The 72,089-nt window shown below is 28.6% G+C and overlaps 1 protein-coding gene across 1 annotated transcript; it reads right to left on the bottom strand.

Annotated features, from left to right (window-relative positions):
• Window positions 1-13,193: 13,193 nt before the first annotated feature.
• Window positions 13,194-37,539, bottom strand: LOC129961727 (T-complex protein 1 subunit delta-like). The gene is made up of 14 exons (XM_056075276.1): window positions 37,332-37,539; window positions 34,047-34,099; window positions 32,029-32,118; window positions 31,554-31,662; window positions 29,960-30,102; window positions 29,754-29,875; window positions 26,713-26,848; window positions 25,192-25,331; window positions 23,576-23,672; window positions 22,875-22,982; window positions 19,223-19,353; window positions 15,428-15,662; window positions 14,385-14,498; window positions 13,194-13,433 (listed from the first exon to the last, which is right to left on the bottom strand). The coding sequence occupies exons 1-14, from the start codon at window positions 37,450-37,452 to the stop codon at window positions 13,416-13,418; spliced, it is 1,617 nt and encodes a 538-aa protein (XP_055931251.1). The 5' UTR covers window positions 37,453-37,539; the 3' UTR covers window positions 13,194-13,415.
• Window positions 37,540-72,089: the final 34,550 nt, after the last annotated feature.

The following is a 72,089-nucleotide window of genomic DNA, read 5'->3' as shown; positions in this document are numbered from 1 at the left end:
AATAAATCACGTTTTCGATCGAAAGTATGAAAGAAAACTGCTGATAAATGGAATCCAAGGCTTGAATAATCGAATGAAATTATTGATTAAGGATGGCAACATATTCATTTTCCTTTCCAGATTCACAAAATTTGAGACTATTGAAAGTAAAGACGTTCTTTCCATATTGCACTATTTCCATATTGCGATCTCATTCGCAAATACAGAGAAATTAATTAGTCAATTATAGGGATTTTTTTTTATCTCAGTATAAATTTTACTGAAAAATGTATTTTGAATAAAAACCAGTGGGAGTGGCTTTCCCTAAACTTTCTCACATATCTTTAATAAAGGTACTGTCATCCCTCCCCGTCCCTGTCAGTGTAAATTCCAGGCTGTAAACGCAACATGATCTCAGATTTTTATTTTCAAAGCATAGATTAAAATCAAACATTTGTCACATAGCCACAATTTTAGAAACAATATTACTGGGCAAATTTGATTTATTTAAAATTTGATTGATTTAATTTGATTGATTTATTTATTTTTTTAAAGTACAGATAAACAGACGGTTACCTTTCGACACATTTGAATTAGAATTTGATAAGAATATAAGCTTGATAATTGATGCTCATTCTCAGTGATGCTAACCCTAAGTATTAAATTTCGGAATGAAAAGTAATAATGAAAGAAAATTAATTGAAAAAAGTTTCAATGTTCAATTTTAAAATTCAAATTGTATTGAGTTATTATTAATAATATCAAAAAGCAAATTTAACTTCTGTAATCGCCCTATATTTGTCTAGACATTACATAATCTTTTTCATTTATAACTATAGATTAAAATTAATTGGACCTTTTGAAATCATTAGTTACCTAGTAACGATCTCTTACTACAGAAACACTGTTAAAACAACTTTTTTTCCCTAAAGCAAGTGATTAGGAAGTTTTTCCGATTCTTGTAAGAACATTTGGTAAAGAGTTAAAAAATTTCCCTTGTATAAATAGTCGCAAAAAGTTATTTCATATATTTTTTTTTATTTTTATGTAATGCCCCGATTCTAATGAATATTCTTTTTTAAATTAATTCAAAGTTTCAATTTGTTTATTTTAATACCAAATTACCAAACCTTTATATCTTTAATAACTATAGCTTTACTTTTACATATTGCTATAAAACACTTTACTTATAAGATAAAAATAAACTATTCTTTTTCGAAATAATCTAGAAGGAGTTCGTCAACAGAAACCGACTTTCAGAAATAAATTATTCTAAGAAGTAAAAATAAATAAATGGAAACTACGAAGAAAACAAATATTTTATAAAGATGATCAAATTTTGTTTTAGAATTTTAACCTTACCATATATCGAAGAGCCATTATATTATGACTACCCTGTTAATAAAAGGTAAGACCCCCTTTAACCCGAAAACTGCCAGTACCTGAAGTGGCATTGACTCCACAAGGTGCTGATAGGTAGTCTGAGGTATCTGGTACCAAGCGCTCACCACCTGGTCCTGCCATTCCCTCACGTTGCGAGGGGTTAGAGTATTTCCTTTTTCAGTGAAAACACACCGTTATGATATGGTGCATTATCCTGTTGGTAAACACCATCCCCCGCCAGAAATACTATTGTCATGAATGGTTGAACCTGATCTTCAACAGTGTTCACTTAGCGTACAGACATCAGGGATTGTTCTATGGGTATTATGGGTCCTAATGTGCTCCATGGAAACATTTACCACACCATAATCTCCCCGAAACTGGCTTGTTTCTGTCCAACTGTGCATCCGGGAGCCAAAGTTTCCTTTGGAAATCGGTGTATTCGTACACGCCCGTCGATGTGATGGATCAGAAAACGTGATGCGTCGGACCATGCAATCTTCTTCCATTCTTCTAATGCCCAATTCCGATGTTTCTTGACTCTTAGAAGACGTAGCTGGCGATGACGTGCTGTCAGTGCAGGGACATGCATCGGCCTCCGGCTGCGTAGACCCATACACAACAATGTACGCTGAACAGTGTGTTGAAAAACACTGTCTGGGTTGCCACTTTTGTAGTTGGTGGTGATTTCGGCTATTGTAGCTCTTCGGTCACGTCGAACAATGCGTAGCAATCTCCGCTCTCCTCTGAAATACTTTTACTCGCCACTTTCGATATGTGCTCATAACAATTGCACGTGAATAGTCCACTAAACGCGACGTTTCTAATATTGATGTTCCCAGTCGCCGAGCAGTAACGATTTGATCTTTATCGAAGCCTCATAAATAAGCTGCTTTTCCCATTCTTTCGCAAATCACGCTATGTTTGGAAAGATAATGCATAGTAGCTTTATATACTCCAACATCAAAAGCACACGCACAGTGGATTTGTTCCTGGACCAGCCCATTGTTATAGATGGAGGGTGGTCATAATGTAATGGCTCTTCGGTGTATATTGTGACAACAGTTACTATTTACGGCATTTTTTATATCATTAACACTACATTTCTTCTAACAATAAAGAATAAGTGTATGCTAGCGCTATACTGGCCATAACGTTTGGCCTAGAGCCATCAAATTCGGCAGAACTTTTGTTAACCTGAAAACATTCTTTTCTTTCTCTCTGTCTGAGGAGGGCGTGTCACCTTACAGAATTTCGAAAGTTTTCAGTTTTATCAGCATTATAATTTCTATATATATATATTCCAAAAATAATTTCAAACTAAAGCAAAAAGCAAGAGTGTAGTTCAAAATCTTGCATAGGAAATTGCGTTAAATAGAGATGCTACCTTTTTACTTTCTCTTATACGAAGTGTACAGAGACAATTATACAAAATATTGTAACTGTCAAACAATTCAACCTGAAGATTTTGATGAATCTCCACGTTTTAGATCTCCTTGTGAGCGAAAAATACATTCTTACTTTCTTGTATACGTAGTTTATAGAAAGTATAGTAATCGTCAAAAAATTCGAACTCGAGATTTTGTGTTTCCTTTCAGACCTCCCTGAATTCACATTTTTGGAAAATGACCAATGTCTGTATGTGACAAATATAACTCAAAAATATTTAGAGCTAGACGAGAGAAATTTGGTATACGGTCTTTACATCAAATTTGTAGATTTTTATCATATTTTGAACAAAATCCGTTTAGAGCTAGTCGATATGTCCGTTTGTTCGAATATAAATTAACACGATAATTACAAAACGAAGAGAGCTAGGTGAATAAAATTCGGTACACAGATTTAAAATCTATACTGTAGACACCTATCAAGTATTAAGCTAAATCCAACAAGGGATTAATCGTTCTGCCCATATGTACTTTCTGAAGCATATAAACGCGATAGCTCGATAACGCATTAATTTAAACATATCAAATTTGATGATATTTTGTGACTACAAGCTTAATCATTTGTCTAATTTTTGCTTCAATCGGTTTGAGAAAATCGCGTCTAAAATTAAATTCGATTTTCTGATACTATTAACCATTAACTGGATTAATCGTCAAGGATCACACGACAAATGCAGTAAAAATGCTAAATTCGCTCCAGAGGTTAATATTTTGTAACTATTGTACGCCAATGCCATGCAAGGTGTTTTCTGGGATAACATCTTTTACTGTGGAGTAGATTCTATGTTTTCTGATGGATATACAAAAAGAATCCACATACCTTTCCGTCGACCCTTCTAACGTTCGATTCAAATTATCCCGGGACAGAGCTTGCCTGAAAAAAATATCCAAGATTCGAAATCTAAATCCGCATAAAGAAAGTTTCGAGGAGTGTTCTTGAAATTTCAAGTATTATTTAATGTTTAGTTTAACAAACATCACCAAGATACGGCCTCTCCGCACGGAGTTCTATCCAAGGAATCATCTCATTACAAAAAATAAAAAATAATAACAATGTTCAAAAATCATTCGCTGGCGCCACCAGACAGGAAACAAAAACAGGTGCAAAGCCCATAAATTACAACAAAAAAAAAAAAACCAAGAAATAGTTCGCGTTTATGGTAAATGTAAAGAAAACAAGTGGGTTGGTTTTCTTTCGCAACATCTTTATTAAAGTGTTGAAACCACTCCCACTGGTTTGGAATCATGTCTGTCTATGAACACGATAATTCAGAAACACGTTGAACTAGACTCATAAAATTTGGTATGTAAATTTTACACAAATTTGTAGATTTCCGTCACATTTTGGACGAAATCCTTTCAGAAGGAATCTACCTGAATATAAGTTGACACGATTACTACAAAATGAAAAGAACTAAATGGATAAAATTTGGTCCCACAGATTTAACATCTAAAGTGTATCAAATTTAGAACCAAACTGTGATCGTCTGAGGTCTATACTTCCGCAAGCAAATAAATGTGATAAAATGAAGTGATTTAAATGCATGAAATTCAGTCTGTTTATGACTATAATTGTAATTCTGTGACAAATTTTGGTTTTAATTAGCCGAAATAAAAAGTACAAAATGCATATTCGGCTTTCCGGTATTTTTGTATTAACACCTTCCAATGATTAAACGCCATAGATCGCACTCTACTTATAAGGTCTCTTGTAACTAATGTTCTCAATAGCATACTGTTACAGTACATTTATCAGACATTGCGAGAAAGTTATGGAGAAACCACTCTCTCTGGTTTAATTTTAATTAACTAAAAATTAAGCGAATTGTAGATGTTTTTCCACGGTAACTTTTGAAACTATTGCAGCACAAAAATTATTTTTACATCATATTTCAGTGGTACCACTTTTTTCCCAAATATATATTATATATATTAGAATCAAGTTAATAGGAAAATCAAAAAATCAAAAAAAATTAAACCAAGAATTAACAATCACAGATCCGATATAAAAAAACTTCATAAAAAATAGGACCACTGACTTCGAACTGGAGCATTTTCAAAACCATAACTTTAACAATATTAATATCTACATTCTAGAACACAATATTAAAGAATTAAACAAAAGATTAGATCTGGAAAACATTTATATTTGCAACCTGAAAACTTTATTTCCTTATGGTCTCAATTGTAAATTAAATGGGGAAGGTTATGCAGATTTAAACAATAATTGCATTTATAACAAATTTAACATATTTAAAAATTTTCTAAATAAAGATAACTTTTCTAAAAGATTTAAAAGAGGTAAAGGGAAAGGAGGCAATTTTCAAATTATATTTGAGGAATTTCAAAATTACTGTAATCTGGAACAAAATAGTGAAAACATTCACAAAATTAGGAAATACATTTTTGGTCTTAGAAATAATAAAATTAAATGGTTTATAAATAATAAATTCGGGGAATTAGAGTTTAAAAATTCGTACACTAAGTGTATTATTCTAGATCTTATTAAATGTAAACTTAACATTGGAAAAAACGATTTACTTTTTAATAATAAAAATAATGTTTACAAAGAATACTGTGTGATTAAATTCTTGGATATTTACTTCGAATATCTAAAATTACCCAAAATTATACATAATAATAATATATTTTTTCCTCTTGCAGATAAAACAACTGTATCAATAGCGTTTAGTTACACTTCAACTTTAAAGAAAAAAATGTGTAATTATAATTACTATAGCAAAAATTTAGATAAAATAAATAAAACAGATTGTTACTGTAACAAAGAAAAATATAAAGATTTTATAGATATTGATAAAGGTCATATTATTACAGGTAATTTAAAAATTATTGAATCCAACTCTTTAAGAGATTTGATGGGAAGAGGAACAAAATTTAGATTAAGAGAAAAAATAAACCATAACAAAATTTTGATTTCTATTGGTAATGATTTGGATGTTTTTATTGCTAAATTATCTAGAAAATACCATTGGCCTGCGGAAGGTTTCGGGGAATGGAAAGTGAGAATTTTAAAGGAAATTAAAATAAAAATGAATACTGATTTTGACAGATCTAAAGAACGTAGGATTTATTTTAGTAAAACATTAAAAAACGTAATAAAAAATTTAAAAGAAAAATTTGTTATTACAGTAATAGATAAATCAGCAAATAATTTCTGTTAATTTGTATTGTTTAATTTAATATTATTATAAAGAACTTTTAATTAATGAATATAACTCTAATGCAACTTATATGTTAAAGAACACCGGGGAAAAGGAATTAGATAAAAGAATGCTAACTTTCGCAAAAAAAGCCAAAACTAAGACTTGCTCTCTTAACTATCCTTATTTATTCCCAACAGTTAAATTTCATAAAAATCCATTAAAATTCAGATTCGTAACCTATAGCACTGGCAGTTATAATTGCTATACGGGTAAACATTTCTTTAAATACTTAAAAATTATCCTGGACAAAATAAAAATTGAAGACAACTTTATTATTTCTAGTAACAAAGAAGTATTGGATTTTCTTAAAGATAACAACATTAATAAACTTAATACTTTTGATTTCGAAAATTTATACACTAATCTACCTCATGAAAAATTAATAAAGGTCTGCACTTTTATATATGAGGAATATTTAAATGAAAATATCATTCCTAAAAATAACTGGCTGGAGTTATGTAATTTTAATATTACTGAAAATTACGTTTTTAATGGTAATTTTTATAAACAAGTCAAGGGCATTCCAATGGGAACAGCTTTCTCAAGTGCTTTAGCTAATATTTTCCTACATTACTATGAGAAAAAAATAATTAAATATAATTTAATAAACGGGTGGAGATATATTGATGACCGACTTTTGATTAACTTCGACAATACTAATATTATTACTAATTGCTATCCAAAAGATTTAATTCTAAAAGATACAAATAAAAATCAACTTGAGGCTACCTTTCTGGATTTAAAAATCGAAATTGCTAATGATAAAACAATAGTTGGTATATACGATAAAAGGGGTGATTTCAACTTTAAAGTAACAAAACTATGTAACTACCATTCCAATTTAAACTCTAAAATTTTCAAAAATCTAATTTTTTCACAAGTTAACAGGATCAAAAGGGTTTGCAATAATAAAAATTCCTATATTGAAGCATCAAACAACCTCCTTAAAAATTTATTTCCTAGAAATTACTGTAATGTCAATTTTTTAATTAAACAAGGTATGGTTTGGGATTAATCCTTTGGCTTAAATAAAAATAGAACTTTCCTTGCATATTGGATCACTCAATAGATGGCGCTGGGAGCCTACCTCTGTTTACATAATTTACCGTTAATGTTTTAAAAAGCGGGAATCACAATCGATAGCTTAAAATTTCCTTGACTGTTGATGTTGTGTCCTGGACTTTTCGTTTTTAATTTTAGTGCTATTTTTGTTTTTATTGTTATTTTTGTTATTGTATTTTTACTTTGTAGTGATTATTTTCTTCTAATTTGTTGTTTTGTATTTCCTTTCTGTTAAAATGGTATATCTCTTGAGCATAATTTCAGGTCACGAGGAATTATTATTAGACAAATGTCTGTTTTTCCTCACAGAAAAAATCCCTTTCTTTGAATCCCTGCCTGAGGGTGACCCTTGAAAAAGTCTTCAGGCCGGATTCTTCTTTTTTTATATTTTGTATTTTTTATAATTTTTTTGGTTTAATTTTTTTTTTTTTTTTTTTTTTGATTTTTTGATTTTCCTATTAACTTGATTCTAATACTTTTGTATCAATTCATCTGTGCTTTAGAAGTAGCTGCAATTGCGCTCTCTAAATACTATGAAGTTCTTTTTTGGTTTTAGTTTAAATAGGTAATAAATTTTAGTTGCGATTTCGAAACTGTTTTGTTTCGTTTTCAAACTATTTCTTACTTTAGATTGGTTATTATATATATATATATATATATATATATATATATATATATATATATATATATATATATATATATATTCTATTTTTAATAAATTTGTTAAAAAATTTAAACAGTAATACATTTTATTACTAAAATGAATTTCAAACCGTTTTCGCTGTTGATCTTAATAATTCCTTCTGGATACTTTTCCTTTGTTAATGATCAAAATATGAAGCTTCGGCTTATTTTTCCAGTTTGAGAGAATTTCAGTATCAGACATTCTTTAAAAAGAAAAAAATAATACATGTGAAACTTTGTTGTAACTTACAATTAGGGTTTAACTTGAAACTCAAGCAATGATTAAAGTTTTTTTTTAAAATAGGCCCATTTTTGCATTGCTATTCTGACACATTTAGATGTATAAAGATATAAAACAAAGAATTGAGGAAATGCTTAGCACAATGAAACGAACAGTGTAAAACTTATAAAATAGAATGAGCTATATATCGGTCAAAATTTGATGTAAAATAATATTTTACTAAGGAAGTCATCAGATCAAGTTACAAACAATATTTAATTGAAATTTTTAGCAACCATTGATCTCGACAAACCAATTGGTGGCCAGACAAATGAATGATACTGATTAAGCTTCATTCCATTTCCCATTAGATGTAGCTTGAATTAAATGCTTTTCTTCGATGTTATAGCACTGAAAGATGAATAGCCGTATTTCCTATTATTTTCCGTACTTGAAATCAACATGATTGACCATTTAACAAACAAAATGCAATAATAATAGAACAAATGTTTATCTGAAGTATGACTAGAATTTTTCAATAGAACTCTTGTATAATTTACAGATTGAAAACGCATAAAACAATTGGTATTATTATTGGTAAATTAATATAATACCGTCTAAGATTCCAATTAAAATTATAATTTAATGTCTTATTTAGTTGGAAAATACTCCGAGAAAAAAATCTGTCCGATTTTTTTATACAAAATTAAGGGAACGAAAGAAAAGAATGACTGGAAAATATATCCTTCCAAACATATTGCGCAACGATTCAAGTATTTAGAGAAATTAGAGAGATAAGAACTAATCGATCTCAAATTGCTTCTTTATATTAGTGATTAAGAATCTAAACGTTAAAACACGTTTCTGTTCTGAAAGAAGTTCCTCACTTTTTAACACTTTTATCGAAGAGTTTATGGACTAACAGAAATCGTCCACTCAGTCACGTTCTTTCAGCTACACAAATCGATTCGAACTTTCCGAAGGAAAAAAAATAATAATCTTAATATTCGCATTTGTGCTAATTATTGCAAGACTTCCATACGCTTTTTTTAATTAGAATTTCTTTGAAATAATAAGCACAAATCTCTCAAGTACTTGATTCTCCTATTGAACGTTTACCTTGACATTTTAAGGCAACCTAAGCTGCGAATTGAGAGAAATTAATGTCACTACATCCATCCCTTACGTTTTATTCAAATTAAGCTGTCTTATGACTATAAAGAAATTTTGTGATGGCTTTTCCACTCATATTTTCGTAGACAAAATCTGACATTTCGCATAGTTGTGACACACAATTAAAATGTTCAAAGTTTAATTATTAGAAAAAAAGATAAGTTTAATCAAACTTTTAGTCTAAAAGCATAGCACCAGCTGACAATGAGTGCGAGAAGAAAAGAAATATGGATTTCAACATCCTAAAATACTGATGACGACAAATAAAAAAAGCTAAAAGTATGAAAGAGGTGCAGTAAAGTATTTTTCTCGCCATTTCTTTTAATTTATTTATTCACGTTTCAAGCACTTTTTATTTTTTAAAAAATTAATCAGATCAGGCTAATTTAAATTTAAATTCAGTGGAATTAATCTTCCCAAAGCTCTCTAATAAAGAAAGATGCAATCTCCATCCCCCTTAAAATTATGGGCCATGGGTCCATAATTTTATACTACAAGTGTTTAAATTTTAAAGTCAGTTCTTGTGTACTAATTGCATGGCATTGCCAAAAAATACGTTACGAACTATCTATGGTTAGCATAAATCTAGCGTATGATTTTTGGCGACAAATCGCTGGTACATGGTTCAAACAAAAGCACCAGAAAATCACCACCAAAACACAGATTAGTGTTTTGGACTTCTTTTTTCCAATCGCAATTGGCATAGAACTTCAACGTAATCATATATTTCATTTATGTAAGTTAATGCGCTTTTGAGTTATTACATTTACAGGCATACGAGTGTACAGACTGACAGCCGGACTTCGTAAAGGATTCGGTCCCAATTTCGATATATATCTACACTCTGGATACTACAATTGTAGGCAAAATTTTCTAGCTCTTTCGCGTTCACTTATACTCTGACAGCCGGACAGGCAGTCATCTTCTGAATGCATTTCGGTGAAAATTTGATAGGAATCTATAAAGTAGGCATTAAATCCATGTATTAAATCTCATCCATCTGGCTCAAAGCCTTTATGAGTTACCGTGTTCACACAGTCATACAGTTCCAAAAATGTATATTAATGGAGGTCTAAAAACATGGAGAAGATATGTCAAATGCTCGAGTTCAAAATATTCGACAATAATGCTTTCTTATTGTATTCTTAGTATATGAGAAAGTTAAAAAAGAATTGAAATGTATTGAAAGCAATTTAACCAAAATTAGAAATAAATAAATATTAAGTTAACAGCCAAAGAATCAAAAAGAAAGATTAAATGAATCCTGCCCGAAGACTTTCTCAAGGGTCACCCTCAGGCAAGGATTCAAACCAGGGATTTTTTCTGTGAGGGGTCTGACTTTCGTCCAACAAACTGACCCCTCGTGACCCGAAAATCCCAGAAAATTGAGGTTTTGGAGATAAATTAGTATCACAAGATTAAAACAAGTAAAACACTAGCAAAAAAACAATCCAAATAAGACCACAGCAAATCAAACCACAAAATACATGAAAATAGAACCAAAAAAAGTAATATAAACACAAGGCAAAATACTTACAAATTGAAAGTACTATTCTGAAGAAAAAAACTGGGATTTTCGGGTCACGAGGGGTCAGTTTGTTGGACGAAAGTCAGACCCCTCACAGAAAAAATCCCTGGTTTGAATCCTTGCCTGAGGGTGACCCTTGAGAAAGTCTTCGGGGAGGATTCATTTAATCTTTCTTTTTGATTCTTTGGCTGTTAACTTAATATGTATTTATTTCTAATTTTGGTTAAGTTCATTTGTGTTTTAGTTGTAGCAGCATTAGCGCTCTCTAAATACAATGTATATTTTATTATATAGATTCAGAAAAATTATATAGGTGTTTTTGCACATTGTTTATTTACGGATTGATAGTTTCTTGAAAGCAATTTAACTATGTTTTAAATAATGAATAATTCTGGCAATTAAAGCATGAGAAAAATTTTGATAGCAATAATCGGTATGTAATCTACCTAAATTAAAGATGTTAAAATGCATAAGACAGTAACATTTCTTGAAACAGCCACTTAATAAATAACTTCCGTTTGGCACGAAATTTTTGAACATAATAATATTAACTCCAAAGCTGTGATTCCGCACTTGATTCGTGCATCAAATTAAGGTATTTTTAAACATTATTTAAAGTCACTCACAGAAATTATGACTCAATCCAATAATGACAAGCTATGAATATCAAGTGTTATAGAGATCCTTAAACTGAATCAATAAGATAGGATATTCCCAAATGAAAAGGTGTCCATTAGATAAGAAAATTACACAACTAAGGGGTTATAATGCTTAAAAAAGGGCACATCGAAACCCTTCCACAGCACAAGAGATGGGCAAATATTAAACATTATTTGTTACAAATCCTTGACATACCAGAGCTTACTGCTTTTAAAGAAAATAAGGAAATAAAAATTACATAAAAGCAAAAACAACAGAAGATATTAACTCAAAATCAATTATCCCCTTTCCAGTGTAGAGAGAAGACTAATCTTCATGTATTGAAGTGGGATTGTTCAGGCAATAATGGTTACTAGACACAAAGAAATAAGTTATTTTTCGATGCTTGCAGTTCGTCTCAACACTGTCCAAGAAAGTTTTTCCTGGTCTAGATAAATGATTGAAGTTTTGAGATGGTGTAGTAATGGGAAATCAAACAGTAATCAACAGATTCTAAAAAATACAAAAAAATGCAAATTCAAAAAAAAAAAAAAATTAAAAATTTGTAAAACAAATGTGCCATAGAAATTGTTTTTTTTTCCCCCTTTTTTTAAAGAATGGTTTGACAATGTTAAAAATGAGCAGTTTTCCCATAAAGTAAATAATTTTAAGCATGAGAAATTGCAAATGTTTTGGGAAACAAAATATTTTCCAACAGCATAAGCTACTGAAACAGATTTCAATTCTGAAATGTGTAAAAATGTATATTATAAACTTGACATAAAAACTATATCAAGTTTATCTCACTATACAATAGGGACAGATGTCAAACTGTGAAAAATATACATTATTGTTCATGTAATAATATACATTATTACATTTTTACTAAGGTATTTTATTCTAAGGATTTAGGTTTATACCAATGAATCAATTAGGAATTTACTTTTCATTAAAAAAATTACCACCCACACAAAAAGAAAAAAAAAAACTGACAGATCACAGATTTTTTCAAATAAATCAAAAACTTATTTTAGACAAATCTCAAAATTAATTGAAACAAAAATGATGGAGTAACTCTTTTTTTTCCCCTCTTCCAATAGAAACTTTTTAGAAAGACCAATCCTGTAAAATGATCAAATGTACTTGGAATGGTGAATAATTATTAGAAAGAAATTTCTATGCATTGCCATACCTAACTTATATATGCATATATTCATTTTATAATATAATTTTCTCCTATTTACTCACTTTTACCCGTCACCTGCAGTCATCAATGGATTTAATAACAGTAACACAATATACTTCATAATCATTACATTTTCAGATTTGCAGCTGAAACAACACTCTTCTTAGATTAGAACTATGTTCTATGCTTGTTAGAAGTAAAACTGACATTTACAACCCCCCCCCCCAAAAAAAAAGCCAAACCATTTAAAAGTTGTTTCTACAAATGATATGCAATTCAGTTTTAAAAATTTGGATTTGCAAGCATGCAATAATGCATTATTGTTTATTTTGTGTAAAATGGCACTTTTACTAAACTATTTTGTTGTTTGTTGAATAGCTTTTAGCATATCATAGTTTCTATTAATTCTATAATTTGCCAATAAACTATGTAAATTCTAGTGCATAATAGTTAAGATTCCATAAAGGATGTATTCAATAAATTTTGTAGACAAATTAATACAATTATTTATTTTAATTCAACATTTTTTTTTTTTTTCATATTTTGTAAATTGTGCAACAATTTTTGGACATTCTATAAAATAAAAAATCTCCTTTTTCAATATGTTTAAGTTAAAATTACCTAACTAAATATATGAATATTAGTTTTACACAAGAATACAAATAAATTTCAAGAAAAGGAATCTTTATTGATGAAAATAACAGCAGCCAATAATTTTATTGCAATCTTTAAGTTTAATGAAAAGAAATAGGTTATCGCAATGCATGAAAGTCAACAACAAAAGTGATTGTTATACAGTAAAAGAAAAGCTTTTTGATCATTTAAAGTCCAGCTTAGTAAAAAATGATTACACAAAAGACTATGTGCAGTTTGAAGACAAACATCCAGATTATCGCATAACATTCACCTGCAACATAAAACAAACAGCAATTAAGAAAAGTAAATGGAACAGTCCAATTTTTAATCAAAAAACATTGATTTTTAAAAATTGAACAATGATAAATAAAAAACATTTGGCTTCATTATATTATATTTTTTAGAATTATTCAGAAAAATTATGAATCTATGCTAAATTTTAGTAAAATTATTAAACAGAAAGTTGACAATGTTAAATCAAAAGATATCTAACTACAATTCAATAGGTATGATCTGTTCTACAGCTTAAAATATAACAATATTAGATCTATGCAGTGTACTGTTTATAAGTAATAACTGCAAAAATATCCACTCTTTAAAATTTTTATTTAAGTAATAATAATTTTATTAAGTAATAATAATATTTAGAATACAAAGAATTAAGAGCTGCTTTAAAACACACTAAATATATATATTTAAATAAACATAGACCATTTTAAAATTCAGTTAGAATTATATTTACTGACCTGAAAATTACTGACAAAATTACAAAAAAATTACATAAAGAAAAATATATTGCAATTATCAATACGTAATGACTGAAATCTTATTTATATGCATAATAAAAACTGTAATTCAATAATTTTAGGATTAATCTATAAACACTAAATTAAATTAGGCATTCTAATCAAAAGAGAAAATTGCACATCTCTTTCTAATTTAAATAATTTAAGGCTTCCTTTGACAGAACTAAGAATTCACATTCTGAACCTTAACTGATGAATCACGTTTTTTTAAAACTTTCAATATTTAAATGAAAAGAATTGCTCAGATGTATGAAAGTAAAAATAATCAAAGTTAAAGAATATTTTAAGAATTTTGCAAAAAAAATAATTTCAATAACATACATGAGAATTATGAAGAGATAAAGAACAGAAGAGTACTGATTGAAAGAAAGAAAAATCAGAACATATAAAAAAATATATTAAAATGTACAACTTACAATATCATCAATCTTCATTATAGTCTGGACAGTTTCAGATGCTAAAGTAACAGCACTAACACTGACAAGAAGAGGTTGAATTACATTCTCTTCTAAAATATTCGTTACAGATCCCTAAAATATATATAAATAAATTAACAAAAACTATAATTAAAAATTTTTATTTTAAATTTCTATTGATTATATAGTAACATTGTCATTGTTAAAGCATTTTATTATAAATGTTGAAATATTTGAATTTCAATCATCTATTTCATTTTAGAAAACAGATATGGTTAATTATTGAAACACTATTGAATATATCTATGACATTAACTATCTATCAGAAAATTCATTTCACACATTCAGCTCCATATTTTCATAATAAACTATCCAGTTATTTGCCTATTTAAAAATATGGGAGAAATATCCCAGTTATTACTCTATTAATACATTAAAGCTATAAAAAATCAACTTCAAAAATTAATACATTTTAAAGTTTACCATTTGTAATCTTTTAGCTGAAAAAGTTGTCAAATGTTTTATACAAGAGGAAAGAAATGTATAACCTGAAATACCAATTATGCAAGAAAATACATAGCTAAAGTCAAAATTGATCATGACATTTTAAAAATGTGGTATAAATGTATTTTAAAAAGGTGGTGTCTAGAGTTAATGTGGCATATCATTAAGCCAAGTTAAATAATCCAAAATAAGATACAAAAGTATTTAAGAGCAATTAGTATAATTCACAAAAGATTTTACTTTTAGACATTGATAATGTAGCAAAAATACATGTTCTTTAATTTCATGAAGCTCTATAGTTCTATGATATACAGAATATTTATTACCTTATGTACAAATAAAAAAAACAGTTTTTTCTGTGCTAACAGCTTTTTTTTAGAATACTAAATTTGAATTGTTGCTGAATACAATACAGAAGAATTGGTTCAAGATTTTTTAATACTAAAAAAAATTTACCTATAATTACATTTGAATTATATGCCTTAATTTTTCAAAATCGCATAATAAATTGCAAAAATATTCCTTAAAACATAACCCACCTTCCTGACATTAATGCCAGCATTTTTCTCGCCATTAGCATGTTTGTTCCTAAGCTCAGTGACAGTAGCAATAGCATTCAAGCCTGCATTTTCAGCTAAAGTGTAAGGAATGATTTCAAAGGATTCAGCATATGCCCTAATACAATAAGCTTCCATTCCCTGCAGAGTTCGAGAAAACTCTGATAAACGCAAAGAAAGTTCAATTTCAGGAGCACCACCTCCTGCAATTAAGGCTCTGCAAAACAAAATAAAAATTTTCAACTTTAGTATTTTGTTAAATTTCCACTGACTACTTGTAGTTGAACTAAAATACACTTTATAAAGAAATCAATCAATAAGTAATTAATATTAAAATGGAATATAACTTTATAAAATATAATTATATTTCAATGCTTTATATTCTTTATCGTTTAAACAATACAGATTTATAACAAATTATAAAGCCCAATTATTTAAGTCTAAAGTTCCAGAAAATATTTCTAATATAAAATCTAATTATATTTTGGAATTTCAAAATAAAAATGTTATACACTGAAATAGAAGTTTGGAATGTTATATTATTTATATGTGAATACAAAGAAAAACTTTTCATATTAAAAATCAATATCCTTTAACAAATCCTTAGAGATGCATTAATTTCTCTTTAGACAAAATAAATGCGACTAAAAAAAAATTTTTTTTTTTTTTTTTGCAAAAAAATATATATATATATATTATTTATTCTTTTAACATATATAACATTAACTATTTAAAAAATTAAGATTATAATGCTGAAATAAAAATCTTTAAGAATATTCATAAAAATTTTATAAATAGACAGGATTGTAAAATAATGCAATTATTTTCACACAAAAGTAAATGCTTAAATATGAAGATTGAACAAGTAAACCATTTAGTTAGAAATATAGTTTTATTCAATTGTTATTTTTACAGACAAATAATGAATAGGTTAATTGAAAAAGCAAAATAGTAATAAAAAGAACAAATATCAAAAAATACAATTTTAAGATAACAGATTTTAAAATTATCAAAAAATATTATTACTATGACTTTCAAAACATACAACCTTCAAAATATTCAATTATTTAGTAGATGAAAAAATTACTTACTTAAAAACCTTTTCACAGTACTGACAACAATTTGGAAAAAGAAGTTAGCTCCCAAAATTGGAAACTTTTTTTTTTAATGAAATCTCCATTAATCAGTACTAGACGATAGACGATTTAAATAATCTATATATGTAATGATGTTGTAAACTCTTAATTTAATCCAAATTAATTTCCAAAACTTTATTTTAATTTAGCCCATAGTAAAATATTCTCGTATTTTCTGATCTAATTCCACTTTCGGTTTAATTCCTTTCTAAAAATAATGCGTAGTATCAGTGTTACTTCCGTTGCCCTTCTCAAGGTCAACACATGTATTGAATAGGTGCATGGCCGGAAATACCATGTTATATAAGACTAGTGATCATTTGTTTCAGCCTTCTACCCTTTATTTTTTCTTACTTCTGCTTTTGTACCGCCCTGCATCTTCTTGTAAATAATTATGCTTTCTTGAATGGTGTTAGAGAGAGAATAAAACGAAATTAAAGATACAAAGTCTCTTTACTGCTTGTTAAACCTGCCGCTTCCAACAAAATAATGTTACACACACACACATATATATATATATATATATACATAAAACACTTAAGTGGAAGCAAAATCAAGCTGAATTTGTTAATCACTATTTGGCAATACTTTGACCTCAACCAGGAACATAAACATGCAATTTGATAAGATTTCAAGTAAACACTATTCTTGGATCGGTTTGAAAAAATTTTAAACAAAAAATAAATGGTTAAAAAACGGACAACATTTACAATGAGTTTAAATCGTTCTGTATCGATTTTAAAACGAAATCGGCGAAAAAGAGAAGACAAGTCAAATGAAAATGCTCTTGTATCATTCATAAGAAGATCCAGTTATAATGAATGAAATAGAGTTAAATGTTTATGCATACAGAGTGAAGTTTCCAAACAACAGGAGCATAGTGGGACTATGTCAGGATTCTGTTCTTATTGCCAGGCACATTACTAAGAAAAAGAAGTAAATTCAAGTGGCAAATACATGAAATGTTGCAATGATAAAAAAAATTGTTTCAGAACATCTGTTGAATCCACCGGAAATATTGAAAGACTTGCCGATCAGCGATTCAATTGAAGGAAGAAACTATCAGAAGCATACAAGAGAATATAATTCTGCTTTAGCTTTTGGCTTCCATGGGAACTCAAATTAAATCTCCTCTTGGAATAGGACCATATTGCTATAGGATTCATGATCAGATATACCCCCATGGTTTCTCATTTATACAGTGATCATAACTAACCAGATTATGGTCAATTCTATGTGTTTGATACCAGTGAAGTCACTGATTGGATTGGATTGCATTTTAATGACGCAAAAGCCAGACATGGCTATGCTGCGCCAAACGTATGGTGAATATATGAACATATAATACTATAAAACTAATCATATGTGAAGTAAAAAGCTTATCGATTGTAAAAAAAGGAAGATATTAGAGCAAGGCTTTTCTCCCACAAGATTGTTCAGAGATAAAATCATTGTATTAAAATAGGATTGAAATTGAAAGTTAAAAACTGGGCACTTGATTAAAATATGCACAATTGAATAGCGTTTTTGGCATGTACTACAAATGAATGCGGTTCACCAAAAAGTAAATATTTAAGTGTAAAACACACATGCCCAATTCGAAGACGAATCAGAATAACGTCCCTTCTCCTAACTGAGGCACTACACCATTTGCTAAGTGTGGGTTTTAATGAATGCAATTTGCTATTTTCCTGTAAATCCCACTGTTGCTGCCACATTTTATAAATACACTTCTTTATGTAACATTTAACATCAGCCAAAGGGACAAATCTGTTAAGGGGGGTTGATGCAGATTTAGCGGAAGAATCTGCCAACTCATTGCCTTTAATGTGTCTGAGAATTTTCTTCATAAAAAGTGAAACCACTGAAAAAGGCATGTAGAGAAATGAAGGATGTTTGCTCTCTGTGATGGAAAGATTGGATTCTATGTTGACAGCAATCAATCCATTCATTGATTGTTACCTACAGATGCATCATATAACTGAAGAAAATCCTGCTACAAATATCAGGATGGTTTTCTTGGAGATATCAATTTTTTATTCTGTTTCTATGGTATAGTTCCCAAATTTAAAAAATTAAAAGAAAAGCACATTTTTTTTTTTTTTAATTTACTTCCTTGGTGGATGTATATACTTATTTAAATGAAAGGTTATTAATGTTTACAAAGAAATACAGATGATTTTTGTACTTTTTGCTTTACATTTTTTATTTCTTTCATTGTTGCATCATATTTTGGAATAAATTGTATCTGAATATATCTGTTGCTAGACTAAATTGGTTTATAGTAGATGATGAGCGAGCGAAGCGAACTTGGATTATGAAGCGATCCAAGAGGAACTGCATTAGCAGTTTCTGGGGGTTGGCAAGTATAAGCAAGCAAGGTGTGAAGCCCCCTAATAAATTTACTAATAATCAAAATTCATAACACTAGGCTCTTTACAGAAGCTACAAAAATATATAGAAAATACACCAAGCTTGTGTTAAGTTCATTAAAAGAGTAACTAAAAGTTTAGCTAAAAACTAGTACTAGAAATATTTATAAATAATAAAAAAAATATATATGATTCTTTCAAATAATACAGATTTTAAAAAATTCTTTCAGATTTTTAAAAATAATGTGGTTAATACATTATTTCCATACCTCTTTTTTACTAAACAACGTATAACACACAAAGCATCGTGGAGAGAACGGTCTGCTTCTTCCAAAACCAAGTTATTTGATCCTCTCAAAAACAAAGTCACTGTTTTGCCAGGATGCGCAACTCCAGTAACCTATTATAAAATAATACAAAAAATCAGTATTTGAACACAGCAAGAAAGCAATGTACAAATAGACAAGAATGTTTAGTCAGTCTTGTGTAATTAATTATTGGCACAACTTTATTTGCAGAAAAATTCTAAAATGTGTTTCTTGCTTTCACTTTCATGTTTATTATGAATTTTTATTACAGATTTATTTTAATATCTTAACTCCAATAATTTTAATAATTTAACTTATTTATTTCTTATGTATGCATGCACATACATATTTTATATACACACATACAAAAAAACAAAGTCACTCATGTCCAAAGGAAAGTCCAGCAAAATGAATACATAACAAAATAAAGCAATGGCAAAATTTGTGAGAAACACTGAATAAATGCCATACATATATAAAAATCAAAAAGAAATATAAAAGAAATGGAAAGAGTATCACAGGAGACTACTCATGAGGAAAGAAAATATCTAATAATACTAAAAGGCACATCCTCCCCCCCCCATAACTGCCATAGAAATCATGTTAAAATACACTTTGTGGGATCTATGCTTTAATCTTCCATTCCTTTACAAAATATATTCTTTGGTAATTGCTATTAGTCTATTTACTCCTTTGAAAAGCATACATGTTAAATACAATTTTGTATGGAATAAGCCAATGTAAGAATAAAGGAAAAGAATGTTATTGTAAGATTGACAGCAAAAAGTTCCAAGTGGCATTCAAAGCATGTTTTAGGTTTTTATTCTTAACTAACCACCTTTGGCCATCAGCTGGTTTATCAGAATTAATGTTCTCTAGCATTTTCAATTCCGTTTTTTATGCAATTTGGTATTTTAATAGTTTTTTCAGCAAAATATTTTTCAGCTTCAAATTTTGACAGTCATATAACTCATATTATTATAGAAGCCTTATGCTAATGTTCTCATTGTATTATGTATCTCTCCAATTTTCTATCAGCTCTCAAAAAAATTTATTTTACAATTGAAGTGGAAGTCAATCAAGATAAAAATATTTTTGCTGAAACCAAATATGTTTTTAAAAAATATGAATACAGAAAACAGAATGATTCAGCATTCATGTCTTACGAGCACTACAGAATAATTTTCATAAGTTATGCAAGTCTCAAAGAATTATTCAACATAAATTTCTCTGATTCACCATAAAACTCAGTTCATAATTTTACTTGGAAAAGAATTTGAATAAGTAAATAATATCTTTTTTTTTTTATCAATAAATGTATTTCTGAAAAAATTGTGAAATCTGGATATTATAAAATCTTTGGTCATAAATTATATTCAGTGAAATATTTGATATTCCAAATTTTAAATAATAATATTAAAAAACATTTCTATTTTTATGATCAAATAAGATCAAGTTAAGAAATATTGAATGTCACTATTTTTGAACAATCTGGGAAATTAATCTCGGGACTGATCTAAGAAATCTATGGATGATGATTGGCATATTTTATATGACACAGCTAATGGAATTCTATAAAAAGATAAAGATAAATTTTTATAAGATAGTGATATTCAAATTTTCATAATTCAATAAGTTTTAGTAGCAATATAAATTCTCAAGGGTTATTGGTTGTTGCCAATTTCATTTAAATCATTTAGATATAACTTCAAATCTATTATATCATGAAATAATAATTCCAAACATTAAAGATGTATTTTAATTGTCTTGCATTAGTCTTGCTCACTGTTTATATGAATCTTTCTAATAAAGTACAGTCCCATGATAACATGGCATTTTTAAAAACATAAATATCCGATTCATCCGTTTTTTAAATTTCAAAGCATTGTAACCACTTTTTGTTATAAGTCTCATAAACTACACAGATATTAAATAATAACCTTGTTCTTTCACCTTCACCAATGGAAAAAAAAACAATCATGGGATAGGATAATTTATAAAACAATGAAAACAGCTTGAATTTCATGGCAACAATAAAGTCTATTGTTGGAAATTAGTCAAAAAAAAAAAAAAAAAAATGCCAAAAGTCAGCAAAAAGTAACTACAAAACTGGTATAGTTAAAAAGACAATTCTTTATATTTTAAGAGGTGTAAAATTGATTTTTAAGCAGTAATATTTTTGGAAATCATTGTAAAAAGAAATATCAAATGTTGTTCTTTAATTAAAATTTCAAAAAAAAATCACTCTGAGGTGTACAATCCTGACCTCCATGGTAACGTGTGCCACATTAGATAGATGTAGATCAAATGTTTTGGGCTGTAGAGCAACAATACATCCACACATACACATTCATCTTCATTATTAAAACAAACTTATTTTCTTTTTCCATGCATTTCATGTTTTTTTTCTCCCCCCCCCCCCAATAGATATATTTGCCAGTAAGTTGGCCGACTACTTTTTGGCATTGATTGGCACAAATATTCTATATATATGATTATAATTCCATTGACAAAACCATAGAAAAAACACACCAGATTTTAAAGACAAATATTCGCACAAATGGAATACCACTGCCATTCAAACTTGGTGACAACAGCAGCTTTGCTAACAAAACAGTCAAATGTATCAATCACAACAGTAATGGATTTTATTATCCAATATAAATATTACATTTTATGGAAAGGAGTCATTATAGTAATAAACATATTTTTAATTGCAATTGTGTCATTGCTTTTTTCCAAATACTAATGTTACTATGCTTGTGTACAAAAAACAGTAAATCTGTGGAGCCTTTAGATCTAATCCCTTAGGATATTATAGGTAGGTTTCTTTAATGTTAAATTATTAAGCAGCAAACAAAAAATATGCATCACTAATAAAGAAAACTGAAAAACGATGAAGCAACATAGAATAGTGGAAAATTATAAACTCTCTAAATATGAATTTCATTCCTTACAACTTCAATGACAAAAAATTTATTTTAAATAAAGAAAATCTGTTTTTAAAATTCCAAAACTTACACTAATAGTAACTAATTTTTCTGCAAAAAATATTAATGATTTTTAGGGAACCATTTAAAAGTTAATTAAACATAATCAGTGGTAAGTTGGATGTAAATAAAAACTTTCAAACATCAGCTGCCAAAAGTGGTATATTATGAATATAAAATAGGCAACAATTTTTCTCTTAGTATTTATTACAATCATGTTATCTATGAAAGGGTAAAAATATCCACAACATTTTCTTTCAACAGAAATGACAATACTTATAATGTAACATTTTCTTACATCGAAAGTGTTTATATTTATTAAAGAAATTAAATAGTAAACCAATTAATTCATTGTATTTGTAAATATATTTAGAAAAATTGATTAGATAATTTCTATGATGCATGGACTATTTATGATTTCCATTTTTGCTTTATTTTGTCAGGAGCCTTAATAATGATTTGTACAAGAAATTTAAACAACCATTAATGATCCAAGCTAAAAAATCAAATCATCATATTGATATTTAAAATACTATATTACAGGAAAATATGTGAATAAAAGCAAACCTGCAGCAAAATTAAAGCATATGAATCTGATATCTGAAACACCTTATCAAACATACCTTTACATATTTTACACCACCAGCATCAAATTCTTGAACAAGTTCAGCAGATCCAAGAGCTTCAGGAACAAAGTGATCTAAACTAGCAATTGGTCTGCATCCTAAAGTCTGGAAGAATTTTTTTAAAATTTAAATCATGTTTAAGTAATGGAAAAGTTGCTTAAGAAATGGAATTGCCTAATTAAAGGAAAGAATATTTTCTTTCAATAAATCTTAAAATCCAATAAATCAAAAAAATAATGATTGAGAGCTTATTTTAATATTTATGTCATTTAAAAAAATAAAATCCCTTAAGAGATCAATTTTGCATGGAACAAGTTTTCACAGTAAGAAATTTATTATCTTTGAAATAAAATAAAATTTTATTTCAATAAAATTTTATGAAAATGAAATTTTATTTCAAAGTATGTAAATTATGTTAAAAATCATTTCTAATTAAAAGATAATAGCTCTGATGGATAGCTAATAATTAAACAACCAAAAAAATCCATTATTTATATTATATATATTTTGGTAGAATATTCAAATACATATTTTTATAAAACAAACTTTGTCTACAATGAAAAATGTCCAAATTCAGGAAAAGTCAATTCATACTTTTGTATTGAAAATATCCAATACCAAAGTATATGCATAAAAATAAACTAATATGTATTAAATACATACAAGAATAATAATATAAAAGCTGCACATCTACTTACTTTGCAAATGAATTCTATATCTTCTCTTTCAATATCTCTAATAACCATGATCTTCATTTTAGCAAAAAAGTGCAAAGCTAAGTCAGTAATGGCATCCCTAAGAAGGAATTATCAACAATGTTTATCAAAATATCTCCAAACAAAATATAATCTAATGAAAAAAAAAAATTTATGCAATTAAATTACTTTTAAATTGTGTGTGTGGAAAATGATTTTTTATCTAAATTACTGAATCTATAAAATTATTGAATGCTCCAGTTAAAATATTCATCAGAATCTTTTTAAGTCATGACAATGTTTACTTAATATTTGACCCTTATTAGGAAATCATAATCCAATTAAATAAAATGATGTAGAAAATAAAAGGCTGTCTTTAAAAAAAATACGAAAAAAGATAAAAATACAAAAAAAGATATGAATATAAGCATTTATATATGACAATAATTATGAATACATCAAACATCAAAGCCGATTCTGACGATGTTAATTGGAAAATGATGTTTTTGGAAATTGATTTTTAAAATCAATTTTTCAACAAATGAAATCAGATTATTTGCAAAATTTCTTCTCCTCACCCACCTTCAGTGGAGATAAGCAGATTTTGGATTTCCATTGATTACCACTCATAATTTATTTTGAAATTTTAAATGGATTATTACAGTTTAATTTATAAAATTAGAAAATGAATATAACAGATTAATGAATATATAGAATAATATTACATAAAATCAGAAATTCTATATTCAAATTGAATTCTAAAATCACTGAATGCTCCAGTTAGAATATTCATCAGAATCTTTTAGTCATGACAATGTTTACTTAATATTTGAACATTATTAGGAAATCATAATCCAATTAAATAAAATAACTATGACAGTTTATATTTTATTTTTCTACCAGCATACATGTTATTGACTCCATACTCGCCATAAACCAATCCTAAATTATGATTTTATTAAGTGCATATAAAAGAGGGAATGGTCTCATAGATTCTTGTAGAATAAATGTCCCATTTTAACAAAACTGCATTTTTTTTTAATTCTAGATATCTTTTACTTGCATAACAAATCAAAATGTCAATAAATATAATAATCACTATTTTTAATTATATGTATTCGGTTTAAAAAAAATCAAAGAAATAGCTTTATACTAGTTATTTTTCACTGATGATTCCTTTGATTAAAAAAAAAACTATATGCTGAAGTATTCTAGCATTCTGGAACAAACTGCTTTATAAAACTAGAAAATATGACGATTTAGATAGGCTGTTAATAATATTTCTGATAGTTACACATTAATTAATGGAAGTTGTAGAAGAAAATTTCATGCATCTTACCAGAATGCTTCAGAAATTTTAAAAAAAAATAACATTACCTCTAATACACTTTTACACTTTAGGTGTAAATATACAGTAACATTAAATTTTGCTCCCTTGTATTGGGATTTTTTTTATTCGTTATATTCAAAAGCACTCAAATCAAAACTAATGATTAAAATCAGTTTGAATATAAAATATTATAAATTATTGACTTCAGTACATTAGTCTTTGCTGCAAACCAACATATAAATATATAGCAAAAAAATTTTCTATTACAGAAACCTTAAAAATTACAAACCTTAAAATAGATTTTTGAATAAGTAGAACATTACATCCAGCTTTCTTCACTTGCTTTACTATGTTCAAGAGATAAGCTCGTTCTTCCCTTAAAACTCGATCCATCTGAGTATAATCAGATACTACAATCCTATTATCCATCTAAAAAAAGTAAATACAAACAAATAAATTTTACTGCCATAGTTACATATAAGGCATAAAAAGTATTAATATAAATCAGATAAATATTAATTTAAACTAAGCCAACTTATCATTCTGAAAAAGATTTATATTATTTTAAGCTATAATTTTTTAGGAAGTTGTAATTATGAATACTTTTTACACACTGCAACAGCCTATAATAAGATTTTAACTACATGGCTGCCAGAAGTTAAATAATTTAGAAATGTCAATCAATTTTTTATTACAAAGTAAATTGTATTATTTTACTTATAAGGTCTTTAAAATAGTATATATTTTCTAATAAAGCGTTATAGGGAATGCTTAATTAAAGCATTGCATATAACAAATTTATTACAGGCAAAAATATCAACTTCTTATAAAACATACATTGACTTAAATGTTGTTTGCCCATACTCATCTCTGAATTTTATGAAGGATTAACAATTTACTGAACAAAAGAATAAAACGACAATAATAACTGAAACCCTTATGAAGATATGTATGAAAATAAAAATTCAGTATATTAAAAAATGGAATTTTTTTCTTTTAAGGAATTTGCTTTCATCATTTAAGTGCAATAAAAATGGAATCTGTAGAGCAAAAAAATCATAAAAAATAGAACTTGTAAAGACCATTAGTTTGAAATGACATAACAATTTAACTTGAAAAATCATACAAGCAAATGTAATTACAAAAACCAGATTTTAAATCAAATCCATGTCCTTAATTTACCTGTTTTAAACCCTGCACATTTTGAGATTGAAAAAAACAAAAACAATTGTGATAGAATTAACATCCATTACTTAGTCTAGTTTCAATCTTTATTTTAATAAATCTTGAATTTACTTGTTAAAAGGAATGAGGCTTGTATACAATCTCATATCATTTATCTTATCAAAATACTTGCATATATTGTATATGTTAAATAACAGGATGAATGAAGATTTAAGACTCATGACTAACGAAACTGATGTCTTAAAAATATTTTGATAAAGCATTTTCAGAAAAACTATATAAGAAAATGCATTAATGGTTTAAATCTTTAAGAAAATTTATATTCTTCTCATAAACAGTATTTTTACTTATTTAATTCTCATAAAGAGGATATAAGTCATAAGATAATTATATAAGATATTTTCAACTAAATTATTCCATATGAGCAATTAGCCAGAAATAGCTTTGCTCCAAAAAAAAAAAAATCATAAGCCATAAATTACTCCCTAATGATTTCAACTAACAATATATGCCTTTTATATAGCAATGTTTATCATTACTAAAAAAATACAATTATTTGTCACTTTATCCTCTTAAATGAAAGTCATTTCAACAATAACAAAATAACATCAAATTTAAATCTCACATTTGTTTTAGGAGGAGAGACACAAAACTGAATCAATCCTATTTTTGCTTTTTCAACTTTGGTAACTCCTCCAAGACCAGCGCTTCTTTGTTTGAAAAGAAGACCATCTATTAATTCAATATCATCAACAGTGCCTCTGAAATAAAAATAAAAAAAAAAAAAAAAAACAGTTAATGCATCTGAAAGTTTTAAATCACTACAAAATAATATTAATTACATCACATGAAGAATTTATGATCAATTCATTTGCGTTACTTTATCCATCCTCATAAAAAATTTTAATGAAAGATTGGAACTTCAAAATAAAATTAACATTGACTTAACAGACATCATCAATTATTGAAATATACAAAACAATATTTACTAAAAAAATTATTGAACTAAACTTAATAATTAAGTAGAAGCAAAAACAAGATATGTTATAATACATTTTAATAATGCTAAATTAGTTGGCCTGGCAATCTTGATTAGTTATTATATTAATCATTTTTATATTTTGAGTTTTAAAAAAACTTAAATTTGTTTGTTATATCTCAGTTTTAAACTGTCACTTTTGTTTCATATGATTGAATTAGAAGTGCCTAGACATTAGTCAAGTTTCACAAGGAGAATAATATTCAGTATATTTTCTGAAATATAAAGCATTTGCAATCCAGTGCTTAATCTTATGAAAATAAAAAATTCAATTGTCTTATTTTGATCAATTTTCATAAAGCAATAATTCTTAGCATACTTAATATCTCACATTTGCTGTTCAAAAAAAAAAAAAAAAAAAGGTTTGTACTAATCACAATTTTTATGAACTTATCATTACTAATATTTGAATGTAGCAATAATAATGTTGAACAGTAAAAATTTGTCATAAAATCATACAAATTGGTTATACTTACTAATAAAGGATTACCAGAAAATATTCCACTTGCATGCAAACATAATAATTTAACAATAATCAAACTTTTGTCTGTGTTATAAAAAAGACTGGAATTATCCTTTCATGATATTTATATCATGTTTTCAAACAAATGTATGGTTAATACTAGCATTACTATATTTTCCATATATAGTAATATTATTTTCCACCCATAACTCCAATCAATGGTTATTTTAACTACTTATCCAGGTTACAAGAAAAAGCATACTTTTTGTTGCTATTATGTAAACAAAAAGTTTATAAATATACAATTTGCTTAGTAAGTAAATATTTGTAAACCTAGGAAAATTATACATATAAAAGAGCTAAAATAATCAAAAGCTATGCTATTTATATTTAAATTTTCAACTCTTGTAAACAGAAGACACGTAAAAATTAAAAAGCTAAAAAAAAAAGTCAAAAATTATTATAGTCTTTAAAACAGTAAACATTTTATAAATTGTTGCACAATAATTTGTACGATTAAACAAATTTATTAAAAACTATATAAATGAATTACTTGCTCATTCGGTTTGATAGTGTATGCAGATTACTGATTTCTTAATTTTAGCTAAGGGTTAGTTTTAGCTTAGTTCCACAAGCATATTTTTGACAATTTTTACAAATGTTTAAAGTTTGTTGCCCTTGCAATGCCCTTTATCTGGCATTGTTTACATATATGTGGAAGGAATCAACAAGCATCCATTTTCTCTTGGGTGTAAGAGGAAGGTTTGGGGAGCTTTGGTGAAATACATTGGTACATATTTCAAAGTTCCTCAACTAAAACATCAATTCTTTAATTCATTGAATTGTAATATTTCAAAACTTCTAGTATGTTTCCCCTCTTCTCATCAGATGTGATTTTCAATGACTGGTATAAGATACTCTGCAAAATGCTTTTACTCTTTCTTCTTTATGATATATTGACATGCTTAACAATCTTACTAAAATGGAGTTCATCTCATGATGTTTTGAATGAATATGGTATTTCTCTCTTCGAATGTTGTACTGTGCCAAAACAGCTTATTCCTGCTGTCCTCATTTATTTTACTTAATTCAGTGACATGAAAAAAATTCTGTTGTCAGGTTTCTTCCAATGTTATAATAAAGTTCCATAAAACAAAAAGCTGTTATGTTCACCTATCCTTTTTCCACATACCCTTGTTTCATCTTTGCCCAACAGATATCTATTCAATAATTATTTTGACATATCAGTAGCAAGCCAAAATTTAATTCTGAATTAATTGTGCCTTTTAGGCATGGACTAAATAAATCTGTATGAATCTTTAAGGGGAACAATTGTTCATCCACTGTTATAACGCATCAAACAATTGTTCATCCGCTGTTATAACGCTATAACCAGTTTTCTATCAATGTATTGCAAACATCTGAAATAAAGGGAAATGGATCTCTCTTCAGTCTTCATGATTATATTAACATACAGATACTTCATAATTGCCAGAAACCTGTCCCTAGCCATTGTCTCAGTGAAAAATATGGAGTCCCAGGATTTTTACCACAAGCTCAAAACAGATCAGTACATCTGTATCTAATGAAAGGCAAAATAAATAACACAAAGGAAACGCATAATCAGATGGTGCATAAAACATATAAACAGGTTGTTTTTGTTTTTTTTCCTTCCCTTCCTCCACACTTATTCCCACTTCTATGAAATATACAAACACCATTTTGGCAATTGCAAATGTTTTTTTTTTTTTATTGACATATAGAAACAGATTTTTTAAAAAACAAACAAAAATATTGTGAAACAAAAAATTTGAAGGATACGGTCAAAATAATTATAGATGTAAGTGTAGGTATACACAGTAATATTGGCAAAAATATCTATTTAAAGTGAATAAAAAGAAATTTATGCAATATTTGGAAGTTTCTTAAGAAAAGTCAAAATATTTTAAAATTACGAATAAGAAAATAAAAAAAATCAATTCAATTAAAATAGCTTGCCGTGATTATAACGCAAAGAAAATTTAGCTTAATTAACTATTCATTTTTTACATAGTAAGCAATGCAATTAAAAAACTTAAAAACACTTAAAATCAATGCAAATCATAATTTCTTTAAGGTAAAAAAAAGAGCAACAAATGTTCAATTGTATCAAAAACATACATACCCAAGTTGTTTCATAATTTTAATATCGTTTAAGTTGACATTTGTGTCAACTGCAGGATCAATAACCTTCAAAACAGCATCAACTGCTAAAGGGGCCAAAAGCATAGAATGCTGGGAAACAATCTATTTGAAGGATAAGAAAGTAATAATTTAAACCACACATATAAAAAAAAACTTATTAAAATAGTAAAATATTTAAAATCTCACCTTAGAGCTCAAAGCTGTAGTAGCACTTTTAAGTAAACTTTCTCTATCACTTAATTCAACAGGTATAGACATATCAGTCAAAATTTCAACAGCTTTTTCTGTAGCTTTTTGAAAAGATTCAGATATTATTGTAGGGTGAATTCCTGAAAAGAAAAAAATTTAATTCAGGAAATTAAAAATGTAATGTGATATTTAAATAAATTGAAACCTTTAAAGAGGAGGATGGGTTAAAAGTTTCAAAAATCATGAAATAAATTTTTCTTTGCTTAAAATGTACAAATGCATATTAAATTTGCAAATATACACTAAAAACTATATTTTCTCTCTTTTAATACTAAAAGTTTTAATTACTGAATTGCACTTCCCCGAAAATATTTAAACCACATATGTGGATTTTGTCTTTTTTTTTGTCATTTTTAAATCCTGCTTTCTACATTTCTTTTAATGAAGTTGAACTTGGCACTTCTACACTTTTGTATAAAAGCATATTCACAATTTTAAAAAATCACTAGCTAAATCGAATTTAAAGTAAGAAATCTTGTCTAGATGTTAAAAAAGTGATTTACAGTACAAAAGATATGATTAGCATATAATTTATTAGCAAACATTTGCTGCTTTTTTACAAATGAATAGTCTACAAATAAGTTTTCCATGAATTTCTATTCGTACAAGAATCAAGTTATTTAATTTGTATTCCTTTTTAAGAATGAAATCCATCGATGTTTACGATTGCTACAGGTATTTATATTTTTAGGTAAAACTTTTCACTCAAACAGAAATTCCATTCAATGCAGAGGTTTTATAATGAAAGTCCAAGATTCCCAAAGAAAAAATTGACAGATTTTTTGATGTACAAAAAGTAAATGTATATAGATTTTATAGACTAATTATATCCCATACAATCTACAAACCATACTACGTACATGAAATGATATAGAAATGCTTTTAATCTTAATATAATTTCCAATTCACAAACTAATTATTGAATCATTAAAAAGTACTTTTTGCTTTAACACGCATGCAGAATGAAAGTTTATCGTGTAATTATTGCATATATTAAAACTACCACTGATTTAAAATTGCAAATTCAAATTATGTACTAAAATATAATAATTCAAGTTTCCCACTTTTATTAGAGAAAAACAATTTTTTCAATGATATTTAAAAAAATTCAAGGATCATAAAATTATATACCTTAACCTTTTAAAGGGACATTTTTTTCAAGTCATATTATATTTTTAGGCTTGAAATTAGAATAAGAAAAGGGATTCATTTAGTTTATTAGATAAATTTAATTTAATTCATTAATTCGGTTCATTAATAATTAAGTAACAAATCAAGACGCATCATTTTGTGTAAAATAAAGAACTAGAGCACCTAAGTTTCTGTCTTTCTAAAAAAATTTGTCAGAACTTATGCCAACTTACGTAATTTCATACAAAGATTTATAAATTTGGTGGGAAGCATACTTCCCACGGCCCTAGAAAGGGTTAAATATAAAAATAGCCCGAGAAAAGACTGCCTGTAGGAACAAAACTCAGAATTTCAATCCATAAATCTTAAAAAGTAGAGAATTATCAAAAATATAACTAACCTTTATCAAGCAGTTTATTAGCAGCATCCAACATACTACCAGTAATAACTACTACAGTTGTTGTACCATCCCCAGCTTCAATATCTTGAGCTTTAGATAAATCTACAAGCTATAGGAAAAGACATTTGTCAAGTTTAATCATTCATAACTTTAACATAATATTATAAAACACCAATTTAATATAAGGAATACCTCATAATATTTAAGTCATAAAATTTGCATTACTATAAGCTTTTTTTCTTTATAAAAATACAAAAGTTAAGGGCAAAATTCAAATGATAAGAATCAAATATGTAAAGCAATTTGTTAATTGATATTGCACCAAATAAGCTTAGAAATAAATTAAAGATTTTAGTAAATCACACTTACCAATTCAGAAAGAGACATAAAAAATGTAATTTTTTAAATTTGCACAATAAATTCACAAAAGCAATATTTACTAGAAGGAAGAGAGAAGAGCATAATAATGACTCACCAGTTTAGCAGCTGGATGCAAAACTTGCATTTGTTTTAAAATTGTAGCTCCATCATTTGTAATGGTAACATCACCATTGCCTGACTGAATCTAAAGAAAAAGTGTTGAGCTTTAATTATACTGAAAACATAATTTCTTTATAGAATGTTTTGTACAAAAATTTTTACTAAAAACAATCCTATTTTTAAAAAATTAAAATATAAATATTTTTGGAATAAAAATAATCATTTCATACTATATGAGGTATATATAAATGAAATTAAAATTTTTAAATGTTTTCACATAACAAAATAATCTAAAAAGCATATTTCATGCAATAAACTTGAGCACTGAATGTAAAAAAAATATTAAAATAAAAAAATATATTGAAAAATTATGAAAAATAATTTTTAAGCACAAGTTCAGAAACTTAAGCATGTTAATAAAAAGAGCATTACAATTATCAAGAAATAAAACAAATTATTTCAACATATTGTATATATAAGATTGCTTGTTTGAAAATACCATTCAATTTGAATGGAAAGGGAAGTTCAAATTCAAAAATAAAAAAAATTTTAATAAAAAAAACTAATAATAGAAATTTTATATATTTTTAAATAAACATGAAATACATATTCTTAAAAGAAAAATAAATATGATGAAATATTTAAAAAAAAAACAAAAAAACAGTATACATAAATTATTTGAAGTAAAAAGGATTTACACATTTTATTAAAAACTTGTAGAAAGAAACATTTAAATAAGTGTTTACAGCAATAAATCAATACTTATAATAAAGCTCAATGTGTGTGTGTGTGTGTGTGTGTTGGCGCTCTACAGGCCAGACCGTTTGACCTACAGCTACCAAATTTGATACATGTATACTTTGGAGGTTGGGAATGTGCACCTGGGGTTCTATTTTATTCCTTACCTTATTCTATTTACCTTATTCTATTTTCCCCACCGCCAAATGAGAAAGGATTCAATTTTTTTTTCTCCCAACAGTAATGAGGCTAGAGTTAAAAATTTTCGGCGGATTATTTCACTCGATTCTGTTTATTTTCTTAATGTTTGATGCATTTAAAATTAAACATTGTTAATTAATCGATCTTTCAGATTCATTCTGAAGTACTTTTGAATTAAAATGAAACAGAATAAAGGAAATTAAAAATTTCTAATCCGCATAGCGTTACCCCAACTGGCGTAGAAAAAATCACGTATTTGCGTTACGTAACAGGGGAAGAAAATTCATGCATGCGCATCTGTTCCGATTGTTGCCATGACAACCGTTATCAATGGATGATTTAAATTATTTTTGAGTTAGTCGCATGCTTTTGTAAGTAAATTGTATTTATGTTAGTTATATATTTTTTGTATATGCTTATATTGTATATTTGTATAGTTTTAAGTACATCGTTTTTTAAGTAGTTTTTTTAAAACCTGTTTTCAACCGTTTATTTTAAACGATTCGTTTCATTTTCTTAGTGTTTGATGCATTTAAATTTAACATTGTTAATTAATCGATCTGCTCATAATGAATCTAAGAAAATTTTGTTGACAAACTCTTGAGATATTACATAAATGAAAAAAAATATTCTTTAGTACCCACAAAGTTTAAACGCTGAGTGACTCTATTTTCAGTAATCAGATTATAAAAAAAATGCTTTGTTTCAGTAAAAAATATTATTATATTAATTGAAGATTAATTCTTTCCACTTTAATTTAAAGCATAAATTCTACGGGTGCTAACAGAAAATGAGAGATACATATTACGTTATGACTGAAGGCCTTTATAATATTATGAATGAATTATATGACAATCAAAATTTGAAGTTTTAAAATATTTTGATGAAGAAGCTATTACAGTAGAAATTGTATAAAATATTTAATTATTAAAATTTTAACGAACATTAAGATTGGCGAACCGGCTGGTCGCCAAAGGCGGCTAGTATTAAATGAATTTAATTATTTCATTTCTAAATATCCATTTTTCTAAAGAGTAAAGAGAAAGGAAAAAAAGATGTTTATTAGCCACTTACCATTTTATCCATACCTCTGGGGCCCAGACTTGTACGAATTGCATCACAGACAGCTATAACATAGAATTAAATCTATTGAAACACTAATTTCATCACTGAAGAAAAATACAAAAATAGCTTGTTTATCTGGTTTTTATATATTAACTGTATGCCACTGGTGAACACAATGAAATTTTAGTTACGAAGGAACGTAACATATTATCTTTGGAGATTAATCATATGCATGTGATTAATATGCAAGTGCCTTATTTTTCTCAACTATCCAAAGGCTATTACAAAATTATAGGATACAAAACAAATTTTTCTTCGTTAAATTTCTTTGTTTTGCATAGTTAGAAGAAAACATCTTTGAAAAGATACCGATACAAAATTTGAGGACAGTTTATATTTTAGAATCACATTTTATTAAAACTATTACTGTAACTAATTATTATTATTATAACTAATAAATTGATTTATTACTTTAAATATATTAAAATTTTAATTTGTAAAATAAATTAAATAATATTTAAGATATAGGTAATTTCTTATGAATTACATGTGAATAAATGAAACAAAAATATCATACAAAAGAAGAATTACTGAAAGTAATGATGGGAATTTTTCAAAACAAAATTTAAACTATTATAAAGGTTTACATAATGGTTCTCATATTGAATTGAAATGTTCTAAATATTTTCATCAGAAAATTCTCATCATCATTAAAACAAGTGTTTTCCTTATGACAATTTTAATTCCTAATCTTTTTTAAGTACAATCTTAATCCATTACTATGATGCGTATATGCCTTATGAAATGCCTTTATCATTCTGAAGGAATCTATTAATTAAGATCAGCTAAAGCATATTCATCAATTTCTTCAAATGAAATCAAATACTTGATTGTTTTGTTGAGGATTTTTTCTTTTTTTTATCAATCACATTTCAAATGTATGTTCCATCTCTTGGTCAAAGCATAGGTTGATCTTTTAGCATTTCCTAATAATGTATATATGTTCTTTATTATTATTTGTTCCATTGTCCAAAGGATTCAAGTGGTATTTCTACTATAAATATTTCATTTTTAGTATAAATATTTCATTCTAAACTCTTCCATTGTCCTATCACCATATCCCCTTTCAAAGGAATAAGGGAGTTTAATACTAAAATCATGTTCAGATTTTCACTGAATTGATTCCACATATATTTTTCAAAAAATGTTTTTCCGTAAAAATAATTTTATAAGATTAAAACTGCATAAGCAATAAAAAGTTCTCATCCCTGATGCAGATTAGTAGATTTCATTTAAAATGATGTCAGATATTATTTGAAGGATTCTCTGATTTTAATAAGCTTTGTAATAGGATGCTATGATATCAGGTTTCCCAAATTATATTAATTGTAAAACTGCTAAATTGTATGAGATGGCCTTAATTGCTTAACATGCATTGAGATAATTTCTAAAGACCTTTAATTCAATAAAAAAAGGCAAATTTTATTACATGGTTATTTTTTTTTTACAAGTAAATGTTTAAATAATATGTGCAATAATTTTTCACATATCTTAAACAGCATATATTTCCAATGATGCAAACAAATAAGTTCCCAAAGAAAAAAAATCCAACTGAAGGGAATAAGAACACCTTTCGGGGACAATTGGGCTTAATCTTCCATTTCCTAATTCTAGCTTAAATTGAATGATTAGATTCATACAATCATTTAAACTTCCCATTTCCCCCACCCCTTCAAACTCACAGAATTCAAAGTGGGGTGGAGGAAGCAAAAGAAAAGCAGATAATTCAAAATAGCATCAGTTTCCCAATTTTGTCCTCATTTTAAATTTGAAGTATTGTCCCCCAATATATTTGCTATTTATTCTTATTTTATATAATATTTTACTTATTTCTTACATCACTTTAACTAGAAAATGAAATTCATTTTAAATCATTTTCATAATGTAATCAGAAACTGAAATGTAATATTTGAGAAATAATTGGAGATGCATTTATTTGCAACTCCATTAACAATAAATTTGTTAAAAAAAAAAAAATGAAGAAAAAAATATTTCAAATCATAGTGCCTATTGGCACTATCTTCTCTTTTATTAATCTTTAAAAATAACTTATTCGGTTCTGAAATTTCAATTCTATCCCCATAAGCAGCTTCACTACAAATTTTATTTATTGAATAGAATATTTAGAACAAATGACAGAGTACACAACTCACCTTCTCATAGTGGTTAATCTTAAATAGCTACCATTTAAATGAATTTAAAGTAAGACATTCATGGTCGTAGTAATAAAAGGGTGGTGCTTCTGAAATCAAATGGCAGTATGAAAATCTGTCAATTGTCATGAAAGTTTGGAAATCCAACCTATGTTAGTTTCCATGAGTTCAACTCCAATGCAACATTTGGAATGGACATAGAAGGCAAATAAATGGAAAGGAAAGCGAAGACTCACCAAGGTGGTTAGAGTGAAGTGTCCACAAATAATTTATACTAGATAAATCAATTGAGTTGAAAAATAATTCTACTGAATAACCAAGAAATATGAGAATAAAAAGTTTTAAACAGTAACATATATACTAATATTTGTAATCAATTCCAATGCATTTCCTGCTTAGCTGCTGCAAGAAGTATAATAAAGCAAATATTTGTATTTCTAATATCACCAATTAACTTATTATGTTAAAATATCCCTAATAAAGTACATAATTTCAGACTTGTTGTTCAATTCTTCATTTACTATTTAACATTTTCTACCATAAATATTGTAAATACTACCTCTATGCAATCAGTAATTAGAAAAGTGAATTGTTCTATGTATAAACAGGGAGTCATTTTAATTCTACTATTTTATTCAACCTATTCGATATACATTATAGATCAAATTAATCCAGGGAAATAACTTCATAATTCTTAAAATAAGACTGAGTAAGCAGACACAAATTTTCATCTATTCATTTCTATATATCACTGGTTAAATTAATAATAGAATTTTAGTTATTCTGGTATTTAGATATTGATCTTTTACTGAAAATATGTTTAATTTACAAGCAAAACCAAAACGCATTTTATTACGAAAATGGAACTCATTAGCAATGTTATCACCCAGGATCCGTAATTTAAGCTTTGAAAATTTTCTAATACAATACAAGAAGTGTTGTACCTAAAAACTTAAAAATTATTGAGTAATGAGTGAAATACAAGCATCTAGAAGCAATTATATGAATACAACAAACACAAAAGCATTTCTAACAAACATGTGCATTCTGCCTAATATGGCCTCAAACCGGCGAATTTTACCTTTCGCTGCTGTTATATTACTGTCTCTTATCTGTCTAGGTTTTTCCTTTTCTTTGTATGATTGTCCTCCAGAACTTCCTCCACCTCCTGAACGTTTAGCACTTGGATTAGCAGGGGCCATTTTTGAAGAGTTATTTAAATTTATGTCAAATTTAACAAAGCTTGGAGCACGTTTCGCAAGTTACTCAAGAAAAAATAGAGAATTTTCTTGATTCAGTGATGCCAATCCAGGAAAAGAAAAACTCTATTTCTGGGCTTTGTCATCGTCTGATCATCAATATAGATTTCATGGCAGAGTTAAGTATCGGATAGCTTGACTTTTTTTTTTTCTATATCTTTAAATTCCTAAAAAATCTGGATTTAAATTGCCTTAAAATTTATCTTCGGTCGAAATTTTAGATTATACGGCAAAAAATTTCAGTCCAAAAATTAAATGAAATAAAGTAAAAATACCGCAGTTTAACTGTAACTATAAGGAAGTATTACGCAGCGGAGAAAAATAAGAATTGGATTTTTATAAATTCAGATCAGATTTTAAAATTATGTTTGTTGTCGTCGTGGCAAAATGCAACTAAAAAATGCAAAATAATCGATAAAACTGAAATTTATAAAATCTATATTACCTGGCATTAGTCGTAAACATAATTTTTTCATATTCATATATCTTTAATTTACCAAAAATTGATTCTAACTTTCAATAACAAACATAAATTTTCTTTTCATTTCTTTCTTTTTAATAAGCTAGATCATCAGTAAAGTGGCAACTGAAGGATATCCGAGGAATATAAAGAGGAGAGGAAAAAGAGTATAAAGAGGTCAATCTTATGATCTCCTATGGAGATAAAACATTAGGCATAATAATGCTTCAGTTAATATTTACTAGTGATCTTGGGGAACAAAAAACTCACGTTATACCTCGGACCACTTACCTACGATGCTCTAATATAACCACCTATTTGTTTTTACAAGAGAATTGTTTGAATGGAAACACGATGAGTGGCGTATTAAGTATTTTGTGGCACTAATAATCTACATTACGATACCTTCCCCACCCCTTTCCCCTTTTTAATAAACTAGTGAATTCATCTTCATATTTCAGCGTATTTTGGCTTTATCAACATGATAATGATTAATTTTTGGTAACTTTTTGAAAATATATTTCCTATATTTATTTACTAACCACCTTTGATGACCAGCTTATTATACTGGACTATTTAATTGCAATTAAATCTATCAAACATTATTTTATGCCCATGATTTTATCATCAAACTATTTTTGAACTTCAAATTTGGCTATACATTAGTGTTATTTTTATAATTTTACATACATAAACATGTTTTGTTCCTTTATACATAAACCTTCCAAACGGAAACCAACCCCAATATATCATAACACTATCAAAAACGTAATTGTTTGGTTTATTTATCAATTTATTTTCACTCTACAATAATTTCATTATTTTAATCCGTCATATAAATTACACAGGTATTAAACAGAATCCTTCTAAAGAAAAAAATCACCCTATTTAATATCTGCTGAAAACAAGCAAAAAATGGTTTGAATTTCAGAGCGATAAGTGTTGAAAATTAAACAAAAAAATGTTTTTAAGAAATTGCCATGAAGAAAAAAAAATTGCACAACTATTAAATCATTAGCGTTGAAAAAAAACAATCTTTTAAATTTTGGAATGTTTTACAAGTTACTTTTGGACAACAATATTTCCGGGAGTTATGATAGAAAAACATCAGATTTTCGCTTACTTTTCCATTAATTAAAATTTTAAATAAAATTTGTAAATAATTGCTCTAAGATACATTCCCAACCACCAAAGTATATAAGTATAAAGTATGTTAAGTTTGGAAGCTTTAGGTCAAATGATCGGGCATGTAAAGTGCTAACACACGCACGCACAAAAAAAATTCGTTATTCATCCTTATTTTTTGCAGAGATAAAATTAATTGTGACTCAAGGCTTCGTGGCATCCATATCTGTACACAATATCATTTAAATAGACGTTCTGAATTTGTAAATATTGAATAGCAAAAAGAATATTCTGAAACAGATAGGAGCCTGACCACTTATACTTAGAAAAGTGTTAAAGTTTTCTAATCTATGTATATACAATTGAATGTCCCTTTGTTTTTGTTTGAACTGAAGCGGTATGGGATGAGTGAGGATAGAACCTGGGACGTTTTGGTTAACAATCCAGTAACTAAACCATTATACCTAAACGATCGTTCAGGTAGAAGAGTTGTTAACTGGCTTATATGCTATTCACCACAGGACCTTACATAATTCTACACTTCTGGATGAATTAAAACGGAATAGCATATATATTCATTAGTATCTGAACGATTAATTAACGATAAAAAAATTTCTTGACTGAATGATAAAACGATTTTTATCTTTTTTTCGCCACAATTTTAAAATATATAATTACACAAAAATTATCCTTGCATATCATCAAAAATAAATTAATTAATTAATAATTCAGTATTAATAATAGGATATAGAATTTCATTTTGGAATTCCATCTCCGAAAGACTATTTCCTCAATTTTAATCATTTTTTCAAATTAATTTAAATACGATTTGTAACGATCCTTTGTTGTTGTCGCTTGTTTTAATATTCAATCCATTTTACTCACATTTAGAATCCATATGCTTTTACTGATGTTAAGGAAGCGTTCTTCATTTTCACTTTTTTGAATATTTTATTCCATAGGTGTCTGTCTTTTAATAGATGAATGCTATAATTTACTCCAGAATATTCTCTTTTAAGATCGTTTTTTGTTGATTTATTCTCATTGTTTCGCTTAGTTTTGTCGTAGATTTTAGTAATTTCAAATTTTTAATGCGCTCTTTTGGCTTGGCATATCATAAGTACTCTTAATTATAGTATTTCAGCAAGGCTTATTCATTAAGATTTTACTTCACTTGATAAGTTTCTAAAAATTAGATTGTGAATATTTTTTAAACACTAAAGAATATTTAAAATAACGGCTGTTAAAGTAAATAATATGGGTGTGAATGCGGATTACAAATTCTGTATGAAACCGAGAATATTTTAATAGAAATTTGTAGCTGCGCGTTGATATTCATCTGAGGAACTTGTTTCGTGAAAATTGTACACTTAAGAGCTATAGTATAGGAATTCCAATTTTAGTGACACTTGTCTATTAAGATGTCTATATTTGCTTTTACATCCAGTATTAAATCAAGAAAGTTTTAAGCATATGAAACCAAAGAACTTTTTAGATTGTATACTCATAAAATTCTTAATCTAATAGCGAGTCTCTTAAAGTTGCTAGCATCATATTTTTTCCAAATGCAAACATATATTGTCAAAGTTTAGAGTGAGAACTTCAATCAGACTCAAAAGGTATGAGCCTAACGATGAGCCTAAGAATGTCGTTTAACAGAAAACTTGAGAGTAGTAATTAACTTATTATTATTAATTACGATTAAGGGTTTTAAAGCCTCTTAAGTGGTTAAATATAAGATTTCTGTATGTGTATATATATATATATGTGTGTGTGTGTCTGTTTCGTTTTTCTTTCATACTAATAGAGCTATTAAATGCAGGTGGAGCCAAGAATATATTAGCAAGTTTTCTTATAATTCATAGAACTTCAAATTTATTATTTGGTAAACAATACTTCATCCTTGAGTTACCAACTTGTTTTTAATCAACTTGCCTGTGGCCCTAGGAAGTTACTTAATAACTGAAAAAACATTACTAAGAAGTTGGCATGTATTTTACATTTGATGGAAAAAGATGCATTTTAATTTTCGAATAACGTAATTAAGAGCTTTGGTATCCCCCGAAATTGAATTTATTACCACTCACTCTTCTAAAACCCTATACTTTTAAGTTCAAATTAAAGCAACTAACAATTGTATTTTTGTTTCTGATGGCCCTTGTCAAAGACAAGCCCGCTGCCTACGTTTAGCGAATTAAGCCTAAATTTTTACGTCTCCTGTTTTTCAGTAGCGCTATCTAGGTCAAGGAGTACGATTTAGCTATTCACGCGTCACAACCCTTTTTACGGGGCGGAGAACATTCGTGCATTACATTCATTCAACCACAGATCGTAATTTAGACCTGAACCAGAGAACAATAACTTCTTTTCCAGTACCTCAATGTTATTACTCTCGACATGGAGGACTTTGTGACCACAACAGACTTATACGTGACCAGCCACCACCACACACGGAAGGTCTCTGGCTGGAGAGTTTGAACTCACAACCCAAGGGATGCGAATACAATGCCCTACCAGCCAGGTTATCCCGGCCCTTACTGACGATTGTAGAAAAGTTAACTTTACTATGCAGTTTCTAAAATTCTAGAAAACTCATAATTTTAGCAATTTAATTTATAATTTCAAAAAAAAAATTCCTTCTTTTTTTAGGTTTAAATGCATTTTATTGTTAATATTTTTTCTTTCTCATATACGTAGAAAGGAGAAAGTATTATAATCGTCAAAGAATTCGAACTCGAGATTTTGACGAATGTTCACGTTTTAGACTTCCCTGAGTTCGAAAAACACATTTTTAAAACATTTCTGTCTTTATGTGATAAAAATAATTCAAAAACGCTTTGAACTAGACGGATGAAAATTGGATACGATCTTTACACCAAATTTGTAGATTTCTATCAAATTTTGAGTAAAATCCGTTCAGACGAAGACTGTCACTCCTGTTGTACATATATAATTTAATTTAACTACAAAACGAATATACAATAACTACAAAATGAAAAGAATTAGATAAAATTCAGTACACAGATTTGATATCTATAGTGTCGACATCTACCGACTTTTGAGGCAAATCCAACGAGGGGTTGACTGTCTGTTGGTTTGTACTTATTGATAAATACGTATTTATTGTAGTGTGTATAAAAATTATTGGAAATATATTTAAATGCACTAACTCAAAAACGCAATGACTAACATATAAAATATGGACTACAAGTGTTGTTTCGCGTCACAGTGTAGTTTCTGACTACAAGTGTAGTTTTGTGTCTTGTGTCACTGTGTAGTTTATGACTACAAGTGTAGTTTTGTGTCAAAGTATTGTTTCAAACGGTTGGAAAACACGCATCTAAAACAAAATTTGGTTTTTGGATGCTATAAACCGCATGCCAGGATTTATCACCAAAAAAACTTGCCTAGGAGGATACGATAGATCATTCAACAAAGGTTAATATTTCATAATTATTGTACGCCAATACAATGGAAGGCATTTTCTGGGATAACACCTTTATTAAAGAGTATGTGAGAATATTTTGGAGAGACTATTCCTCTTGGTTATATATACAAATTACTTCATTATGCTTATCCACAATCTCGATTCATTCAATATCTACACATTTCCTTATTCCTTGGAGGCATCCATAACACAACTGCCTGGATTCATTCATTTATTATGTTTAAATAATTGCGGGTTTTTGATAAGCATTTGCTTTTGCATACTGTCATGCACTGCTTTTTTTTCCGCTTTATTTTTTAATTTCAAGAGTGGAATAATTTCGTAAAAAAATTATGAATTGAAATCAAAATCTTATAATTCATTGAACTCGAGCTGAAATGCATATTTTAGACTTTACAATATAGAAATTGGTGGTATTAAAAAATAAAAATTATGAAATTTTGAATTTTGTCAGAACTATTAATGCGATTTTAAAAAATTAAACTTAAAAGTCAACTTTGAAAAATTAATAAAGCTTTAAAAAGAAGAAAGATAAAAAGCATGGAAATAAAATTGGTGTTACTGAAAATGTAATCTAATATATAAAAATCTCGTGTCACGGTGTTTGTGTTCGTATTCCTCCGAAACGGCTCGACCGATTTTTATGAAAGTTTTTATGTGTATTTAGTAGGTATGAGAATAGGTCGTAAATTATATTTCATAACGCTTGGTAATTAGGTGTCCCTGTCCACGTTCAACGTACGCTGATGAGATCAACGCTTGCTTTAAATCATCGTCAATGAGGCGTAATGTTGAAAAAGTCCAGATAAAAATAAACATGCGCGTCGATAAAAGTAAACATGGTACAAGATCCCTCTGCCGACATATTCTCGGACCAATTGTTGGATATAGGCGACGGAAAAGTTGCCGTCTATGAAAATACTGGATGCATAAAATAGCCCATTAATTTCTGCACTGTCGTTGATTCGCAAAATGTTCTCATTGACAGCATATTTCCCGATGTACGAACACAATATTTAAACCATGCGTGACTGACAGAAAGAACCATTTTGGCAGCAAAAAATGTGGACGTCGATGATTTAAATTTCAAGATACAGCAGTCGTTGCCAGGCGACGGTATCATACAAATTGATCGATATAGTTTGCGATGCTAACGAAGCTGTAAATTATCCAACAGAATTTTTGAACTCACTGGATTTGCCAGGCATGTCACTACATCTTCTACGACTGAAATCTGGATCTCCGCTTATTTTACTTCGGAATTTGAACCCAACACAGCTGTGCAATGGCACGCGATTGGTCATTAAAATATTGAAGAAAAACGTTATCGAAGCCACCACTTTGAATAGCAAATTCGGAGCCGAAAATGTTTGCTGTCACGAATTCCAATGATTCTCACAGACGTGTCAATTGAATAGGAACAGGCGTTCAATTTCGTATTAGATTGGCATTCACAATGAAAATCAATAAGTCGCAAAGCCAAACTATATGTCTGTTTGCTGCTTAGATTTGGGCACACCATGTTTTTCACACGGACAATTATACGTGGCATGTTCTAGCGTGGGCAAACCATCGAGCTTATTTGTGTTGGCTAAACACGGACTGACAGAAAATATCTTTCACTCAATTGCTCTTCGAAATGAATTCTGATTTTCTTTATTTCCTTTTAATACTTTAGGATAAAAAATATATTACTTTTTTCACTTTACGTTTAATTTTTAAGAGATCAAACAGTGTATATGTTCGTTACGTTAATGAAATACATTGTATTGAAAAAATGAATGGTTGGGTTTTTTTTTTTTTTTTTTTTTTTTGGCTTTCATCGTCTACAGCGCTCTATTCCTCTTTCTGTCATAGATTCCATCCCCACACACTTACAGTACATTCGTTATTTTTTAATTAACAACCAATCTATTCACTACAAATAATTTATATGGCTGGACAACGTTTGCCGGGTCAGCAAGTTTTTTGATTAATTTTAATCTGGTAATTTAAAAAAAAAAAAAAAAAAAAAACATTTTGATGCGTTATCGGTTGCCTTGAAGTTAAGGTTTTTAAAAAATTATAATTAAATGAATAATTAATAAATTATTTCATTTAGGGAAGTTGACAGTTATCTTAAATAATGATTATCAAAAATCTGATTTACATCGGCCTGAAGTTTTAGGAACAGATGTGGAACAAACATTAGTACATGATCACATCTTTCCTCTGAATGAATGGAGGTTTCGGTGACATGGCGAGATCTCTTCGGAGTACTTTTAATAATATTTGGTGGTTCAACTAATAATCTAAGCGAAGCGTTAAAGCAATTGTAGCTTTAAAGGAGTTCAATGAAATAATCGTTTGTTGTTGACATTTGAGTGTTGCCATTGGACAGTTTTAACTAATAAAAAAGAAGAATGTGCTTGCGAGCATGTGTGTGTATTGGTACTTTACAAGACAAACCTTTAGATAAGGAGCTTCCAAATTTAGAACAGATATATTAGGAATGTGCACCTTCCAGAATTTTCTTTCATTGTTGAAAGCTAAGCAAAAAGCAATCTGTATAATATCGTTGTAATTTACCTGACAAGTAAGAAAGTGAAATTTTAGTACCGTAAAAATGCGAAGATAAATGAGCTGGATAATTAGGTTTTAGTTGGTATGATGCCATGGAACTTGACTTATTTAGGATGGTTCATACACACGATGAACAGAAAAGTTGTTAATTTCGGTCACAATTCGATGCTTAAAAATATTTCTTTGAAAGTTACGAACTTAAGCTATGTATGAGAGATTCAATTGAAACTAAACAATTAATATTCGGCTCGTAAATAATAAGAACGATTTCTGAATCACATAAGCCAACATTTTTTATACAGAAAGATTTGTAACAAAGTACAAATTCCATGAGATATAAAATATTAGGAAATAGTAGGAACAAGTAAAACTGATCAGTTTACTATTTGTTCCATCAGTTCAAATTGTTAATATTGTATTCATCAAGAACAGAGTTTTCTTAAATAATATTGTGAGCAAATGTTGATGCCATGTATTCATAATAAATAAAAACGTGCAAATTTTTGTTTAAAATTACAAAAATAAAATCAGTGTGAGTGGTTTCAATAATACTTTCTTGCATATTCTCTAACAAAAGTGTTATCTAAGAGATAACGCTTTGCATGGTATTCACGTACAATAGTTGATATATAATAATATTTGGCATAAATTAAGCATTTTTACTGAATCTATTGTGTGATCCTTGGCGAGATTTTTGACAATTAATCCCGGGCATGCGGTTAGTAGCATCCGAAAATGGAATATGTGCTTTAGACACATTTTTTCCACCTAACTGAAACAAGAATTAGAAACAGAACTATACTTGTAGTAAGAAAATTACATATAAAATTTGATATATTTTAGCCTTTGCGTGTTTGAGCTATTGCGCTAACATATTTCTGAAAGTACAGACCACCAAATAGTCAACCCCTCGTTGGATTTGCCTCAAAATTTGATATGTGTCTATACTATAGATGTTAAATAGATAATAATACTTTTAAAATAAACTTTACTAAATAGATAATAATACTTTTAAAATAAACTTTACTAAATAGATAATAATAATACTTTTTTAACTGCAATCTTCTAATAAATATTTTTTTGCAACAATGCTAATTTATAAGCTAAGAAACTGTGACTGTTCACACACTCAGGGTGCGTAGTGATAAACTGCTGTAAAAATTAAGTACCTTTAAGCACTTTTTAAGCACCTTAGATCCAAAAATTAAGAACCTTTGTATAAGTATGCATAAGCAAACTGCGTATTTTCTGATTATAGTATTTTTTTTTCTGTTTTATAATAACGCATAATTTTTATTGAAATTTTTTTTAAAAAATTAATTTTAAATGCTTATTTTTTAAATTTTAATATTTATTTCTGTATTTGCGCAACATATTCTATAGCAAAATTATACCTTTTTAGATTTGAAAAAGGCATAGAAATGATCACAAAAATGAAAAAAATTTATTAACACAAAAAAAAAAAAATGATCACAAAAATGAAAAAAAAAATTATTAACACCAAAAAAAAATGAAGTTAATTTTATAACATTAACAATGAAGATCTGTGAGCTTTTTCAACATTTCTAAAAATTAAAATAAAATATCAGATAGATAAAACATTTCTGAAAATGTTGATAGTGATGTAGAAGCTCAGCATGGCCACGAATTTTGTATTTGATTTTTATATAAGCAACAACAATCAAAATCCAACATGGCTGGGGTGGAAACAGTACTAAGTAATCATTTTAAGTAGTACTCATTCCATTAAGTAATTTTATTTGCAATCTTATGAAACTAAAAGCTAAAGTATTCCTATGGCTATCATCATACAATTGGCCAAAATGTCATGAAACTGGTGATAGAACAATGCCATGTTCTAAATAAGTTTTTAAAATAATTTTTTAATAGAAAATAATGGCATTGTTCAAAAATGATCAGACTGAAAAGAAATTTTTTTATCGCATCTTACTTTTTAAAGTGCAGTAAAAGTCTTTTTTGAACGTTTAACGTTCCTAAAATTTAATGAAAACCTGCTTTTTAATTTATAAGCAAAAATTCTTACTAAAAAACGATATATATAGTTTCCGAAGAAATAAAAATGCCTTGAAAAGTCTTATTTTTCATAAATAACAAAAACAAGTAAAAAAAAAAATCAGCTCTGTAGTTAGAAGTAAAACGGAAATAAATCAGCCAGAGCGTCTCCCAAAACTCTCGCATATTCCAGAGAAATGCCTTGTGTAGCATTGACGTATGTTACGGAACATTATTTTCTAGGCGTAAATTAAATATTTTTACTGATTCTATCGCGTAATCGTCGGCAAGTGTTTTGGGATTCATCTCTGGCATGCAGTTGAAAGTATCCTAAAAGCGAATTTGGGTTTTAGGCGCACTCTTCCCAATGGATTAAAACAAAAATTTGACTCAAAACTACACTAATAGTCACACAATGACATATCAAATTTGCTATATTTAAGTCGCTATATTTTTTGAGTTATCGCTTTTACATATTTCTGGAAGTACAGACGACATGCAGTGAATCCCTTGTTGGATTTGGCTCAAAATTTGACAGATATTTATACAATAGATACTAAATCTGTATACCAAATTTTGTCTATCTAGCTCTCTACGTTTTATAATTTTCGTGTTAACTTATATTCGAACAGTCGGTCAGACAGACTTCCTAGAAACGGATTTTGCCGAACATTTGATAGAAATCTACAAGTTTGGTGTGAAGACCGTATACCAAATTTCAACCAACCAGCTGAAATCAGTTTTATCTTTGTCACAAACAGGCTGACAGACGGACATTTTTTCAAAAATGTGTTTTTCGAACTCAAGGAATTCTAAAAGGTGAAGATACGTCAAAATCTCGAGTTCAAATTTTTATGTTGATAGAAATACTTTCTTTATTCTTCATATACGAGGAAGTATCAAATGAATCTAAAATAAATCATTGCATTGTTCATTAAGTAAAAAAGTGCATTGAAATGCGAAGCGAAATTATTTGATTGATTAAAAGTTTCACAATGTGCATTTTTTAAGGCCTCAATATGTCAAATCTTGGGTCGCATAATATTTTTTTTTTTTTTTTGTAGAAAATCTAATTAAATAATAATTTATTTATAGTTAAAATAGAATTAAAAATGATTGAAAAAATTATTTTTTTTTATGTTGCTTGAATTAGTAAGCATACTACCGAAAAAATTACGAATTACGAATTTTAACGATATATTACGATTTTACGATTTTTTTTTTAACGATAATATATATAAATTCTAAAACATAAAAAAAAAAATCTCAAATTCTTATGACTAAATTTGACCTATTTATAACAGTTTGAACTAAATAGGGGTCAGTCGCATACAAATTTATTTTAAGGAACAATTTGAAAAAATAACACAATGAGATGTAATTTCGATTCGTAAAGGACACCTTAAAATTTCTCTTAAGGCCGAGGACTTTGCAGCAAAATTTCATTAAAATAGAGACTTTCAATGCCTCATAATTCGGTCAGTTTTTTAGTCATTCAGTAATAATTTTCTTATTCATATTTTCTTATCTACAAGAATATATATATATATATATATATATATATATATATATATAGAGAGAGAGAGAGAGAGAGAGATAGTTACAAGCACTTATATCTTTATAATATAATAAGCTTATCATATAAAAAATACATATAAGAAGCCTCTTTTTAACTATTGCAATTAGTCATTAACTTCCGTTTGTAAAGTTTCATCAAATCAAGTACCAAAAAGTTTGAAAATACTTCAAGAAGAAAATAATAATAAGAAAAGTTATTGATTTAATCTATTTTTCCTTACCTCTGACTAGTATTAAAGCGAGATATTTGTTACAATTTTCAGAGATAATATGCATATCACAAAAGATTAAAAGTCATCAAAAAATAGCAATGCATTTTCTAACTTTAATGTCACGTAGCATTTTTAAGAGCAATATTCTGTTCATTATTTATGATACAAAGACAGAAATTTTGAAATGGTCGGCAATTTGCATGTAAAGGCAATGTAAATGTTAGTTCAGACGTAATGCCAATCAAAACTAACGAAATGTATTGGTAACTACTTACATTGTTGTGCAAAATGGAAAAAAAAATCAAATATTTTCTACAAATACCACACCACACATTTATAGAAAATTGACACTGATGATGAAGCTCTTGTAGGAAGAATGGATTTTTACCATTTCAAAAATGGTCGTTTCGAAGATTAATTCTTTGTCAATTTTTCGGTTTCTTAGCTCTCCCCCCCCCCTCCGTTTCTCAGAAAAGTAGGATTTGATTTTAGTTGAAATGTTACCTAACTGTAAAATTTTAGGCATCCAAAAGTTTTTCATTATGGTCATGTAAATGTTATAACAGTTCATAGACTCCACGAATACTGTATAGACATCTCTTATTAAAATGAAATATTCTCTATCGTAGATGGCTACGTTTTTATAATGTTGAGCTCTGAACTGACTATTCATATTCTAGTACGAAAGTGGCTTGAAAATCAAGACAAAATGCCAATTTCTCTGTCGTTTGTATAATGCCTAATCTTTCCCATTCCTCCCCTCGGAATAAGGATTCCGTAGTTTGTTATCTCTAAAAGATTCTATCAGAAAACTTCTTTGAAAGGTGCTGGAAATTCAGGAAAAGACATTTGTTTCTTCTTCAATTAGGCCTGCATTATGATTACATGCAGCATAAATCGTCAGTATTTCCCTACTCTCCTTGTTGTGAAATATGTCATTCTTTTACAAAGGCGCAGTTGTGAGCAAAGAATTTTATTTTCTTGTATTATTAATTTTTCTTATATTCTTCTTTGGGATATTTTAAATGTTCTATTTCTCAAGTTTCTCTTTTCCTTACTTATACAGTGGAAGGTGCAAATGCTAACCAAACAAATTGAATACATTATGCATGATTATCAATTTTTTTTTTCATGTCATGATGTTTGGATGAAATATTACTAGATAAATATTTGCATATGACAGTTTCTCTGTGTTGAATAAATTTGTACCTCTTAAATAATTGTTATTTTTAATTTTATGATTAGTCCCTCCAAATTTAAAAATTAACATATATCTGCAATGGTGATAGAAACGCGAAGCTTTATTTGTTCATAGATAATTTTAATTGAAACATTTTACTGATTAATACTTTTACACTATGGGGGGGGGAGCACATGAAAATTTAATTTTTATGGCTTCATCAACTTCTACAGAAGCGAAGAGGTGTTCATACAATTTTTTTACCTTATTTAATGAACTTTGTAGGGGAAGTATATGGCTAGCTGCAATATTTAGGAGAATAAAGGTTTTATCCAATTTTGGAGGCATCCTGCATGTATTTGTAAATATGACACGTTTACGTTCAATATTAAATTTAAGTGAATAAAAATATATATGGTATAAAGAAAAGCACCTTTTCTATTGATAGATTTTGTCAAAAATTTAACACAAATTTTTAATTTTGATAAAAATAATATCATATCCATCCGTTCGTTCGCTGAGTTTTGGAATTATTAAATTTATATACATGAGAAAAAAAAATAGATTAAACATACAAGTATCATTCCAAAAATGATTTTTTGTTTCAAACTCACCGAAGCCTCTATCACAGAGATTCATGAAATTCTCGTGGTCGAATTTTTACATGATAATATTTATATACCCCAGTGATTTATTTTTGTCATAGAGAATCGGCAGGCATGTAGGATGTCTAATATATTATTACGAAATTTCCGGGGTTCGTTTGGATAGTGGAAGTTATATGGTGTGAAGAACGCTCAATCACCAGGCGGCAGTAGAAAATAAAACAACGACGTTTATTTACACGAAGACACACAGGACAGCACAAAGACGACAACTATATAAAGCACAGAAGACGATTATCTTCAGCCGAGACGTGCAGCAACAACAGCATACACAGCAGCATATAACAAGACTGTACTGCAGACAGTAGCGCACAGCTTAGTTCAGCACTAGCTTCACTCCGTCGCTGCTCCACTTATCTCTGGAAGGCCAGTTCTTTACCGTCGGTTCCGACTACTCTGCCCTAGCAGCTGCGGCCGCCTCCTTTTATAGGTCTCAGGAAGCGGGGCTAGAAGCCTCTCAACTAATCAGGAACGTTCGAGGCATATCTCGGTTCCTCCTGGATGGATCGGGAAAATTCTCGATGTTTTGGGTATAATTTATTTTGGCTCCAAAGTCGCCAAATGGTCGCCAAGCTCTGGAACCTCCGACGCGACACCGGACTCCGTTCAATACAGATGACTGTAAAACATTCTTTCCGATGGTGGAACCAACTATGCTGGGAAGCAGCATTACAGATTCGTAACAATATTATCAATAAAATGTGTCATATTACATGCACAGTGAAAAAAAAACCCTTCAAAATGTTCAGAAAGGCAGAATGTTAGATCTAGAACTATTAAATTCGGTTCGTAGTTACTTCTTGGGTAGTAGGCAGTCACTTTCAAAATTTTAATTAGATTTTCAGTTACACATAAATATTTTCTTAAAGTTTTTCTTCAAAAACTTTTGATCTTATTACTGCATAAAAAATTGTTTGCAAACTTTAATTTTAAAAAAATATATAAGCTTTTATTGATAACAGTGTTACTTCTGTACATTTTTTTCCTCCATTCTAATAACTAAAAAAATATTTTTATATATATTTTACAGCAAAATTTCTCATTGGAATAATTACTGAAATTATATTCAGAAATATTGCATTGGTATCATTTTTTTTTTTTTTTGTATTTACATTATCGGTGCCATATAATAAAGAGAAAATTTTAAAAACAAAATAATGTTGGACGTATCAAGCCTAATACTTTGCCATACTAGGATGCGTCGGACCAAAGTTTCGAACCTCTTTCAAATTTTCCTCGCATATACATTTCAAACACGAAAAAGTCTGATCATCAGTTTTAAACCAATCTCTTTACTTTTTTTTAAATAATATACCTACATACCTTTTCTATATACCTATGTATGAGGGAGAAAAAAAATGTAAATCCCTGTTCCAGTAAAAGTACTTTTAACCATTTACTAACCAGATTTTTATAAATGATAAACCCAAGCAAACACACACGACAAAGAATTTAGTTCTTCGCCTCTCTCATTCATACCCTCTTGATTTATGAACTGATGCACCAGAGTCCTTTTTTACAAATGAAAGCAGGGAAAAGGCAACATAGAAGTGATTTAGTATCTTTTTGTCCCGACATCCAGTAACACATTTCACTTCTACTCTCTACACGAGTGGCGTCGACCGCATCACTACTGGGCTGAGGTGAATATTAATATCGCCGAGGGCAGTTGACGGATGATTTGTCAATATTGGCACGGGGTGCTCAAGCTGATACATGAAGTTTGCGTTGGGTGATACCGATCCAGCTGCTTATGACGGGTTTTAAATATACGTGGGTTACCGCTTTTAACTGGACGGCTTTCAAATTGGAAACTAAGGCGTAAGTTCAGTGGGGTCTGTATGTTTGCTAGGCTGTGTTTGGAAATAATTAACTGATGCGAGCAGGCATTGTCCGAAATAAATTTTTTAGATATGATATTCATTTATTTATATATTTTGCAAATACGCCTTCATTAAAATAATGAAAAAAAAAATGTTTTTTTTTTTTTTTTTTTTTTTTTTTTTTTTAAATACAAATTGTGTAGGATTTTCTTATTTGGATCTTTATCGTTCTTTCAGTATTTAATATTCGTTGTGCAGTAAAAGTTGTAGCCACATAAAAGTTATTCGTTAAATAATTTTTATGGAAAAGCGATATACATACGGATGTATTGAAGTATTCGTATTTAGATACCATAAGTTAAATTTTATAGTTTAAGCTACTTTAAAATAAGAAACAAAATATGTTATTAGATCGCCAAGGAGGAAATTTCTTCGGCTTTAGTTTACTAAAATAATTTTAAAGATAAATTTTTGTGTTATTTATTTAGTTTTGTATAAGTATGCACATTATTCAGACAAGTTGTCACAAACGATTGGCTAAAGTGGAATAACTCAGAAAATAACTATAATACAAAATAGATTCCATAAACTGAAACTAAAAAAGAGCCATTGGGGGGAAAAATGGGAGGCATTATAGGCAATAATTATTGATTAAAAAGACAAGGCTAAGTAGTTTTAATAACAATAGGAATTAGCCAACTTTAGCAAGAAAAAGGAAGCATTAAAGACAATGATTGTTAGTTCAAAAAGAAAAAAAAAGCAAAAGATGCGTCATTTTTTATCATGTGAATGAAGTTAAAGAAGATGAAATGATGCTGAACATAAAACGATATAGGCAACTGTTTGTGGCGGCTTGCCTGAATAACTCGTATACTTGCCTGAATAACAAAATATGTGTTCATACTTTGGCTGTTAATGTTAATTTTTGGATCCAAAAATACTTATGATCCACAGTTTTTTATCAAAATAAAGGAAACGTGAATAAAATAAACTTTTTAGAATGCGCTTCGCAAGTTTAAAATATGATCCTAGCTATCAGTTTCTTTTTTTAATATGGAAAGTATATACCATGGTAATATAAGGTAGATTTAGTAAAGTTGTATATGACTTTTTTTTTCACATTCGAATAATTCGAAGATTTTTCGGTCATGGTATTTTCCAGACAGAAGAAATAATCAGAAACAATAAAACATTGAAATACAAAGTTTCTAAGAAAAAAAATAATAATAAATTAAAAAATTTAAAAAATAGAAACTTTGCATAAAAACTAATATTAGTCATGAGAAGTTTTGATCTTGAAAAGTTATTTATTAGACAGTAATAAAATCTCAAAAAGAGCGCAGAACATAAACAAAAACCATATAAGTAGTGAGAAGTATAACCATTTCATCAAAGCAATAGATTTATATTAAAAATATTTTAATTAATTAACTTCAAGAATGGAAAATTACTTTAAAAGGAAAATGTAACTCATTTCTTGCCTTTAATGTGAAATTATCACCACCCAGAAAACTTCATATATCTTAAAAACCACATAAATACGAAATCTAAAATTTAGAGTCAAGATAAGTAGCTGTATGAGCCAACGAAAAAAGAAATAAAAATTTTATTTTTCAATATTTTTGTTATTTTTAGAGCATTGCGCATCCTATAACAATTTTATTATTTTGAGCCATTAGCTTTGAAGAAACTCCAGATTATCACGGATATAATTTCCTCGAAGTTTGGGCAATGGAGAGGTCTAAAATAGCGTGTTCCTTTTATAAAATAGTAATATGCATATTTTCACAACTGAAATCAGTTTTTGTCTCAAAAGAGTGAAATTTGAGACACTATTAAAAAAGTTTTACTCTTTTGCTTAAAACGTTTCTTGCAAAAGAGTTAATAGAAGAAATTTTTTTAATAGTGTCTCAAGAATAATTTAGTAAATAAAGCTTATAGGACCGAGGATGAGTGCAAATTCAAAGTTCTGTAAATTATTAGAACATTTATTAACTGAAACTGCATAGTATTATGCATTATTATTCACTTCAATCAGACCATTTTTCTTATTGGATACTAGCCATCTTTGACGACAAAATGGTTCGCCAAGATAATTTACTACAAAAATTTTCAATTAGATATTTCATATAACTTGGTCTCTTAATAGCTTCCCCAGTGAAATATTTTTATTCATCAAATTTTCATAGTCATATAACTCACACAATTAATGAAGATTTATGATATTTTGTTCATTTTTCTATATTTCTCTCTAACTTGTTGTTATCTCCTGTAAAATTGAAACTTGAAATTGAAACAAAAGCTATAAAACTTCAAAAAATACATAATTTTTTTTAATGAAACCGTACATGTGTTTTAAAAATATGAGTACAAAATTGAATTCTTCAGCATTGAAGTCTTATATCAATTACAGTACATTATTTATAATTTTTGCAATGTCCCAAAGAATTATTCTATTAAAAAAAATCCTCTGATCCACTTATAAAATTCAGTTTTATTTTCAAAGGAGTTTAAATGTTGCAAGTATTATTATTTTTTTTATCAATAAATGCATACCTGAAAACAATTATGAAAATTAAATTATAAACAGTGCTTCTACCCTGTGAAGCATATTCAGCAAAATAATCTTGTTAATCTAAAGTTCAATCTTCTGAGATCAAATCACATCAAGTTATAAAACTTTGAATATTATTGTTTTAGGACAATCAACAATTTCATTGTATTAGATCAATTAACGTTGGGGAAATTACGGGAATTGATTGACATATTTTCTGCAAAACAATTGGCGGAAAAGTTTTTATAGAAGAGAGTTCACATTTTCATAAATTAATCAGGTTTAATCGCAAAAGAGTGAAATTTCTTTTACTTAAAACATAAGTGTTTCAATAATATTTTATTAATTAGGACTCACAGGGCAGAGGATCTGTAAAAAAAATTTCAAATTCGTAATTCATCAGAACGTTAATTCATTCAAACTACATAAAATAAAATTATTTATTTTACTTAGATCATTTTTATCAGATATATACGCCAATTAAAAGTTTTAGAAATTAGCAGTTGGGCCCTGAATAGAATAAATATCCTATATATATTAAATTATGTATGCCTTAAAAAGAATTGATTTATTAAATTAATAATACAGGTATTGTAAATGATAATAGATATCATTTTCTCGCATTTATTTTTTAGGAAATATAATATTTCATAATTGTTTCATTTCCTGCAAATATGTGCTAAAAATTATACTTTTTGTGAGTTTACATTGCAGTAAGAGTTATCTTTTAATTTGAGCCTTTGTCAACGTGATGCCAACAAAATAATAAAAGCTAATTTTGCCCATGCAAGCGTAACGTGCTCGTGCAGGTAAAATTTTTGCAAAATAACTTATTGGAAAACATTGTTAAAATACATTTTTTGATTCCTTAAAAATGGAAACTTGACTTATAGTTTAAAGCATTCGGATCATTGAAAAGATAAATTTTTGAACTTTAAGAAGATGTAAAAATAACTTATATGCTGTAAGGTTTTTGAATGTTATCCCCGAAAATTGTCGCCCTGAGATGCAAATTTAACTTTCTAAAATATGTATGTGGCAAGTTTGTTAGCTCTAGGTCAAATAGTCTGGCCTGTAGAGCACCAAAACACACGCACGCTCAAACACACATTCATCTTCATTATAAGTAAAGATAAAGATGTATGCCTATTACTAGTGGTTTAGAAATTAGTTGTTTGAGCTGATTATAGTGGACATCTTGTATATATTAAACCATACTTGTCCTAAATTAACATAGAATTCTTTGCTTAATAAAGTAGATATTTTAAGAGTCACAAAAATATTTTTCTTGCCTTTATTTTTAAAGAAAATTTCTTGTATCATATTCATTTTATTTCATACTAGCCGCCTTTGGCGACCAGCCGGTTCGCCAATCTTAATGTTCGTTAAAATTTTAATAATTAAATATTTTATGTAATTCCTACTTTAATAGCTTCTTCCTCAAAATATTTTAAAACTTCAGATTTTGATAGTCGTATAATTCACTCATAATATTATAAAGGCCTTCAGTCATAACGTAATATGTATCTCTCTATTTTTCTGTTAGCTCCAGTAGAATTTATGCTTTAAATTAAAGTGCAAATGATTAATCTGCAATTAATATAATAATATTTTTTACTGAAACAAAGCATTTTTTAATAATGTGATTACTGAAAACAGAGTCAATGAGCGTTTAAACTTTATGGGCACTAAAGAATACCTTTCTTAATCTATGTAATATCTCAAGAATTTATCAACAATATTTTCGGTGATTCATCATGAGCAGATCGATTCATTAACAACGTTTAATTTTAAATGCATCAAACACTAAGAAAATAAACAGAATCGTTTGAAATAATCGGCCGAAAAATGTCAAGCCTAGCCTCATTAGCGTGGGGAAAAAAACTGAAGCCTTGCTCATTTGGCAGTGGAGAAAATGAAAAGATTTTTTTTGGGGAAAGTTAGTTTTTAATTAATAATTAAAATTCTAATTAAAAATTCAAAAAAAGGGACCCCAGGTGCGCATTCCCGACCTCCAAGGTACACATGTACCAAATTTGGTAGCTGTAGATCAAACGGTTTGGCCTGTAGTGCGCCAACACACACACACACACATTGAGCTTTATATAAGTATAGATAGATATGCACGTGTTAAAAATTACACTTTTAGTTGCAAAGAGACTTAACTAAATCTTTTAAATCGAGCTTTTATCAATGTGAAGCAATACCTTGATAAAAGTTGTGAAATATATTATTGGAAAATATGCTCAAAAAAATTCTTTTTAATTGAATAATAATAATTATTATTATAATAGAGCAAAATAATATGGTATCTTTTTGGAATTTTAATATGCAAAATAGTATGGCATCTTTTTGGAATTTTAAAATGATGTAATGTGCAGCTTTTCTTCAGATTTAATAAGTTTATATATAGGGTGTTGCCGAATTCGACCGACAAATTCAGAGAAGTTATAATAGGCATCAAGAGGATAAAGAATTACCATACAACATAGGGTCCCAAACAACATTTAGTAGATAAAAATCGCAAAAAATATAGCGAGTTCGAGAACTGTTGGAAACTAAAAAATTAATTAAAAAATAACAAATGATGTTTCAACTATGATTTTTTTTAAGTGAAAGCACAATCCTAAAAGTATTTTTTCATGTAGGTAACATGCCGATTTGATGATCTGGAGGCCATAAATTACTAAAAACTAAAAAATAGATAACCCTTATCTGCAAAAATATTAAATCTTGAAAAAAAATAAAAGCCTTGAAAATTTAAGGAATTTTACACTCTTTAATTTGATATAAATGTTTAATCTGAACACTGAAGAGTCGTTATGATATTCAAGTAAAACTGAAATGGGCACCAGAAAACATCATTACAACATTGGTACCGATGTTTGAAGAGGGTGTTGTCAAATTCAAAAGATAAAATTCAGAGCAGGGATAGTAGGCATTAAGAAGATGAAAAATTATCGTAAAACATAGGGTAGCAGTTATTTTTCAGTGAAAATCGGAACTTGGGTGGAGTTCGCACGCTGGATGTTTGAAACCACACAGGAAGATGCACACTCAGATGCGCCTCAGCGGCACAAAGTACCTTGTTTTCTTGCAGCACGTTTCTCCGGTTTTACTGCAGGGAATCGACCATTGTATGCTAGAATATTTGGTTAATTCCTGATGGAGCATCAGCACATTTTAGTTGCATTCGTGAAACTGACGTGTTGTTTGCGACCATGAATTGTGCAATTCTCATTAATTAATACTAGCTCTCTGCTTTTATTTTCCTTGAACGCATGAACAGTTTACATACGAGAAGGCTTCTTTTGCTCGATTACCTTGTTGCTAATCTTCGCATTCATAGGGCCATTCACTTCGCCAAGCTCATTGTCTTTTGACTTCTATTTTTGCGATTTTCACTGAATAAACGTTGCCTGCGATCGTATGTTTTCTGGTAATTTTTTATCACCTTAATGCCTACTATCCCTGCTCTGAATTTTATCTTTTGAATTCGACAACACCCTCTGCAAACATCGGTACCGATGTTGTCTGGTGCCCATTTTAGTTTTTCTTGAATATCATAAAAACTCTTTCAAACTAAATATTCAAAGTATTCTAAATATACTAAATGTTCAAACTAAATATTTACATCAAATTAGAGAGTATAAAATTCCTAACATTTTGAAGCTTTTATTTTTCTTCCAGACTTTATATTTTTGCAAGTACGGGTTCTAAACTACTTTTTCGTTTTTAGTAATTTATGGCCCCCTGGATCATCAAATCGGCATGTTACCTAGACGAAAAAATACTTTTAAGAATGTGTTTTCACTTTAAAAAAAAAGCATAGTTAAAACATCATTTGTTATTTTTTTAGTTTTCAACAGTTCTCGGATTTCCCATTTTCTATCTCCCTATTTTCACGTTTAAACGTCGTTTTGGACCCCATGTTGTATGGTGATTCTTTATCCTCTTGATTCCTACTATCACCTCTCTGAATTTGTCGGTCGAATTCGGCAACACCCTGTATATATATATATCTTTACAGCTAACAAGTAAAGAGAAATAGCTGGTAGCCGAATGTGGCTTGTAATTTTATGTATATTTTGTAAAACATCTGTTTCCTTTCATCATTTGAGTACAATACTTTTTACGAATTTGCAGTTCCAAAGTCAAGACCATGTAATTTCATTAGCATAGTTTGTTAAGTTTTTGAATCTTGTTTTCCATACACACTAATATACAACTCATTTAAAGATTAGAAAAAATTGCACTAAATTTAAAATTCCGCTAATATACGATATAAAATGATAAAATCTTATGCTATTTTCATTTTTACTAATCACATATTGTTTTAAGTCGGCATGCACACGAGTGGGTACATAAATTGTCTTCTAAAGCCTTTTATATAAAACTCGACAGGAGTATAAAAAGAATATGCCTGTTTTCATTATCCTTAATCGTTACGTTTTTTAATTATTTTATTCAAGGAGATAGACATCATTCTAAAAATAATTTTTGCAATTTAGAATGGTTTTAAATGAATATATATATATATATATATATATATATATATATATATATATATATATATATATATATATATATATATATATATATATATATATATATATATATATATCTTTTTTCCCTTTGCTGGGGTCTAGATGCTGAAAAAAAATTTAAAATTGTGGCCATTTTTAACAAAATTTGTCATTTTTTGTTATTCAATCTATGCATAAAGATATTGAGGGCAAGTTAGGAAAATATCTATTACAATGAATAGAACGGTGCTAAAACGGCGCTTTACAACTTTAAAATTCGTATGCGTCATATGTCTATCAAAGTATTTTAAAAATTTTACTGAAGACGACTTTATGAAAAATATTTCATTATAATTCTAAAGCAACTATTTATCTTGGCAATACTATTTGGTCTCTTAAGGTGGCTAATATGAAAATAAATGGAACAAGAAATATTTTTACATCAAAAACTGACATACGTATCACGATCCCTTCCTCCTGTTTTCTCATTTTCAAATATATCAATAGCATTAATATAAACAAAATTATCTTCAAATTTTGAATTAATACTAATTTTTACTCATATATATATATGTATGTATGAGAGTAAAGCAATATTATCCCTTTTGTTACTGTTTCTCATCACAGTGCTCTACGCAACTAACAAAATAAAGAGGGAAAAAAAAGTCTCTTGCACGTGACCCGCTTCCATCGCCGTTTAAATCACGGGCATAAACGGATCAAAAACAAAAATGAAGTCGTGAGATTCGGAGAAATTTCTCTCGGTTCCATGGGTTTTCCCAGTGACTCGAATTTCATCACTGCAAGCGCCTTCCCTTCCAATGGGGAGGTGTCCATTTTCCAGGGTTGCCACAATCCATTGATTGGGAGTAAACCAATGGCGCCGGTACTCTAGCTGGATCGGAGGCAACGAGATACTGCTGAAAAAGACTGAGAAAAAAGAATTCTTTTCCTTCGTTGAATTCTTTCCATCGACGTTTTTAAAACAAAATTTGGTTTTGGTAACTTGGAATATTCACCTTTGTACTGTGGTTAGAATTTTTTTTAAAAAATGTAATTTCAAAGTAAAGTAGTCTTTCTGTGGAAAGCTGAATGTTTTAAATACGAAAGACATTTGGATCTTCAAAAAACTATTAAAAAGATTTATTCTATTTAAAGTACCGTATCATATTCCATTCATACAATAAATAGAAACACAGATCTTCACTGTTAAAAAATAGAGATTGCTCTGTTGATATTCTTATGTAATTTGGCTGGTTCGAGAATTTTATTACGAATTTGTCGATTTTTCGAATTTTTTTTTACATAGTTGAATTTCGCATGTATATAATTTTAAAATGTCTTCTGTGATTCGAATTTATTTCGATTGATGCGGAGTGAAAACTAAAAATTTTATCTATATATATATGTAAAGCAGTCTGTGTGTTGGCATTCTACAGGATAGACAATTTAACCAGAAGAAATAAACTTGTTATAAATATGTTTTGGAGAAAAGAAATGCGCTCTTGGAAATGTTTTCTTTTGGGATATTTTAATTACAATTCTAATTAATTAAAATTTAAGAGAAATTTTGTGTTTCTCAGCAATAGTTTTCAAAAATATTATTGTGCAAAACTAATTTTTATATTATTTAATTTTTATAAATGATCTTTTAATTGTTCTAGTTTAGCTGTCGTGAAAATTTTTCCTAAAATTTTTAACAATTTTTAAAAATATATTTTTGTTTGATTTACAACAAAAGATTTATTGTTCCAGTTAAAATAATCTATCTTGTAGTTTTTATCCACTGTTAAAAGTAAAGGAAAAAAGATTCTGTCTAACACCTGTGTAGAGAAATAAGAAAGTGAAGTAACTGCATAAGTTAGAAAATAAATAATACTTGACTTTATAGGGTGGTTCATTCATAATATAAGAAACTGATTTTTTTGTTAAAATATTTCATAGTCAAATGAAATATTTTTTTTCAATATTATAAGAAACTGCTTTTTTTTCCTTCCTTTTTTTTTTTTTTTTTTACTTCGTTCTTTTTTTTTTATTTGTAATTTTTTACTACACGCTTATCATAAATTTCTTATTCAAAGTATGCATATATTTTTAATGCGAGGGTATATCAATAAGTATCACACATAATGTTGAACATAATAACATGATAATGTTGAACATAACACGCAGTCTCACGGTCGTTTGAGGTCGACACCAGACTTAAGCTTCTAACCATCGAAAAACCTCTTCATAGTCCAAACAGAAGAAAAACCGATGTCTGGTCAATATGGTCTGAGCTCCAAAAATTCTTAACCGAATCCTTGCAATTTCGCACGAAAGATGGAAAACAATTCCTGGAAATTACCGGAAAACAAGTGAAACGTGGAATTTTCGTTTTTTTCAGTTGTTTGGGGTCCATGAAGAGATTCTTCGATGATACGAAGTTTGATTGTGACGATGACTCCAAAGGAGCGATAAGACAATGGCTCTACTAGCAAGTGAGTTTTCTCTTTCCATATTGATGACCATTTCCGTTTCATATTATCAATGATTGCATTTTTTATTAATGTGTTTAAAATTATGTGGGGTACTTCCTGGTGCTCTCTCGTATATGCAATTCGTTCTTCGAGAATTGTGAGGGGGGTCAAATTTATTTGACGTGTATCGCAGTGCTAAACCAACATCAAATTTTCGGTATTGCAACTTTGTTTAGGAAATATTTATCCCATACATTTTTTTTTTTAACAAAAGGAAATAAATGAGTAGAAATAGCCATAAAAAGGTAAGAAAAAAATTAAGAACAAACAGAAACACGAAGAAAAAAATCAGATTAACAAATAATTTCAAAGTAACTTTATTCAGAAAATTTCTAAGATATAAAAATGGTTTAAAAAATTAAGGAAAATATTATTGAATCATTATTATCATTTAAACCAAAAGAATTATCTTATGAAACAGATAAATTTTTAGAAAAATTATTTACGTTAATCATCAATTTCCGGCTGGTCGAAGTAGTGCATATTTTCTTTCCAACCCAAGAAAGGTAAGATCCAAGTTATTAGGACCTCTCAGAGTGATTAAAATAAAATCACATCATCGTTACAACATAGCAAAAGTAGAATCGAACGAAGGGACAGAGAAAGCATTCATTTCACATGAAGTTCTGAACAGAAGCAGTTGCAACTTGAGATCAAAACATTCCATTCTGATTTTTATCCTTCCCTTACTTTTTAAATCTTTTTCTTCGTCCTTTTTCTATTTCAATTGTGTGTTTCAGTGTTCAAAGGATTTCACACATCGATCGCTGAATGAATGGAAGCTCATTTCCACGAGAGGACTTTCCAATCTTTCGACTAAGTCTGACAGCTAGAATGAATCAATGCTTCATTACGATACTTTAGAGTAGAAAAGTTGGACTGTAGCTCGCGAGTAGAGATGATAAATTGAAAAATCTGAGACTAGAATTCTTGCGCTGAAGTGTTCCTCTCCAAATGAACTACGTATAAGTGGATAAGCTCATTCTGAACAGCCACATATATTCTTCTGCGTATAACATATATTTCTTTTTCATCAATGAATTTTCATCTGTAAAAATTTTTATAGTCCCGTTTATTATGAATAAATGATTGGACTATCATAAAGGATTGATGGATTCATTAAATCCATAACATCAAGGAAATAAATAACATAGCACACACATATGTAATACTATCCAACCAATTTATATTTAGAAAATACTCCGGCTGTGAAGTTATTTTAACTTCTGAATTGCGCAGGCTATTATTTTAACTACGGAATCAAAACGCTGTATCGATACATTTCTTTTCTAAATATTTTAGTTCAGAATACTTTCTCTAGCTAACTCTTTCTTGCTTTTTTTTTTGTGTGTGTGTGTGTGTGTGTGTTCCTGTTCATTCTCCATGCTGCACTCGTCATAGTTTTTAAAAAGACATCTTGATACTTGTTATTGTTCCATTTTTCTACGCTTGGTCACATGTCTAAGAGAAGAAAAAGAAATAAATATATTTATTTGTTTAAGATTCGGATAGTTATCTATTACTTTATTTGTAGTTGTAATTTGAAACCGAGCAATTTAAAAACTTTAAACAAGTTCTTTTAGTTGAAAGATTTTATCTTGAATTTATATATTTTTAATATTGAAATATTTACAAAAGTTCACTCTTTTATATACATTTAAAGAAGGGTTATTATTTTTTTTCATTATTATCCGCAAACATCTTGTGAATATATACATATAGAGAGTTCATAGCTCGAAATATATTAACATGCATCAAGTTAATAAGAAAATATCAAGCTTTTATACCTAATAAGAGAACGAAATATCTGTGAAAGTTTTATTCTATTTTTCACCGTCCTTTTAGAAACAAGGACAATACCAGCACCTTACCTCCAATCACTAGTCCGATTTCCCCAATTTTTATTCCATATGAAAGCTCATGAAATACGTCATCAGTAGTCACCCATTTCCTGCCCAGCATTTTCTATTGATATAGTAAACAAAAATTTGACACAGAACTGAATTGACTTTTCAATTTTGCATATATAACAAAATATAAATTGATAAAATATAGTTAATTAGTTAAGAATTACAGCTTATTATACCAAATGAAATTGCTATTTTAAACTATACATGCATGATAAATACGCAGTATTCTGATTTGTATGCTATACATGTAAAATGGCGAATAAAATTGGTGAAATCGATCCAGTTGCTGTTGCTGGGAACTGTATCTAAATTTTATTTTGTTATAGAAAACGGAGACTGTAGGAGGGCAGGTGACTATTGATGACGTATCAAAACGTCATGTGTTTTCAAATAAAATAAAAAAAATCATGAAATCGATTATTAGGTTTGAGGAACTCATTCGATATCTTTTTTTTCTTTTTCCCTCTCTCTTTCCCATACAAAATGTATAGTGAAGCGATATTTTAGAGATTTCCCACAAGTTTAGGGATAGCTGAGAATTGGTGACCATTGATTCTTTATATAGGTATCATAAACTTTCAAATGAAATAAAATTTGTCAAAATCGGCACTGTGTTTAGAGCTAGGAAATTGTGTTGCAATTTTCCTCTATAAATTTTTCCCTTGTCAAAATAGAGATTGGAGGTAGACAAGCGACAATTGATGACATATCAGACCTCATGAGTTTCCATATGAAATAAAATTGGCGAAATCGAACTAATGAGAAGACCTAGGAGATTAATTCTTTTGTGTATATACACACACACACACACATGCCAAACATGGTTTTTTTTTAAATTTAAAATTCCTAACTAGGTAATATTACTAATATGTATTACTAATCTACAAGCAATAAATAAACAGAATTATTTGACCAACATTATTATTGATCAGTAATTTTTTACCATATTATCAAAAAATAATGAACGAAAATAAATGGGCAAAATCACAAAAATAATGGAAGAAAGGGGAAAAAAATCAACCATAGATCTACAGAACGTGACATCAATATTTAACACTTTCTCCTAGGACCATGAACCGAAATACAGGTTGACGCTCCCTGAAGAGGCCTCACGGTTTGGCCCTAATATCAAGGTCCTCTTCTATTAGGGTTTGTCGTTTGACATTGGGACAACCTAGCGAAGGCCACACCATCCCAATTCTAGGTCAACCCTCGGCATTTGAAGGCCGAATCATGGTACCGTGTCCTTCAGTTGATCAGGAGACCTTCAGAAGAGTGTGATGGACCGCCTGTGACCGTGAAAACACCCGGGCAGAAGATTTCGATAGGCGAGGGTCAACGAATTCGGTTCTGGTACCGGTTCTATCCTTGACTTTCAATCTCGAAGTATTGTTCATCAAGGGGCGTTGAACCACTAGATAAAGGAGTCATTGCCTCTCTCAAGTAAAGATGACATTCTAAATGACGAACGCAGAAAAAATTCAGGAGAATATTTAAATTAATTCCATTATAAATAATGAAAATCGCAATATATTAGTTATGAAATTCGTCGAAATGTTGTAATCGCCATATCAGATCTGAAAAAGGAAATTTTTACCATTGTTGTAACAAAATACTTACTAAAAATGATAATAAATGCTATTGCAATGCTTTATGAAAATAGATAATTTTGATTTTTTTTTTTTTTTTTTTTTACTTATTTTGTTAAACTTGATATTGACATCGCCATCAGTCTAATGTTTAATTAAAAGATGATAATTAATTTGTAGTTATGAAACATAATTTGTAGGAAAATTTATCTATAATGGCTTATGGATTTAAAACATTTTTGAAATTTAATTTTCTCTTCTTTTCTAATTTTTCAAGTTTATTGTTCGTTTCTATATAAATACCGCAAAGTATTTATTTTTCTACATTCTTTTCGTGTTAGCTCATTTCCTTTTCGAAATTAAGCAACTTTTAGATTTTGTTTTGTTCCTATATACCTATCGACAGCAACGTAACTATTTTAATGTTTTATATTGCTTTGGAATCTTTATGCACAAGTCCATTTTTGTGAAAAAAAGAAACGATGAAAATAACGGCATCCTTGAACCGCAATGTTGAATGCAGTTTTGTCATCTCAATTTTGAATTCATACAACAATTTAGTAGTTGTTATGATTATAAATGGATGTTTGAGATAATGTGTCATAGATTTAGGAAAATACCAGCAATGAAATCAAATCATTCTTTTCATAGATATGATATGGAATTTTGTCAGTATGCCCATTTTAGGGTATGCTCATTAAATATAAGACATGTCAAAAGATAGAAACAATTAAAAGAGGAAAATTGTACTGAATATATATTTTTTATAAAAGTTTCTTTGGCTTAAAGAGAAGCAAGTATGGAATCCTTGAACAATTTTTATTTTTCATGATATTAAGGGAATAGTCTGATTATATATTATCAAGATTTCTTTGTAAAAGGCAGGCCGAATGCAGTGCATCGGACCAATTAGGAAGGCAGAAAATAGGAAGAAGATAGTGTGTGAAAGTATTTTGAACTTGTGTAATTTCAGAAGCGAATTTACTGATACCACGTTTTAAGCATTGTAGAAAAGTAAAAACTCAGCAGAGATGCTATAGATTATATAGATATATACAGCCTGATTTCATACTATTACGAAATAATTATTTTTAGAATGCGAATAATTAAAATTATTATATGAATATAAATCGTAAATCAGAAATAAACGTAAATTAGAATATGAATTCGCGTATTTTTTTTTTTTTTTTTCGCATTTTGCACGTGTTTTATAGCTTTTCTTCCCTTTTGTTTTTATATTTTAGGCACTTTGCTTTTTTACACCGACTCACTTTCGGTATTCACTTTTTTCGTTATATTTTTAGTTGTATTTTCTGTTTTATTTGTAATAAATATTTAAAAAAGTAAATAAAAAGTAAAAATAAATATCTTTATGGAAAATTTAACGATCAGTTTTTCTCTCATCAAATCCTGAGAGCTTAAAATAGAGTTCCGAAAATGAGTTCTTAAGAAGAATAATAGTATTAATTCGAAGTAATGAAGTTTTAAATTCCGGCAGGGACTGTACTTTTATATTCATTCAAATTTAAAAGATGCCTAGAATCAGTAAAGAAAGGTTGGCATAGTAGAGGAAACCTGATCCATTTGCACCTTATCTTTCCAAAGATTTTTTTTTTTTTAAGTAATCTAAAATACATTTAATTTTACTCTTTAAAACGTACTTTAAGTATTAAACATAATTTTTTTAAAAAAAATTGTTAAATAACGATAGTTGAATAGTATTAACAATTTTATGAATCTTTGTAAAAAGTAGCAACTTGCACCACGAAGGACTCAAGTAGCACTGCATGGTTTTCACTGAAAACAAATATATTTATTCTTTTAACATTTTGAAACTTGTGTAGAATAACAATAGATATATGAATGTAATGCATAATGTATTTGATTTCACAAACAACGAAAGAATAATTATCATAATTATTGTGTGAATTGCTGTTTTTATAAATATGAAATTTGTGAAATTCAGCGCTATAGTCAGGAAACCATTCCAGACTGCGACATTGAAACAGGCTATATTTGAGAATGGTTCAGAGAGCTTTATGATTCATTGTCCTCTTCTCCAAAAGACACCTGTTAAGAAACTCCTTTTGCGTATTTACTTTGGCTGAATATTAATTTTTTTTAAAAAAAAAAAGCTGTTTCGATTTTTTTTCTTTCTTTTTACTAATAGCAATATATTTTTTTTTTTTGTAAAGTAAACATGTACAAAACTATACGATGGAGCATGTATTTCGAGAGATTTATTTTGATTAGTGTTTGATTCATGCAGTTCGGCTTCCCACTTTAAATATAAGCAGGATACACAATTAACGCTTTATTTGGCGCGTCTGTTCAGTAGCAACATGTGTTTTCATTTGCTGTTAAGGAAGATCTACAGATAAGACTTGCACTGATTTCTGAGTGACAATTCAAATCAATTATTTAAAGTAAATATCCAAGAATTAAATTAAAGTTAATTCATTAAAATAAATTATAGAGCACATAAGAACATGTAAATATATTACACATATCCTACTTACTTAGCATCTGCACCCCTCCCTCTCCCTCAAAAAAAAATTTTATTACAACTTTTTACAATGTACCGATTAAAAGGTTATTAAAAAATAATCCTAATTCAGACAACTGATAAAGAAACATTGGAAAAAGAATATGATGATATAATAAATAAAAAATGAAAGCAAGAAGAAAGAGAAAAAGAAAGGGGAAAGTTTAAGAAAAAAAATTCAGATAAGGAAATAAAGGAGAAGAGGATGAAGATGAGGATTTTGAACCAACATACGATTCTGGGAGGGGGGAGGGAAGAAGAAGAAATGGTTTTGCTTAAAGTTGCGGTGATGCGTACATCAACATTGTTGATATATTATGGCACTGTATATTACATTAACATCCCGTTATGAAACACCGGTAGGGTAAATTTAAGAAGCAGTTAGGTGATTGCACTGACTCTCCCAATTCTTTTCTGCGGTACGTCAGAGATTTGTTTAGTTTAGTCATATTAATGTCCCGTTTTAAAGCAACACTAGGGATATATTTTGGGATGGACCTCGTAATGTTGAACTGCGGTTAGATGATGAGGACAACACTCGAGCTGACACTGGATTCTGGGAGGACAATTGGCCACGACGGTGGTTCTTCGATGGAATCGCCGTGTAAGCATGCCTGGTGCACGTTAAATCAATCGGGGCCAAATGTTCTTCCGCTGGTATGGTGCGGAAGTTTGAAGGGGATAGTATCTTCAGTTCAGGTGTCGTCCTCGTCATCTGACGGCAGTTTAAAAATTAACTGATCTCCCCCCCCCCCCCAAAAAAAATAGCCCTAGTGTTGTCTTAATAATGGGAACTAGAATCAGACTCGATAGATTTAGCTTACACTGGGCCTACTTATAAGGCAGTTCTTCAGGGAAATCGGATTTCGAACCAAGAACACTCCGGTCTCCGAAGCTAAAGCATTACAAAGAGATCACCGCTGTTGATAATCCCGATGAAAGATAATGGGTTCAATGCTTAATTTGCAAAATGTGTGAGATAGGAATTTATCATTTTCTTGCTTTATGTGCTGGAATTCTGATGTGGATTGATATTTATGTTGGTGTTTTTTTTCTTTTTTAAAAAATTTTACTGTAAATATTTGATGTCATTTACTACTATTATTCCAAATGATAATAATTGCTAAATATCTTATGTACTTTAATTAATAACTGTGTGATAAAGAAAAAATGATTTTAAATATTGTCCGTTTTATTGTTACAATTTCCCTCATCTCCAGGGTAAGCTGTAATAGCCATCAAGTTTAAAAAAAATATTTCTGGTACAAAAAATTAACATAATTGTTGAACTTTTTTATTCATATTATGAATGAGTAGTTAAGTTATTAAAGTAGTTATAAAGAGAGAATCGTTAATACATAAAAAATAAATATTTTCCCAAAAATTATTCCAATTAGCCCCGGTCTTCCCTATATGTAATTTTCCCTTTATAATTTGTCATTTGTTTCTTCGGCTTGCAAACCATTTTTTAGAGACGAATCAGTTAAAATCAGTTAAACTCTCCTCACTTCCTGTCGAAGTAAAAGGGCATATTTTGAATGAAAAAATTCTTAGTGGTGTAAAGGAGCTTTCTTCTTACATAAAAGGAATTCTTGCTGTTTCTGCATTCACCGTTTTGCGCATCTTCTGCAATGTCTCGTCCTTCAGGTAAATCTGTTGGCCATGGAAGAATAGTTATCACCAAAGGCATATAATATAATGTACATATCAAGTTCAAAGAATGCTCCATTTTACTTGTGCCCAAACCGGAAAACTTAGCAATATCACTATGGTAACTACAGAGAGCGGCGATTAAATGCCAAATAATGCAACCATGCGAAAACGAATTTCACGCCCAGAGTGTTCATCTGCTTCCAAAATCCCGCCCAAAAGAGCGACGCGTGATCGATTGTGCATGGCGCGTGCGAATGGAGTGGTCCACGCGACGGATCTTCTAACCGACATTTAATAGAGTGGCTTGCAGCACGAGTCACAATCCTCAGCTTAAAATCCCCGAAGCAGAAGAAATGAAAACGAAAAGTGTAACTGTATCTGTTGAAATAAATGAAAACCGCAGCCATTAAAAACACACACACACACACACACACACACACACAAAAAAAAAAAACCGTGCTTTGCATTTTAAAATTTGACATATATTATCAAAGTTTTAGGAAAAATTATCCTGCCTGTAAAAAGTCAAATTTTTATATATTCAAAAAAAAAAAAAAAGTTATTGCTTTGAATTCAAGATAATTCTCAGGAGCTTATTATAATTTTTTCCCCCTTCAAATATTATTTTTCAGATGTGACTGCTTTCTGTTTAAATGTGATGTTTTATCCTTTATTTTTTTTAATATTCAACTATGTAAATTTTTTTCTCTAAATCTCAGTTAATTTTTTTTTTATTTTATTTCTTCCAAAGTACCTTTAAATTGCAACATATAATAACTATAATAAATATATAAGATTTGAACCTCTGATTCGAAATATCGTAAAATGATATAGTTTTAGGATTACTTCGTCTGTTTTTACATTGTATTAAATATTTTCTCTTAATTATGTAATAGCCATCACTTGCACGTAAAAAATATATTTGATATTATCGAAAGAGTGGTAGGTATAAACTCATTAATTAAAACAAGGTAAAAAATTGTAGTAAAATATACTTTTTTTATTTATTAAACTGAAAGAAAAAAAATTGTGTAAAATTAAAATTCATATCACTGAAAAAAACTACTTTTTTATTTTAAAAGTGATTTAGAAGTATTTTTTGAGCAATAATGTGGTTCGAGGACACTGAAATTTTTGATTGATTTTTTAAAATTAAAATTTTAGAAAAATACTTTAAAAAAAAGAGTATCTTCTGTCAAATCATAAGTAGATGTAAGCTGCTCTGTAAGGTTTGCTTTGTAAATAAGGTTTACATCATGCTCAGTTAATAAATAATGAGGCAACCTATAAATAGTATCATGTTTAAAAAAATTGGATTTAATCATCCAATAAATAAAAGGAGAGAGAGAAATGCAAACATCCAAGAAATGGCATATCAATAAATTTTATGATCAAATTTTACATTGATTCTCTAAGGTATCATTCTTATTTTTCATTTCATAAAGAAACATGTTATATTTATTTGAGAATTGATTAAAATTTATGGAATTAGTTTAGTTTAGTTTAGTTATATTAACGTCTTGTTTGAAGCAACACTAGGGCTATTTTGGGACGGACCTCGTAATTTTGAACCTCGGTCAGATGACGAGGACGACACCTGAGCTGTCACCCCCCTCTCCACTCCACACCACACCAGAAAATTTATGGAAAGTTCACTCTATGGTAGATTGTTGATGCTAGAGTTACCATATTCGAACAAATGATTACATCCTGGGAAAGTCGGAACTACCGATAGAGGGGATTTTCAAAAATAATAATAATAATAATAAATGAAAAAATTAATGATATTTTAAAATCAAAACTAATAAAACTTTCAAGACTTTTTTTAATTACTTGATACAAACATGTAGCATATTGCACAGAACACATCTCAAGAAAAATGGCATTTCATAATAAAAGGATTTGTTTAATAAATAAACATGAATATTCTTAAATATCACAATATTTCTAGTAAATTTAAGATTTTTTTTGTTTAATTAGAAAATTAGAATATTCTTTTCATTCAGTAAAATTTTATCTATTGTTACAGAAATAAGAATAATTTGACGACGTAATTAAAAATAAATCTTTCTTGAATTAATACATTTTATTCTTCTAGCTGCTGAGTAATTTCCGAAGAATATCCTTGAGGAACAAGATGCTTTAGAAATTTAATCTTAATAACAAACAATTTTTTGAATTTTTATTTGGATATCCATTTTATCTTATTTATAACTTT

Source organism: Argiope bruennichi, chromosome 2 (genome assembly GCF_947563725.1).
Source record: "Argiope bruennichi chromosome 2, qqArgBrue1.1, whole genome shotgun sequence".
NCBI lineage: Eukaryota > Metazoa > Arthropoda > Arachnida > Araneae > Araneidae > Argiope > Argiope bruennichi.
This window is presented reverse-complemented; position numbering and strand designations above follow the sequence as displayed.

What these genes read in the sequence shown, in the direction of transcription:
- LOC129961727 (XM_056075276.1), bottom strand. Translation starts at nt 37,452, where the DNA reads ATGGCCCCTGCTAATCCAAGTGCTAAACGTTCAGGAGGTGGAGGAAGT. An exon ending in TAATATAACAGCAGCGAAAG is followed by an intron (nt 34,100 to 37,331) that starts GTAAAATTCGCC and finishes TCTATGTTATAG; the next exon opens with CTGTCTGTGATGCAATTCGT. An exon ending in GTGGTGTAAAATATGTAAAG is followed by an intron (nt 19,354 to 22,874) that starts GTATGTTTGATA and finishes ATTTTATAATAG; the next exon opens with GTTACTGGAGTTGCGCATCC.